This window comes from Cnephaeus nilssonii (assembly GCF_951640355.1).
Source record: "Cnephaeus nilssonii genome assembly, chromosome: 6".
Lineage (NCBI taxonomy): Eukaryota > Metazoa > Chordata > Mammalia > Chiroptera > Vespertilionidae > Cnephaeus > Cnephaeus nilssonii.
The window spans coordinates 80,069,247-80,141,335 of record NC_137077.1 but is presented as its reverse complement, the minus strand read 5'-3'; the positions used below and the strand labels follow the sequence as shown (position 1 = coordinate 80,141,335).

The 72,089-nt window shown below is 38.9% G+C and overlaps 1 pseudogene across 1 annotated transcript; it reads left to right on the top strand.

Annotated features, from left to right (window-relative positions):
* The first annotated feature begins 30,422 nt into the window (after positions 1–30,422).
* On the top strand, positions 30,423–69,038 carry LOC307101096 (glycolipid transfer protein-like; annotated as a pseudogene). Its single transcript has 2 exons — positions 30,423–30,604; positions 68,341–69,038. The product of its transcript is annotated as a glycolipid transfer protein-like (transcript).
* The last annotated feature ends 3,051 nt before the right edge of the window (positions 69,039–72,089 follow it).

Here is a 72,089-nt window from a genome sequence, read left to right as displayed (position 1 = left end):
ATGTCTGATAAGGGGTTAATATCCAAAATTTATAAAGAATTTATAAAACTCAACACCAAAAATCACACAATCCAATAAAAAATTGGCAAAAGACCTGAATTAAACAAATAGGCAAAAGACTTCTCCAAAGAGGACATACAAGTGGACAATAGACATATGAAAAGATGCATAATGTCATTAAGCATCAGACAGATGTGAATTAGAACCCCAATGATTTATCACCTCACAAGTATCAGAATGGCTATCATCAATAAATCAACAAAGAGCAAGTATTGGAGAGAATGTGGGAAAAAAGAACCCTTGTGTACTGCATGGAAATGCAGATTGGTACAGCCACTGTGGAAAGCCATATTGAGTTACCTCAAAAACTTAAAAATGGGACTGCCTATCACCCAGTGATTCCACTTCTGGGAATTTGTCCTAAGAAACCTGCAATACTAATTCAAAAGAATATATGTACTTTTATGTTCATTGCAGTATTATTTACAAAAGCAGCCCAAGTATCCATCAGTAGATGAGTGGATAATAAAGCTGTGGTACAGTTACACAATGGAATACTACTCTGCCATAGAAAGGAAGAAAATTTTACCCTTTGCAACAGCATGGATGGACTTGGACAACAATATGCTACTAGTAAGTGAAATAAGGCAATCAGAGAAAGAAAAGTACTGTATGATTTCACTCATGTGGAATTTAATAAACAAACTGAACTACCAAGCAAAATAGAAACAGCCTCATAGATAGAGAACAGGTAGAAAACTCTAGTGGGGAGAGGATGGTGGTATTGGGAGGGGTGGAGAGATAAAAGAAAAAAAAAAAGAGAGAACTCATGAATAGGGACAACAGTGTGGTGAATTGTGGTGATTGGGGTGGGGGCAGGGGGGAGTAGAAGAGGGCTTAGAAGGGTTAAATGGTGATGGAAGAAATAAAATAAAATAAAAATAACCAACTATAATGTTGCCTTTAAGAAACCCACTTTATATATAAGGCACAGTGAGGTGAAGAGTGTAGGGTTGGACAGAGGCCATGCTGACACTAATTTTAAAAAGCTGGAATCGCCATATTGATATCAGACAAAGCAGAGTACAGAGGAGGAAAAGTGATCAGGGGTTCAGGGGGAGGGGGAATGACTTGGTGGAGCACGAGGGATTTTTAGGGCAGTGAAACTATAGACATCATGCATTTCTCAAAAAACATAGCATGTGCAACACAAAGCATGAACCCTAATGTAAAGGAACTTTAAGTGACAACAATGTAGCACTATTGGTTCATCTATTGACTATATAGTCATACCACAGTCATTCCAGATGTCAACAGCATGGGATTCTTCATGTGGGATATAAGGGGGTACATGTGAACTCTGTACTTTCCACTCACATTTTTTTTCTTTAAACCTAACATTGCTCTAAAGAACAAAGTCTCATTAGAAAGAAAAAAGAATACAACTCACAGTTCATACCACAGCTACATCCTCCCTTCACCACCAAGTCTCTGTTCTCTCCGCTCAGGGGACCACTGCACCGCTCAGGACCCACAGACTAGCCTGGGCTGAATCCTGGCTCCTTTCACGCAAGGCTCTGACCTGGTCTGCCACAGCGATGCTAGGAGGATGAGATATGGTTTTATGACGTAAAAGGTGGCAAATTGAGCCAGAGGAGGACATGCTCCTCCTAAGGGCCACTTGTGAAGATGATTCAGTGAACTGAAGACCATTCCCAGGGCTACCTTGGGTGTGGACTGATGACAGCAGGGTCACACTAGGCAAGGAGCCCAGGTCACCATGTCACCCAGGGGCAGAGTCACCCCCTTCAAGGAAACTTGAACAAGACTTGCTGGCTCCACAGCCTCCATGACTGTAGGCCTCTCCCAGTTCTAACTGATTTCTCCTGAGATGTTAGGATTGAAATCTAGTTCCCTTTGTTAATACCTGTGGGGACCCTTTGAGTCCTGGGTCCCTGCCTGCCCGCAGTAACCACAAGGAGAGAGGGAGCCTTGGAGGAGAGAAAGCCCAGGGGCCTTGTGGGCAGCAGCGGGCATCCCCGCAGCAGAAGGAAACTTCGAATCAGGAGAATGGGCCTCACCCAGGAATGAGCCCACATCTGTCCTGATTGGCTCTTGTGCAAAGAAAGGGACATGACCTGTCCCTGCTTCGATGCCCTAGGTTTGCTGTGGAGCCAGGTGGGCCTAGAGTGACCGATTTCTAGGCTGCGATCAGCGTTCTTCGCCTGCCTCAGGGCTTGTAGAATTGTGTCCTATTTCAGAACCAAGTTAGGAACTGTTTTCTAGACCTACTGGCCTCCCCTTCCCCAGCCCAACTGATCAGCCCTGGTTGCTAGGTACCTGGTTACCTTAGAGACAGAACACTCCGAAGGTTATTTGTGCCCACCTGACACTGGTAGTCAGTGGCAGAACTGTGAGCCCAACCAGCCATGGAGGGGCTGCTGTCTGCCACAGCATCCACTTTCCCGCCGATCTGGGAGCACCCGTGCAGGATTCTGCTGGTGATTTCTGAGAACTTGAGACATGCCCCCAGGTCCCCCTGCGTTCCTTTGGGGAATCCTGGTGGGATATCTGGTCGTGGTGTCTGTGATAGTAAAGATGACACACTTCAAGAAGTATGACGGCTCCAGGTAAAAGGTGTTCTGCTCACGATGAAGTCTGTGCAAGATATCGTGAGGATATTGGGCCATTGACAGAAGCCAACCACACCATCAAGTCACCTGGGGTGGAGGCAGGTCCTCTCTTGTTACAGACTTTGTGCCTGAGGGCACTGAGTAAACACCTGAGCAGGTTGTCACTTCAGGACACGGTTGACTTAAAGAAAATGGCAAGCAAGAGCCAACCTCCTAAAGTTTCTCAAGTGACTGATGAAAAGCTGATCTCAAAAGCGTTGGGGATTGATGGAGAACAACTTCAGAAAAGCATAATGGATGATTTGAACAAAAACACTCATTATCTAAAAAGTCCAGAATTGCTCCAATAAGAAATTATGGGATGGAAGCGGGAAAATCCAAGAGGAAGAGGAGGAGAAACAAAGGCTGGAGCTGGGGAACACACAAATGCTGCAGGTTCTGAAAGACAGAGGCAGCCAATCAATGTCAGTGGCTAGAAACCCGATGCTGACCATCCCCAAGCCTGACAAACTTGGAGATCACGTGGTTGACATGAACTTGGAATTCCCACAAAAGAGGGAGGCAGAAAATAGGGATCAATTTGTCCACGGGTTGGAAGTTGATCTCAAAGGTCTCCCTCATGATGCTGAGGTCAAGGTGTCCCTTCCAAGTGCTGACAGGAAAATCAGGAATTAGCCAGACAAGTGTTGAAGCAAAAGCAAAGGAATGAAGAGCTTGCAGCAGAAATAATGAGTATGCAAACTGAGAAAGCATCTTTGCAGTGTGAAAACTCAAACTTAAAAGATGAGATTCCAAGGCTGTAACTGAAGCTTCATTTCCACCCCCCTGATATATATGAAGATCCTGTAAAACAACTACAGAAAAAACTGTTTAAGGAGGAAATGTGCGGCTTTGAAATGGAGAAGAAATTTTTCAACGTCTGGAAAAACATGAACTCCAACTATCAGTTTCTGAGCATGTATAAGAATATGGTCCAAGACATGAATCAGGAACTACGAAGAAGAAGCACTTTCTACTATGAAAATGAGATTTGATTCCATCAGAAAAGATCTGAAGAAGCCTGGAGGGCAGCCAAGGTCACTGCGAGCAAGTTAGAGAACCTAAGGAGAGGAAATGATCGCCCGTGGGCAAATGGTGGAGGTCAGGTCCATGTCCAAGTTCTAGCCTTTCCCAGGGGGCCCTTTTGCTCCTGCGGCTCTACCCGCAGCCCACAGAGGCCCTGAAGTGCCAGGCTGTTCCCCAGATCATTGGGTCCCCAGAAGAAATGTCACAAAGTAAGAACTCAAGAATCCAGGGTCACCTGCAGGTTTGACTCAGCAACCACAGCAGCCGGGTCCTTGATACCCACAACCAGGGCACAACATCTGCCTGTTCCAGTTATTCTGATTAATCTCTTTTTAGTTTAGCTACTCTTACTAAAATGATGCCACATTTATCCTTAGTACTGCACAGCATTATAACTTTACAATAGTATTATTTAAATATAGATTAGTTAATATAATTCTAGAAAGATTGTATTTTGATTTACATGATCACTATTTCTTAAACTGTCCTCTAAGTTTGACATGGATGTTTAAACAAAGACCATGGTTGTATGATGTAGCTATTATTGCAGATCTATAGAAGTAACAGTATACACCTGAACAAATTTTGGTTGGCTTTAAAACAATGCAAAATAAACTTTAACAGGAAAACACCTCATTCAAACATAATATTTTCATTACTTTAGTCCTAAATTCATAGATTACAAATCTTTAGATTTCTTTCCTGCTTTATAGTTTTTTTCTTATTTTTTTTTTGTCTAAAATACTGTTTATTGTTTAGAATCTCTAAATTTTATCCAGTCAAAATAAAAAAGGTTTCTCTTGATGGCAAACACACATAAACTGGCTCTCATTCTCTTTCACACACACACACACACACACACACACACACACACACACACACACACACACTGAAGATACAAGGTCCTCTTACTTGTTTTTAATCTGAAGAAAATGTAAAAATATTTTGCAAATATTGTTGCAAATTTTAATGTTTCAAATAAATATTCCTTTATCTCTTTTCATGACTCACTAGTTCATTTCTTTTTAGCACTGAAAATAGTACATTGTCGGGATGTGCCACAATTTATTTATTCAGCTACTAAAGGAAATTTTGGTTGCTTCTAAGTTTTGGCAATTATGAATGAAGCTGCTATAAACATTTACGTACAGGTTTTCTTTTTTTTTTAAATATATTTTATTGATTTTTTACAGAGAGGAAGAGAGAGGGATAGAGAGTTAGAAAAATCGATGAGAGAGAAACCGCGATCAGCTGCCTCCTGCACACCCCCCACTGGGGATGTGCCCGCATCCAAGGTACATGCCCTTGACCGGAATCAAACCTGGGACCCTTGAGTCCGCAGGCCGACACTCTATCCACTGAGCCAAACCGGTCTCGGCAACGTACAGGTTTTCATGTGAATATAAGTTTTCAAATAATTTGCATAAATACAAAGGAGTACTGTTTCTGGATTGTTTGGTAAGAATATGTTTAGTTTTGTAAAAATATACCAAACTGTCTGCATGGTTTATATATATACTAGAGGCCCGGTGCACGAAATTCGTGCACGGAGGGGGGTTGTCCCTCAGCCCAGCCTGTACCCTCTCCAATATGGGACCCCTCAAGGGATGTCCGACTGCCCGTTTAGGCCCGATGGGATCGGGCCTAAACGGGCAGTCGAACATCCCTCTCACAATCCAGGACTGCTGGCTCCCAACTGCTTGCCTGCCTGCCTTCCTGATTGCCCCTAACCACTCTGCTGCCAGCCTGTTTGCCCCCAACTTCCCTCCTCTGCCGGCCTGGTCACCCCTAACTGCCCTCTCCTGCAGGGTTGATCACCTCCAACTGCCCTCCCTTGCAGGCCTAGTCCTTCTCAACTGCCCTCCCTTGCAGGCTGGGTGCCTCCCAACTGCCCTTTCCTGCTGGCCATCTTGTGGTGGCCATCTTGTGTCCACATGGGGGCAGGATCTTTGACCACATGGGGGCAGCTATATTGTGTGTTGCAGTGATGATCAATCTGTATATTACTCTTTCATTAGATAGGATACCTCCAAAGCACAATGAGTAAGAATCTGAAGGTTTATGTGGCTTCTATTTGGTTTCTAGGACAAAGTTCTTTCCTTTACCCAACACTCACTTCTCTCCTTTTACTCTTGAATGTTAATTTCAACATAATTTTTGTAACACCTCTTGAAAAGGATCCCACCAAGTTTTTGATAGTCCACATGATAAAACTTACAGAATAATACAGCATGAGACTTTCATTCTCTCACTAACTTCTTCATATAACTGTAATTCCTCAGCCTCTAAAGAATGAAAAAGGAAAATAAAAGTGCCTTCTCTCATTCCAAGGCCTTTCTCAGTCAGGCAACCACAAAAAGAAAGAATGAGCCTACAATTCATGTCATGAAATCTCTATCAGGCATAATTCAAATCAAATCCCATCATGCAAAGTCTGGGATACTTAAAATGTATAAGAGAACAGTGGTGACCTGGGGGAGAACTTATGAAACCTTGTCTCCTGCTTTTGCTGACTATTCTTTTCCTTATGCTAGACTCCAAGTCCCTATCGGGGACTTGGTCAGGCGGCTGTGGGTGCTAACCCACGCCACCTGGATCCGTGATCCGGTACCTGGGCAGGCCTCTGCGGGTGCTAACCCATGACACCTGCCATGGTCTGTGATCCATGATCGTGGACCTGGGCAGCCTGCTGCAGGCTTTAACCCACGCTGCCTGCCCTGCTCTGAGATCGGTGATCACGGACCTGGGCAGCCGGCTGTGGGCTTTAACCCACGCTGCCTGACCTGGTCCATGATCCCTGATAGGGGCTTTAAGTCAGCTGCCACTGGCAATGGCTGACTCGAAGCCCTTATCCAGGACCTGGTCAGGCGGCTGTGGGCGCTAACCCAAGCTGCCTGCCCTCGTCTGAGATCGGTGATGGCGGACCTGGGCAGGCAGCTACGGGCGCTAACCCTCGCCGCCTTCCCTGGTCCGTGATCCCTCATCATGGACCTGGGCAGGCGGCTGCAGGCCTTAACCCACGCTGCCTGCCCAGCTCTGAGATCAGTGATGGACCTGGGCAGGCAGCTGTCCTGGTCCGTGATCTGTGATCGTGGACCTGGGCAGCCGGCTGCCGGCCTTAACTCACGCCGCCTGCCCAGGTCCGCGATCGGTGATGGCGGACCTGGGCAGGCGGCAGCGGGCGTGAACCCACGCCGCCTGCCCAGGTCCGCGATCGGGGATGGCGGACCTGGGCAGGCGGCAGCGGGCGTGAACCCACGCCGCCTGCCCAGGTCCGCGATCGGGGATGGCGGACCTGGGCAGGCGGCTGCCGGCGTGAACCCACGCCGCCTGCCCAGGTCCGCGATCGGGGATGGCGGACCTGGGCAGGCGGCAGCGGGCGTGAACCCACGCCGCCTGCCCAGGTCCGCGATCGGGGATGGCGGACCTGGGCAGGCGGCTGCCGGCCTTAACCCACGCCGCCTGCCCAGGTCCGCGATCGGGGATGGCGGACCTGGGCAGGCGGCAGCGGGCGTGAACCCACGCCGCCTGCCCAGGTCCGCGATCGGGGATGGCGGACCTGGGCAGGCGGCAGCGGGCGTGAACCCACGCCGCCTGCCCAGGTCCGCGATCGGGGATGGCGGACCTGGGCAGGCGGCAGCGGGTGTGAACCCACGCCGCCTGCCCAGGTCCGCGATCGAGGATGGCGGACCTGGGCAGGTGGCTGCCGGCCTTAACCCACGCCGCCTGCCCTGGTCCACCATCATGGCTTGGATCTCACTGACATGGGTGCTGCCCTTTCCCCCCGCCATCTTTGCTGGTTTAACGTGTATATTTGCTCCTGGTTGGCCGGTGGGCGTGGCCGGTGGGCGTGACCGGTGGGCGTGGCTTATGGGTGTAGCGAAGGTGCGGTCAATTTGCATATTACTGTTTTATTAGATAGGATATATATATATATATATATATATATATATATATATATATATATATACACACACACACACACACACACACATCCGACTATATAGATATCAGAATACATATATATATGTGTATATATATATATATATATATATATATATATATATATATACACACACACTGAGTGGCCAGATTATTATGATCTCTGAATGCATATATATATATATATATATATATATATATATATATATATATTAGAGGTCCGGTGCATGAATTCGTGCATGGGTGGGGTCCGGCCAGCCTGGCCAGGGGGAGAGGACATGGATGGTTGGCTGGCCTGCCTGCTGGTCGAACTCCTGGTCGAGGGGACAATTTGCATATTAGCCTTTTATTATATAAGATATACACTGAGTGGCCAGATTATTATGCATTCAGAGACATAATAATCTGGCCACTCAGTGTATATATATCAGAATATATATATGAAATATGTCTAATATAAATGTCATTGGCCCATTTTTAATTGGTTTGTTTGTTTTCTTATTGTTGAGGTCAAGAATTCTTTGTATATTTTAGACGAGTCTTTTTATCTTTTGCAAACACATTCTCCTAGTCTGTGGTTTGTCTTCTCATTTTCTTGACATCTTTTATAGAGCAAAAGTTTTACATTTTAATGAAGCCTAACATATAAATTCTTTTTTTTCATGAATCATACATTTGTTGTTATATTTACAAAGTCATCACCATAATCAGTATCATCTAGGTTTTTGTTAGTGTCATTTTCTACTGGTTTTATAGTTTTGCATTATACTCATACAGAGTATTTTCATTGCTCTAAAAATCTTCTGTGCTTCATCTACTCATCTCTCACAGTATGCTACCGCCCCTTCAGCCTCACCTCTGGCAGCCACTGATCTATGTACTGTCTCCATGATTTTGCCTTCAGAAACCTGTCCTGGCAGTGTGCTCTTCTTTCTCCTCATTTACATTACCTCTTCTTTTCAAATACACAAATCCCACACAGATAGCTTCAGTAGCAAGAGTTCTAATTATTCGACTTTCAAAAATCTAAATAAAATGTCTAGCATTATATTTCAGTACAACTTGAACACAGGAAATTTAATTCAGAGGAATCATCACCATCTTTAAGTCTCTGAACCTAAGAAGGAAATCATAGTCTAAAAAGAGTTGCATATGCTTTCATAACTTTTTGTTTGAAAAGGAAGATGTTTATTTTAAATAACCAATACTTAACATGAATTGTTTAGCTCATTGTATAATAGATAACACAAATATGTAATTTTTTAAAAAAATTACTACTTACCTCTCCCAAATAGCACATGCTCAAATTCTTCTCAGAGTTCAGGGAATGTATATAAACAAATACCTCAACACCAAGTGTCACCTTCTGCCTATCCTCAAATTATTCTCCTTTGTCTGAAGCCATAGATTCTGAAAGAAAAGCCAAGAAGGTGAGTGTAATGAGAATAAATGCCAGTCATTACCACCAGGGCCTCCAGACTGAGCTTTGCAGTTTGTGCCCTGCACAGAGAAGCCTGTCCCTGGGTTGAGAGGCTAAAATCCAGTTTACACTTTGCTTTTTAAAGGGTTGGATCCCCTGAAGCAAGAGACATCTTTCTCAAATTTGTTCACACATTCTATTAGTAACACACACAGGGATGCAATGTAGACTGGTGGTGGCCTTGATATCTTCTTCTTAGAAAAAAGTCCAGACAACACAAGTATGTAACACCTGTGTGCAGAATGGTCTGTTTTTCTTTTTTCCATAACCTGCTTCTCTCTTTTCTTTTTTATTCCTTATTACACAATCCAGTTTCCTAAGAATTGTGCATATATTTTCTTTTTAAAATTTCTAAAAACAACCTTTTAAAAAAGGAACAGTTACTTTCATTTTAAAGAAGAGAATATTGAGTTTTACTTGCCAAACACCTAATAGGCAGCAGAAACAGCTCTTAAGTCCATATCGCTGAAGTAAGAGCTAATTTTCTTCTCAATATGCACTTTAACATTTATGTGATCAGTTTTTTTTTTTAAATCATCACCCGAGGATATTTTCCATTGATTTTTAGAGTGTAAGAGAGAGGGAAAGACAGAGAGAAATATTGATGTGAGAGAAATATATTGATTGATTGCCTCCTGAACGCCCCTGACCAGGTCCCTGGCCAAGGAGAAGCCTGCAACTGAGGTATGTGCCTTTGACTGGAATTGAACCTGGGACCTTTTGGTCCATAGGCCGACGCTAAACTGGCTAGGGCTATGTGATCAGTTTCTTACCATAGAAATATGCCTGTTATTGCTGAACTACTTAAAATATTTCCTTTAAAATATTTAATATTGCAACTGAAGTCTCACAATAACAGTATTGAGCAGAAACTATAGATAATACCTTAACTCCACAGATGAGAACACTGAAGCCCAGAAAGTCTAATTACTTGAACTTGGCATCAGCCTTTAATTTGTAAAAGTAGATTTTTATCTTCAGATTTCTTTTATCTTGCTCTGTCCCTCTTTACTACATATACTCTGTTGAATATATTTTATTTTTATATCAGAATCAAAACATCTTTAATTATTTTCACTTCTACCAAGATGGTATGAACTGGAACCCAATTTAACCTCCTGCTTGAAACAATTGAAAAACTGGACCACATATACAATAATAATGATTTTAAGAGAGTTAATATTTTAAAATATTGTCTTTTCACTATGAACATGGCTAATCTCTTAATTTATGTAAATCTTCTCTAATTTCTCTTAGCCATATTTCACAGTTTTCACATACACATCTTAAAGATCTTTGATCTGATTTATGCCTAAATATTTAATATTTTGATGATACTGTTTATCATATTTTTATTAATTTCAAATGTTAATTGTTCATTGATTTTGCATTATAAAAACTTACTAAATTCAGGAGTTATAGTAACTTTTTTGTTGATTCTCTCAGATTTCTATAAGGCAGATCATTTGATTTGTTAGTAAGGATAATTTCACTTATTTCTGTCTAATCTGGATGTTTTTTATTTCTCTTTATACACGTCTGTACTGGGTATCACATCCAGTAAAATGCTGGATAGAAGTTCGGAGGACAGACATCCTTGTCTTGTAGGTGATCTTGGGTAGAACTTTCAATCTTTCACCATTAAACAGGATATTAGCTGTAGGATTCTTATGAACACCCTTTTCTGCTTTAACATAGATAGGATGATTACTATTACAGTGGAATCCTGACTCATACAGATGTTATTTAAAGAAAACACGTACATTTTTGTGTGAAATTCAAAGTGCTTCCCATCCTACCAATGCACATACAAACCCATCCTCTCTCCCACTCTGTTATGTCGTCTGCTAGGACTGCCATCACCAGATAGCATAAGACTGGGTAGATTACACAGCGGAAATTTCTTTCTTACAGTCCTGGAAGCAGGAAGTCGGAGCTCAAGGTGTAGAGAAGTTTAGTTCCTCTTGATGTCTCCTCTTTGGCTTGAGGATATCCAACTCCTTGCTGTGTCCACACATGACCTTCTCTCTGTATGCACACAGCCCTGCTGTCCCCTCCTCATCGTATAAAGACACCAGTCATATTGGGTTAGCGCTTCACCCTATGACCTCATTCAACTGTAATTACCTTTGTGAAGGCCTTTTCTTTAACTACAGTCACACTGGGAGTCAGGGCTTCAGTGCAACTTAGTCCATAATAGTCATATTATGCAGTTCTATTTATGTGTCTTAGTGGAGTTATTCTTCACTGAAACTTAGCTGACCAACTCTCATATATGCCAGCAATTTTAAACATATTTATATAAAATAAATTTACAGTACTGTAACTATATCTATGGCTATATCATCTATCTTTATCTTAGCAAATCCTTGAAAGACAAAACACCAAGTGTTGTACCATAGAAGTGGTACAGTGGTCAATGGCAAGGGCTTAGAATTTAAACAGATCATAATCTTATTTCTGGTTTCACCTTTTCAAAACACAAGCTCTGATATCAGAAAGGATGGGAGCTTTGAATCTTGGCTCTACTAAGCAGTTCTGCTTTAACTTGTTCACCCTTATTACTCTTAAATGTAGAACAGAGTTTTTAAAATTAAATGAATGCTAATATAACAACATTGTGAAGTGTGCCTAGAACATAGTTAATGCCAGACACACATTTGTTGTTTTTACTATAATTTCTTCTCTTCTTCCTTTCCTGTATTTATGGAAAGTATTTATGAAGATACTATCTATTTTCAGGTCAACATCAGAACTGCCAATTCTAAGGCTAGGAATTGCTTTCCTCAGAGTTCTCTTTGTTGTGTGGTTCCAAGTTAGAGTTTGCCAGTGAGAATTCATTTGAGATAGAGAAATAAATAAAGGTCAAACATAGTGACTTTATTCAACGCAGTGCGATGAATTGGCAAAGCAGCTTTGCAATCTTCAGCTTCCACTCTGACGTCCCAGTTCTGAGACTTGGATCTTCCATCTGTGCCAGCAGTTGAGGCTGAAGAGGTTAGTGATTGTCCTATTTACAGTCATAGTGCTCCTGATCTTCACCCCCCAGCTTCAGTTTTGTTCTACCATTATTAAGCCTTAATTATTATATTAATCCCCTTGTTAACTATAATATGTAAATACCTGATTTTTGAAGGAACTCACATTGATTATAAGGAATATTAAATAAGTTAACATCTATCTTAAACGATACTTAGCACTGTTCCTGGCACATAGGGCATACAAAGTCAACGTTAATTTCTGCTCTCTTTCTATACTATGTTTCATGAGTAGAGATATATATTAAGTACATATTACATAGGTATATATTCTCTAATTATTCTTTAATGTAGTTACTGTTATTATTCCAAATTTATAGACTGGATACCTAAATTTTAGTAACTTGCCTTATAGCAAGCAGAAAAAAAGTAGTATTAGAGCTGGGATTTAAACCCAGATATGACTGATTATAAGCCCCATATATTTTTATGAATCCATTTACCTATACAGATAAAACTTAATGAAAGACTGCTGCTTCACAGAACATGATTTCTATCTCTGATGTCACTATATATCAGTTTCTGATTACTCTTAAGAAATAATAGAGGAAAAACATTCAATCATGTTCTAGATAAGCCCCATATAAAAATAAAATTTTAATGTGTAGAAAAAAAGACAAGAGATATTGATTTTTACATCAATAGCAATTTGTTTCTTTTTTAAAATTCTTTATTGTTGAAAGTATTACATATGTCTCCTTTTTCCCCCATTGACCTCTCCCAGCCTGCTCCCACCCCCCAGCACAGGCCTTCACCTCCCTATTATCTCTGTCCATTGGGTTATGTTTGGTTGATCTCTTAACCTACCAAAACACTCCCCTGCTTTCCCTCTGAGATTTGATGGTCTGTTCCATGCTTCTATGTCGCTGGATCTATTTTTGTGCATCAGTTTATGCTGTTCATTATATTCCACAAATGAGTGAGATCATGTGATACTTATATTTCTTCTACTGGCTTATTTTGGTTAGCATAATGCTCTCCAGGTCCATCCATGGTGTTGCAAATGGTAAGAGTTATTTCTTTTTTACAGCAGCATAGTATTCCATTGTGTAGATGTACCACTGTTTTTTAATCCACTCATCTGCTGATGTCCACTTAGGCTGTTTCCAAACCTTGGCTATTGTAAATTGTGCTGCTATGAACATAGGGGTGCATATATCCTTTCTGATTGGTATTTCTCATTTCTTGACATATATTCCTAGAAGTGGGATTTTTGGAGTTTCATTTTTAATTTTTTGAGGGAACTCCATACTGTTTCCCACAGTGGCTGCACCAGTTTGCATTCCCATCAGCAGTGTATGAGGGTTCCCTTTTTCTGAACATCTTCTCCAGTATTTGTCCTTTGTTGATAGCCATTCTGACAGCTCAAAGATGGTACCTCATTGTCATTTCAATTTGCATCTCTTAGACGATCAGTGACTTAGAACATTTTTTCATATGCCTCTTGGCCTTCTGTAGGTTCACTTTTAAGAAAGTTTGTTCTAGGTCTATTTAGGTCCTTTGTCCATTTATTGATTGGATTGTTTATCTTCCTTTTGTTAAGGTGTATGAGTTCTCTATAACTTTTGGAGATTAAATCCTTATTGGATGTAACATTGGCAAACATGTTTTCCCATGCAGTGGGCTTTCTTGGTATTTTGTTGATGGTTTCTGTTGCTGTGCAGAAGCTTTTTATTTTGATGTAGTCCCATTTGCTTATTTTCTTCTTAGTTTCCATTGTTCTTCAAGATGTATTGGTAAACATATTGCCACGAGATATGCCTAATATTTTGCTGCCTATGGATTCCTCAAAGATTTTTATGGTTTTCCATCTTACATTTAAGTCCTTTAGCCATTTTGAGTTTGTTTTTTTATATGGTATAAGTTAGTGGTCTAGTTTCATTTTTTTTTTATGTATCTGTCCAATTTTCCCAACACCATTTATTGAAGAGCCTGTCTTGACTCCATTGTATGCTCTTGCCCCCTTTATCAAATATTTATTGAGCATAATGGCTTGGTCGATTTCAGGGTTCTCTGTTCTCTTCCATTGGTCGTCAGTTCTTGTGCCAGTACCAAGCAGCTTTGAGAGCAGTAGCTTTGTAATATAACTTGACATCTGGTATTGTGATCCCTCCAACTTTGTTCTTTCTCAGGATTGCTGAGGCTATTCAGGGTCTTTTTTTATTCCATATAAAATTTTGGAGAGTTTGTTCTAGGTCTGTGAAATATGCTGGTTGTTGTTTAATGGGGATTGCATTGAATCTATAGATTGCTTTGAGTAGTATGGACATTTTAATGATGTTGATTCTACCAGTCCATGAACATGGCATATTCTTATACTTGTTTATATCTTTCTTTATCTTTTTTTCAACATCCTGTAGTTGTCCGAGTACAGGTCTCTTACCTCCTTAGTTAAGTTTATTTCTAGGCATCTTAATTTTTTTGCAATGGTTAATAGGATTTTAAGTTTATCTTTCTGTGAGTTCATTATTGGTGTATAAAAATGCCATGAATTTCTGGGTGTTAATTTTGTATCCTGCTATGTTGCTGAATTAATGTATTAAATATAGTAGTTTTTTGGTGGAGTCTTTAGGGTTTTCTGTGTATAATATTATATCATTTGTGAATTATGACAATTTTACTTCTTTTCCTATTTGGATGCCTTTTATTTCTTCTTCTTGTCTGATTGCTATGGCTAGCACTTCCAATAATATGTCAAATAGGAGTGGTGACAGTAAGCATCCCTATCTTGTTCCTGTTCTTAGGGAAATGGTTTTAGCACTGAGTAGGATGTTGGCTGTAGGTTTGTCTTATAAGACTTTTATTATGTTGAAGTATGATCTCTCTATTCTCACTTTGCTGATCATTTCAATCAAAAAAGGGTGTTGGTTTTGTTAATTTTTTTCTGCATAAATTGATATGATCATGTGGTTTTTGTTTTTCAATTTGTTAATGTGATGTATTACATTTATTGATTTGCAGATATTGTACCAGCCTTGCATCCCTGGAATAAATCCCACTTGGTCATGTTGTATAATTTTTTAATGTATTGCTGGATGTGATTTGCTAATATTTTATTGAGGATTTTAGCATCTATGTTTATCATGGATATTGGCCTATAATTCTTTTTCTTTTTAGTGACTTCATCTTGTTTTGGGATTAGAGTAATACTGACTTCATAGAAAGAACATGGAAGTGTTATTTCCTCTTGAATTTTTTGGAATAGTCTCAGTAGGGGAGGTGTTAGTTTTTCTTTGAATGTTTGGTAAAACTCCCCTGTGAAGCCATCTAGAACAGGGATTTATTTGGTGGAAGATTTTTTTTATTATTGCTTCAATTTCATCAGTAGTTATTGGCCTAATCAGGTTTTCTGATTCTTCCTAATTTAGTATTGGAAGATAGAATTTTTCTAGGAATATGTCCATTTCATGTAGGTTGTGCAGTTTGTTGGAATAGTTGTTCATAATAATTTTTTTGCAGTCCTTTGTATTCCTGTGGGGTCAGTTGTTACTTCACCTTTTTCATTTCTGATTTTGTTTATTTGGGTCCTCTTTCTTTGTCTCTTGGTAAGCCTGGCTAGAGATTCATCAATCTTGTTTATCCTTTCAAAGAATCAGCTCTTGGTTCTATTGATCGTTTGTATTTTTTCTGCTTGGTTTCTATGTTATTTATTTCCACTCTGATATTCATGATTTCCTTCCTTCTACTAACTCTGGGCTTTTCTTGTTGCTCTTTATCTAGTTCTTTAAATTGTATGGTTATATGACTTATTACCAGTTTTTTTTTTTTTGAGGTAGGCTTGTAGTGAGTGCTATGAACTTCCCTCTCAGGACTGATTTCACTGTGTCCCATAGATTTTGGATTTTTGTATTTTCATTGACATTTGTTTCTTATTTCTTTTTTGATCTCTTTGGTAACCCATTCATTATTTAATAACATGCTATTTAGCCTCCATATGTTTGATTTCTTTTGATTGTTTTTATTTAGTTGATTTCTGATTTTATGCTATTGTGAAAAGAAGCTTGATATAATTTCAATCTTTTTGAATTTGGAGAGAATTAGCCTGTGTCCTAATATGTGGTCTATCTCTGAAAATGTCCCATGTCCACTTGAGAAGAATGTATATTCCTTACCTTTGGGGTGAAATGTTCTGAAGATGTCAATTAGTTCAATCTGACTTAGTGAGTTGTTCAGGGTGTCTGTTTCTTTGTTGATATTTTGTCTAGCAAATTTATTCAGTGATGTCAATGGGGTATTAAAGTCTCCTACTCTGATCATATTTCTGTCAATCTCTCCCTTGATATCTTCCAGAAGTTTTTGTTTGTTTGTTTTGTTTTTGTTTTTGTATTTGGGTGCTCCTGTATTGGGTGCACATATATATCCTCTTGTTGAAATAATCCCTTGAATATTATGAAGTGACCCTCTTTATCCCTTGTTATGGCCTGCACTTTGAGGTCTATTTTATTGGATATAAGTATTGCTACATCAGCTTTTTTTTTTCATTTCCATTTGCCTGGAAAAAAATTTTTTTTCCATCAGTCTGTGTGAGTCCTTTTTCTGTAGTATGTCTCTTGTGAACAGCTTATATCCAGGTTATGTTTTCCTACACATTCAGCTACCCCATGCCTTTTGATAAGAGCATTTAGTCCATTTATATTTAAGGTTATTATTGATAGGTACTTGTTTGTTGCCATTTTTATTCTTTATGCCTGTGTTCTTTCTTCCCTTTCTATTTCTTCTTTTTTATAGTAGTCATTAGCATTTCTTGCATTTCTGGCTTGGTGGTAATAAACTTCCCTAACTTTTTTTTTGTCTGTGAAGTTCCTGATTTCCCCTTCAATTTTGAATAATAGCCTTACTGGATAGAGTACTCTTGAATTCAGTCCCTTGCTTTGCATTACTTTGTATGCTTCATTCCATTCCATTCTAGCCTGATGTGTTTATGTTGACAAATCATTTGATAGTCTAATGGGAGATCCCTTGTAGGTAATTTTCAGTCTCTCTCTGGCAGCTTTTAAGATTCTTACTTTGTCCTTGACGTTGGCCAATTTAATTACAATGTGTCTTTGTGTGTCTTTTTGGGTTCATCTTGTTTGGGACTCTGTGTGCTTCTTAGACTTGTGTGACTCTTTTCTTCCCCAAATCAGGGAGGTTTTCTGTCATTATTTCTTCAAAAAGGTTTTCTATTCCTTGCTCAGCTTCCTCTCCTGGCAGATGTTATTTTGTTTCATGTTGTCCCAGAGCTCGCTTAGTCTCTCCTTCTGCTTTTTATTTATTTATTTTTTTCAATTGCTGCTCTGATTGGGTCTTTTTTCTGTCATGTCTTCTAAGTTGCTGATTCAGCCCTCACCTTCTTCTAGTCTACTGTTGAACTCTTCCATCGTGTTCTTTATTGTAGCTATGTCATTCTTCATTTCCTCTTCATTCTTAAACATGGTGAATTTCACATCCAGACATTTGAGCATACTTATAACCATTACTCTGAATTCTTTCAAATTGCTTGCCTCCATTTCAATTCCTTTTCTGGTGATTCCTCCTTTTCTTTCATTCTTTGTCTCCCCATTTTTGTTGTTCCTTTGTAATTGTTTCTATGTATTAGATGCAACTGGTATGCTACCCAGATTTTTAAATTTGTCTTATGTAGTAGATGTTTTGTGGGACCAGTGGTGCAATCTTTCAGGTCTCCTGGGCTGGGTGTTCTAGGGAGTCCCCCTACTTGAGATATTTGGGTTCTCCTGATGTAATTGGGTCTTGAATATTATTGTCCCATTCATGGATGGAGTCTCCTCTCAGGGTGTCTGGTTATGTGGCTCGCTCCCTACAACATCATGCCAACCATTGTGGAGCTGCTGACCAAACAGCACAAAATGCAACACAACAAGACATGACACAAAAGGAACAGAACACGAATGTACACAAGACATCTATAACTTCAATAAAAGTGACCAACAGAGAAAAGAAAATTAGGAAGGAGAAAAGAGAACAAGAATGATAGTGAGAAGTGGAAAGAAAAAAAATGATTATGGTGAAAAACATAACAAAACAAATGAGAAGAATCTGTAGAAGCATAACTTAGAGAAAATAAGGTTAAGGAATTGGATGAATAGGGGAATGACCATGGTTTAAAATAGAGGAGAGAGAAAAGATATAAAGAGACAAGAAGAAAAAAAATTTGAAAATTTTATTGAAAAGGAGAATAGAGGAGAGAGCAGGTAGGCCTAAATATAGAAATTAAAACAAATTTTAAAAAACAGCAGAGAAGAGAGAAAAAAAAATGAGTAGTGAAGGAAAAGAAAAGGGGAAATAGAGTAGGAGCAAGGAAGAAGAAATTACATGTATAAATAATGCAACAGAGACTAGGATAATAGCACATCAATAAAGCAGATGAAGAATATTCATTTTTAAAAAGGGGAAAAAAGGACACGAAAGTGAAAAACTAAAATGGAGAAAGGAGGAAAAAAAATGAAGGAAAAAAAAGAGAAGTGAGGAAGAAAAAGGTGTAAAAAAAGTAAAAAGAAAAATAAAATTAAAAAATGTATATTTTAAAATTAAAGAATTAAAAAATAAGAAAGTTGTTCATTTCAGCTGACTTTTAATGCCCCCTGGGAACTGGTTTAGGACCCCACTCTTTTGTTTTGTCTGCTAAATCTGGGCTTCCTTTTTAGGTTCTTAGGAGCTAACTATTGTCAGGCACTGTCTTTTGGGTTTTAGCACTCTGCTTGATTCTCCAAGTGATCCAAGTCCTCTGCTTATGTCAGTCTCTGAAGGCCTTGGCTACATGCAGATGGGGCCAATCTGCCCTCTTTGGCTGTTTGCTAGCTGTCAGTCTTAATCACTCAAGCTTCTGTTTCTGACAAGGATTTAGATGGGGTTGGCCCTGTTTCACTTTCAGGGAATAAGGAGGGTGTGGTGTTGTGTGTTTTTTTCCTGACCCAGAATTACTCCTCTGCCAGTGGCCCAGATATTACTCTAGCCTTGGTTGGTCAGAGATCCTTGTATAGATACCAGTGGGTTTGGCTGGCAACCTGGTGTTTTTATCAGTCTGGTTGCCAGAATAGGGGGTGGGCTGGCCTCTCTTCCGATGATCCAGTTACTAAGGGTTCTTTGGGCTATTCAGAGCTTTTCTTTTCTTTGTATAGCTCACACTGTGGGCAGGGTGTATTACCTGTCTTAAGGCTACTGGGAGGGGCTAGCTCTTCTGGGGAGAAATGGCCATTTAGGTTTGGAAGCTTAAGAATGTCCCAATGCAGAATCCTGGCCAAGTGTCTCTGCCTTGCTTCCCTCCCCAGCCTCTCATAAGGCACCTCAAGTCTGTGCCTTTCTCCTTGTACCAAAGTCTAGGGTGAGTGTTTGCAATTGGAAAGTACTGGGTTCTGAGTTTAGAGATTAAAAGCAAAGATAAAACCAGACCAAAACAACAACAAAACTGTGGGTTTCTCTCCCCCAGCATTGCCCTGCTTGGGCTGCCTTTCGGGCTGTGGTCTTAGGCCCAGATTCCCTGGCTGCCAGAGCCCTGTGGCCTTTCCTTTTCACAGTTGGGTGTTACACCTGTCACCAAAGGATGTGGCTTTGGTGCAATGCTACTTCCTCCTGACCCTCTCCGCCTGCAGGTCGGTTGTCTCTCTCAAGCTCACATCCCCTTTCCTACCATTCTCCAGGCATCCTCTGCTTTTCCTTGTTGTAAATTGTCTCCTCAGCTGTGTCTAATTTAATTCTGGGTGGAGGTTCTCTGATTTAGTTGTTGTTCCAGTCTGGCCCAGGGACCAGGTGCACAATACCTCTGCCTATTCGGCCACCATTTTTTTTTTTTGTAACCTTCAGCAATTGGTTTCTAAATGCCTGATGTAACAAACTTTCAGACTATAGATAATTTGAGCATTTGTTCTAACTTTGAAATGTTGTATATGTTTATGAGATTTTCCCACCTTGAGAGCTGAAAACAAAATTCAAGTTAATTTGAAAATCTAATTGGGTTTATTAAACAATTTATGAGTAGTGCCACATCCCATCTAGCATCTAGAAGGGCACTCCAAGGTGTTGTACAAGTAAAAAATTTTTATAGGAAGAAGGTTGGAACAAGGGAACTATTAGCAAAAGAAAAGAAAGGATTATTTTTAGACTGGGACACCTTATTTTGGAGTAAAGATATTTATAATGCAGATTTCTTCTTTCTGGTTGGGGAGATAAAAAAAGGCTCACTTGATAAATTACTAGTGCTTGATCAGAAACTTTCAGACTGGTTGTTAAAGATTATATTTCTGGCAGAGGTTCAAACAATAATTAGGTCAGGTATTAAATCGGGTTTGGTTTTATGGGACTTAGCACAAATTATGTCATTTTGGGCCTGTGGTTTTCTCTTTAATCAGAGCTGCTATAAGAGCTGCTAGAATAGTTGCACTCTAAAATATCAGAGGATAAACACAATTGAAGTTTATTTTTTAATCGTGTAAGTCCAAACAGGTGGAGGTAATAGACAGACAGTCCTTTTGCAAGATGTGGAGATACCCTTTCTCCTTCCTCGTGTGTTCTTTCTGTATTTAAAATGTGGATTCTATTGCTCCCCTGAATGAAGACAGCATAGAGGAAAAGCCCAGAGGATCATGTATAAAAGAGTTTTAAGGGTCTGGCCTAAATGTGGGGGGAGGGTTGCATTATTTTTGCCCCATAAGCTATAAGTTAGCAACATTATCACAATGGCCTGCTAAGGATACTGAAAAATGTAATGCATTTTTAAGATACAAAAGGAGACTGCTACAAATGGTAATATTTGGCTGGAATGAAAAATGTTCTAAATCTATAAACAGGAGACAATGATAACTTGGAAAAAAAGGTTATGTATGGTAACTTGCATTGGTTCCTGCATTAAAAGTAAGAATGAAGGTAAAAAAGAAAAAGGTAAAGTTCATTGAAAATTCATAGAAATATTATAGGAAACAGCACTTTTTATTACACTAATAAAACTAAGAAAATGATTATACGATATTAAAAATAATGGCAAGTATTAGGCCATTTTCTAATACCTTTATAATTTTTTTCCTCAGTTAATCCTCTCAATAACTCATGAAATATGATCTAATGATAGTAATGTTTAGTCAAATTGTTACCTGAGAGCCACCCACCAGAGTCAAAGGAGGCTCAGCTCTCCCCTCAGCTCTTGTCACCTCAGGAGAAGGATTTCAGACCAGTGACAGACAGAAATGTTGAAGCAAAGCAAGCATATTTATTAAGGAAGCATAGCAAGTGGATTTATTAAGAATACACTTGGCATAAAGCACAAGCTGGAAACTCAGCTAGTCTAAGTGCCCCACCAGGTGGGAGTTCAAGGGTTTTATACAGTTTCCCCCTATAGATTTCAAGATCCCCTTTTTTACATTATTGCAGCTTTCCCCAGAATTCATGAGAACATCTGGTGATTTTATCTTGGCAAATCCCAAGACTGATGACTCCTTTGTTCAGTGAGTGAGATAGACTCCCCCTTTTCCCTCTTCTCTTTCTCCTGCCTTAGCAGCAGTCTTTCCTACATAACAAAAGAAACTTAGATTTACATAAATTATTTGTTCAGAGTTTTACAGCAATGTGGTGGACACAGATTTGAATGCAAATATTAGGACTCCTGTGTCATTCTTTACACGATAGATACTCTCTTTTAGAGTTTAGCATTATAAAATAATTCCAGCATTTTTGTCTCATTTAATCTGTTCAAATTTCAGAGCTAATAAAATCAAAATAGCTTATTTTCTATTGGCAGTAGATATTGAAAATAAGAAGGCTTGTGTGTCTCTTATGTAATAGCTTAAAGACAAAAAGCATAGAACCAGATGCTTTATCTGCTTTGTTTTGTTCCCATGCATATGCAATTTTAAAACATACCTTAAAAATATGAAGTAGCAGTATGAATCCATATTAGTGTCTCTAGCTAGAAACCAGAATTTCCAATGAAATCTTTCAACAAAATGCTGCAAGTGAGGGTGTGAAATAGAGGAAGTTATATTATACCTGACTGAAAATCATTGTTGTTATCTGGGCATTCAAAAAGTGGGTGGCTGTAGTCTCTGCTATCTACTCCTTTGCCACATATCGCAAGCAAACTGCTTCTGTTCATCCGGTGCAGCTCTCCCAAGCCAGACTTCTAGTTGATGGATATTTTCAAATCCTATTTTCACTTTTCAGTAAGCTTCAGAAGAGCATAACTTGATTTGATGTCTCCAATGCCTTTACTGGGTACAATGTTTGGCCCCTTCCTCAGAGTCTGAAAGAAGTGAATGCAATTTGAAAAAAAAAAAATGAGTTCCTTAGAATTGCTTCTCATGTCTGGACATAAAAAATTGGCTAATGTCAATCTCAGTTGGATAAAATTCTACTGTTACTAAATCAACTTAATTGATTATGTTCCTTTTATTTTTTTCCCTTCAAATCAACATTGTTTTTCTGCTTAGCATAATCTATCTAATAATAGACAAATATGCAAATTGACCATACCTCCAACACGCCCACAAGCCACGCCCACCATTCAATCAGAGTGAGTATGCAAATTAACCCAAACCAAGATGGCTACAGCCACAGAGAGCAAGGTTTCCTAGGTAACAGAGGAAGCCAAGCTTTCTGCCAGCCATTGCAGGCCTAAGCCTCCACTCAAGCTACAAAGTTTCAATTATAGAAGGTAAACAAATTAAAACAAATGGCGGCAGAATAGAGCTTGAGAGAGCAGGCCAGGGTTGCCGCCGGCAACAGGGGAAGCAAAGCTTTCCGCACACCTTGGCTGGGCCCACCCGCTTAAGGCAACAAAGTTTCAATTATAACCCCAACACAAATGGCTGCGGACCTCGGAGGGAGCCCCAGGCTTGGCTCCGCTCCAAGCTACAAAGTTTCAATTGTAGAAGAAAAATAAATTCCAGATACCAGGACCTCCACTTGGGTTGCCAGGGGGCATGGCCCGCCTGCAAACCACCACAGGCCCCTCGCTCAGGCCGCCCCACGCCCCAAGGGAACCCCACCCTGATCAGGGACACCCTTCAGGGCAAACCAGCTGGCCCCCACCCCTGTACCAGGCCTCTATCCTATCTAATAAAAGAGTAATATGCAGATTGATCATCACTGCAACACACAATATAGCTGCCCCCATGTGGTCAAAGATTCTGCCCCCATGTGGACACAAGATGGCCACCACAAGATGGCCAGCAGGAGAGGGCAGTTGGGAGGCACCCGGCCTGCAAGGGAGGGCAGTTGGAGGTGATCAACCCTGCAGGAGAGGGCAGTTAGGGGTAACCAGGCTGGCAGAGGAGGGAAGTTGTGGGCAAACAGGCTGGCAGCGGAGTGGTTAGGGGGTGATCAGGCTGGCAGGCAGAAGCGGTTAGGGGCAATCAGGAAGGCAGGCAGGCAAGCAGTTGGGAGCCAGCAGTCCTAGATTGTGAGAGGGATATCCGACTGCCCTTTTAGGCCCGATCCCAGGGATCGGGCCTAAATGGGCAGTCTGACATCCCTTGAGGGGTCCCAGATTGGAGAGGGTACAGGCTGGGCTGAGGGACAACCCCCCTCCGTGCACGAATTTTGTGCACCGGGCCTCTAGTTGCATAAATAAAAACTTAAAAACCCAAATCAACCCAGTTTTTTAAAAGGCATTCTTTGAAAATCATATATTTTTATAGCAAGATGGCTAACTTGATATCAGTCACTGGGTTTACATATAAATTTTCTATGAGTGTGCAGGGTGACTGTACATGAAAGTGGACTAATTAAATCATTGAAGTGAAAGTTATTTGTCTTTAAAGTTAGCAAATACCTACTGACAGGATGATTTTCTTTTTCATCCATTACCATAAGATTACTGTGAAGATAAACCTTAGGAGTGAATTTACTTTAGATAATTCCCTACCTTTTATTCTTCAACATAGATGCCCATTTAAAAAAATCAATTTGGAAATTTTGAAGTAATAGTATTAACACTCTTCCTAGGGCTGTGAGCCTTGTATGAGATTGCAGAGTAGAGGATAACATGAAGAATAAGCTTTTCCCAACTAATACATTTGACTGTTAGCACAAATATAAATTAAGCTAATTACATAAAATAAAATGAGATTTTATCTTTCTAATTTCCTCAAACAAAACAGAAATTATATTGGTTAATTACAATATAAGGGGCATACAAATATTTTTTGAAATGGGAATCTAGAATACATTTTAATGAAGTAAACATCAACACTTGGCAAAATTCCACTTTTTGTGAAATGTAATGCGATTACAACACGTTATATTGTTACCATGAAATAATATCATTAATTTAATTGTCAAATTTCTTTAAAGATTTAATATTTTAAAATTATTCCTTTATAACTCCTATACAGAAATAGTTATAACTGTAAAATGTGTGTATTTATTTGGAATATTGATGTAGAACAATTAAATAAGAATTTGTTTAAATTATTCATTTAAATTGTTGTAAAATATAACACAAATCTCTGAATTGAAACTTGAAAGCAGCTTGTGTTTTGGATATTACAGATTTGGTAATAATTTTCTCAGATGAGATAGTAGCGTATAGTGATGCTAATGCATGTCCTTAATCTTAGTAGACACATGGTTAGGTACTTAAGGGTTAGGTGTTATGATATCTCAAACTTACTTTAAAAGTGTTCAGTAAAATTTAAATAGATGGTGGATAGAAAATTAGACAGATGTAGCAAGTATGCAAAATATTGGTAATTGTTTAACATATTTGTCTATTTGAATTTATTAATAAGAATTTTGAAAAATCAAAATATCATAAACTAGAAGAAAAAAACCTACATTTCACAATTGACATATATACAAAGTAAACCTTTAGAGTTTGAGGTTAAATATTTTATTAAATTCTCTTGTAAGAATAGCATAATAAAATAGGACTATTTTATTTGCTCATCATCAGCAGTGTTCTAACTTAACAACACTGTTTTAAATGTTATTTTTTCAAAATTGTATACACTTTCTGGCCTCTCCACTTGTACACAGTTGCAAGTGTTTTATTTACTGTATATGATATTAAATACTAAGTGAGTACATCTATAGGTGTGTGTATAAATAAACTTTAATTATACCTTTGGGATAATTGTTTAAATGACTAATTCACATTAGGTATTTACTCACCTCTTGAAAAAACTTAAATACTTCATAGGAAAACAGACATCTGTTTTTGCCAGCAAAGCATTTTGCCTGGTAATATAAAGCTGTTAACCAGTAAATAACTTTTGTGTTTGCCTCAGAAAACTCCTACAAATCAGTTCATCAGTGACAGCACCCTGCTCACCTAGGCAAACAGCTTGCTTATCAATCAAGAGTTTACTTATCAAAACTTGCTTCAAGAGCCTCTCTTCTCTGTGTGTAAGAATCCTCAAATGTAATGCCACACACTTTGCACAAAACCAATCATATCCACACCTTGAAAACACTTGGACCCAGACCACAAAACCCTATAACCTCCCACTTCTGACTTCCTCCTTTTGAAACTCTTCTGTCAAAATGGCATATTTGCTTGCTGTAGTGATTGTAATCAGTTTAGCTTTGCTTGCTTTATAAGTATCCAGTGGTATTCTGGGTATTCAACAGCCTAAGAATGAACATTTGTCAACTGCCTAAGAGGACAAAGTGCAAGAACTTACGGCCTTTACCAAAAATATTGTATGACCATTTCTTGTGCCTGCTAAGCTAGTCAATAATGGATGTGGCAGAATGTGGCTTGAGACTGGATTCCATCAGGAACACAACACACTGTTCATGAGTTTGTGTGGGAAACATCTGCAGCTATTTACTTACTCTAATTTTTACAGGCCAACTACATCCACTAAAAGTTTGGGGAAATAAGGAATAGTCAAATTTCCTTATTTTGCAAAAGTAAGGAGAATGACATTGGTGGGACATCGCAGATGGCATGTGCTAGAATTGAAATGCATATTACCAATATGAAGCCATGGCAAAGAATAACATTGCATACACCCTTCAGTATATTTCCCTCTGTAAAAAAAAATAAGTAGTTTAGTAAGCAAAAGAAATATATATTAATAAAATGAACTAACTAAAATCAGAATCCCTGGAACAAGACTAAACTAATAGTTGTGATACTGTATTACCAGAAAGTAACTAGGCCATCAAAGTAACTTAAATATACTGCATATATTTTCCTGATATGTGGCCTCTGAAATATGACAATATAAGCTAAAGTGAGTTGAATGTTGCCAAAAAAATAAAATATTAAATAACTTTTTATCTTTGGGAATATCACAAAAATCCCTTCATAAGAGTCTTAAATCGGGTAAGATTTTAATAACAGTACACAATATAGCTATCAGTCAGTGTAATACTTACAAAGTTCTGACCTATTGCTGTAGCCTTTGAGAAAAATTATACAGTAGTTTAAACTTATTTATAGAATTACTCTCCTCTCTTCTTGGCTTGTTAAGTATCTTAGTTTGTGTAGTCAAAGGGTTTTGAGTATTCATACTAAATTATGAGTGATGAACAAAATAAACTGATGAACAAAATAGAAACAGAGATATAGATACATGAGACAGACTGACAGCTGTCAGAGGGGGGATCTGGCAGACTGGATGAAAGTAGGTGAAGGGATTAAGAAAGAAAATATGACACATAGACACAGACAAAAATGTGTTGTCAGCCAGAGGGCAAGTGGGGGTGGGGGTAGGTGGAGGTGGGCAAAAGGGGAGAAAGTAAGAACACAAAGATACTTTGCTTGGGGCAATGGGTGCATGATGCAGTGTGCAGCTGATGTTTTGTTGTGTTGTACACTTGAAACCTGTATGGTTTTATGAACCAATGTGAATTCATTAAATAAATAAAATAAAATAAAAAGAATTGGCAAAGGACTTGAATAGACATTTTTCCAAAGAATCTATCTAATAATAGGGTGATATGCAAATTGGTCGGAACACTATCACGTAATGACTGATCAGCAGCATGCGTCCCCGCCCCCTGCTCAGGCAGCTGTGAGGCCCAGGTTAGGTTGGATAGGATATGATAGGAGGGGATAAGAAAGGAGAGGGAAAGGAAGGCAGGCCTGCTTGCAGATAGGACGAGAGGAGAAACAGAAATACAGAAAGGGAACAAGAAAAAGCTGCAGGAATGGAAAAGGGAAGGAAACGCGGGGCTCACGTGGTAGGGGATGGCAACCATGGGGAGGGGCGGAGCAGGTGCGCCCAGCGAGGCAAGGGTCGGGGTGCAGGCGGTGCAGAGCGGGGAGTCCCACCCAAACTCAGGAGGAGAGCTGTGTCCCCTGGGGTGGGCCATTGGCGGAGGCACCTGCGGGTCCCGGGATGGAGGGGTGGATGGTCCGAGGCCTTCCGGGCAGAGGCGGTCCTGCTTCGTGGCAGCAGCGCCTGCGTCCTCGGCCACCCTTGCTGGGCTGGGCGCCCTGCACTGGGGGGAGGCACAGCTTAGCTGGGGCAGAGTTGTACATTAAGGAGGGTACTCTTTTCATCCCTGAGGGCTGGACCCCAAAGACAGGGTTCGGTTGGTGGTATATTAAGTATACTTTGTTGACTAGAAGTTGGGGCATCCCAGGCAGGGAATGGGAGGAGGACGGCAGTGGGGAGGCCGGGAAAGGGGGTGCCTGGCCGGTGCTGGGCCCTGGGCTGGGGGTTAATGCTCCCCGAACGGAAGCTTTAATACAAAGTGCGCTCAGACGGGGCTGGAAGCAGGTCCCAGAGAGGAAAGGGGAAGGTTTAAAAGAGAAACCAGTGAACATGGTAAGGGGTTGGGGCGGGAGGGGGGGGTAATAATAGGGAAGGAGGGAGGGAGGCAGGGTTCAGGCTCACAAGGGAAAGGTGAATGGGGAGGAGGGTGGGAGGAGTAAGAAGGAGACAGACACGGGGAATGAAGGGAGAGAAGGGAGGAGGGAGGGAGGCAGAGGAGCTGTGGGAGATTCAAAGGGAGGGAGGGAAAGAAAGTAGGAAAGAGGATGCTAAAATGGGGTGAGGCCAGGAAAATAGTTAAATAAAAAGAAGAAACAGAATGTGAGAGTGAGGGGAGTTTAAAAGGAGGAGTTAGTAAGAAAATTAAGTACAGGGTGATTTTTTTAAAAATGTAGTCAGACATCTCCTGAGGGCTCCTGGACTGTGAAAGGACACAGGCTTGCCTGAACTTCCCCTCCACCCCATGCACGAATGCCATGCACCGGGCCTCTAGTATATATATACATACAAATGACCATTAAGCCCATGAAAATATGCCCAAGATCACTAATCACTAGGGAAATACAAATCAAAACTACAATGAGATAACACCTCACACTCATTAGAGTGGCTACTATAAAACAACAACAAAGAACAACAGAAAATGATGAATGTTGGCAAGGATGTATAGGAACTGGAACCTTTGTGCAATATTGGTGAGAAAGTAAACTGGTACAGCTGCTATGGGAAAAAATATTGTGGTTCCTCAAAATATTAAAAATGAAATTACCATTGTAACAGTGGGGAATTGTAACCCACCCCAACATTCTTTTGACATTGTTTCTGTAAATGCTGACTTTGACTAATATGTAGCTTATAGGTAAACATCATGTTTTTGTAAGAATCCTAAGAACTAACTTCAGAAGATACAGACTCCAACCTCAGTCATCCCAGCTCTAGGAAAATTGCTGAACTTTAACATAGAACTAGGATTACATAGAACCAGGATGATAAAGACCAGGATAATGCATGCCAGACCACTTGACTAATTTAGACATCCTGATGGACTATGCTGGTCTGCACATAGAGAACTTTTTAACTCTGTCCCCTTGATCTCTTCGCTCTGCTTTCCCTCTCCCTCCTTATAAAAACATCTACCTGCACTGAGAAGGGGAGATGGGGTTTGGACAAGAGTCCTCCATCTTCTCAAGGTACCAGCACTGGGATAAACCTCTTTCCTTTTTTCACCAGGACCTATCTCTGAGTTTGGCTTTTGTGGAGGCAGGCAGTCGAACCTTGGTTTCAGTTACACCAAGGTGATAAAAAGATAAAGTATGAGTTATGAAAATCAATCATTACTGGGTGGTTTATTTAAACTATTCAACTCAAAAAAGCACTATGGCAAAGCTTGAGTGGCTTAGTTGGTTAGGCATTGTCCTGTGCACAGTAAGGCTGCTGGTTTGATTCCCGGTCAGGGCACATATCTGGATTGCAGGTTCAATCTCCAGTCAGGGAATGTGTGGAAAAAATCCAATTGATGTTTTTCTCTCACATCAATGTCTGTCTCTCCCTCTCTATAAGCATGTCCTTTGGTGAGGATTAAAAAATAATAAAACATACATAAACACTATGTGCAAGGCATTATGATGGGCGTGAATGAATTTGTGTGAGTGAGGTATATAGAAAATGAACAAAAATTAAAGCACTTGAGGCCTTTGATGCCAGATCTGGGTATCAAGTCTGGCTCAGCCTTTTAAATCTGAGGTAATCATGGGAAAATCTCTTAAACACTCTAAGCCTTAGTTTTCTTATGTCTTAAAAAATTGAGTTACTGATGCTTAGCTCCTATTATTGTGTGAGGATTAAATAAAATAAGGTATAGGAACCACTTTGTATTATATTCCCTACTCTCTCTCAGAAGAGTAGGGAATAGAATAGCTGGAGAGAGAGGGATATGGATAGCTATGGAGCAGCCAGAGTTTATGTAGAGGTATAACATGTTATTATGGCATATAATGGGAGAAAATGATTCTTCTGGTACTTTATAGGTACATGTCTTATTGACACATAATGATCTCAGGGCTTCTAGAAACTTAAAAACACACCGGCAGGCAGGTACTTTCAGCAGGCTCTGCATCACACAATTTTACACACCTTATGCTTACAAATATCATCTTGTCTCTCGGTTGGAGGTAAATTTTTTTAGATAGTAGAATTAGATTGCCCATTGAAATATAAAGAAGGTAATATACCATGGGTGAGAAGATGTAATTATAATGACTGCTTTTTTATTCACCTTGTCCCTTGAAGTGTAAATTTTAATGAGAAAGAAGCTCAATGTGTTTTGGTTTTAATTTTTTTTTTCTTACGTGATGGAAGGCTGAGCTAGGTTGAGGAGTGAATGTTTTGTTTTAAAGATGCTCTGGCTCTAAAGCATCCACATAATTGCAAAAATTCATTTTGCAGCTGCTGCTACTGCTATTAGCTACTTTTTACCCTTTATCTACACTAATAAAAGAGAAAAATGCTAATTGACCGTATGCCCACAGCCAATCAGGAGTGATATGCAAATTAACCCAGCAAAGATGGCAGATAAATTTGCATACGCAACGGCGGAGGCAGAGGCCCTATGCTGCTGATGGGACCCAAGCTGCAGTCAGGGACCTGGGCAGACAGCGGGGGCAATGCTGGAAGCCGCTGGCGGATCCAAGATGAGATGGGGACCCGAGCAGGTAGCATCAGGCGGCTTGGACCCGGGCAGGCAGCGCCCGATGCCGCCTTCCCGGGTCCAAGCCGCCCTGTGATCACAGGGTGAACAGGCCAGGCCGAGCTGCCCTGCGATTCTGGGATGAAGAGCCCGGGTCCAAGCCGCCCTGCGATCACGGGGCGAAGAGTCCAGGTCCAAGCCGCCCTGCGATCACAGGACGAACAGGCCAGGCCGAGCTGACCCGTGATCATGGGGTGAACAGGCCAGCAGAGCCTGGCCAAGCTGTCCTGCAATCCCAGGCTAAGAAGCCGCTAAGCTGACCAACCTGCTCCAGGGACCTGTTGGGGCGGGTGGTGTGGAGTCGGGGGCCTCTAGCCTGCAGCCATGGGAAGTCTCCCTCTCCCCAGAGTTAGGAGCACCAGCTCAGGTCTACCCAGCGGCCTGGTCCTGACTGCGGGGTGAGTTCCTGCAGGCTGGGGTTTGATCCCCACGCATTAGCAGTAGGAGACCAGTGCCTTTGTTATTGCTGTGTGTCCGGGTTTTAATTGGACAAATGCCTGGTGGTCCTGGGCACCAGCTTAGCAAAATCTTTTAGGAGGAGAATTCTGTCTGGGTTTCCTCAAATTCCCTCAGCCCCTACTCACCCCTCTGTAAAGGCACAGAACAAGTGAGGCCCTTAAATAAAAACCAGAGGTCTCCAGCAACAGTGGGCCTCTCTCATCACAGTCATTTGGACTGGATGGCCTTTGAGTATTTATCTAGGCACCATGACAGAGAAACACAAGCTCAAGTCATGATCTCTGCCCTTAAAATATTCACAATCTTAATAGAGCGAGTGGATGATAAAAGTGCAGTAATCACATCAGAATGTAAGGCAACAATACAGAGAGGAACAGAGGCAATTGCTAGGACGATTTTCCAATAATTAGTACAAAGAGTATGTGCTATGAATTAAATAAAAAAAAATGTGTGGAAGTAGCTGCTTCATGAGTATGGCATCCCTTCCTATTTTAAAGGAAGCTGAGTTCCATGTGAACTGTGAACTATACTATGATATCTGAGGCACAGGACAAAGGAGGCCCTAAGTGTACTATGCTTTCATATTTGAGTCATTCTTTATTGTTCAATGTAATTTATTTCTGTACGCCTCAGTTTTGTAATAGTTAAATTACTAGAATAATACATCTTGTTATAAAATATTACTAGAAGATCAAATGATCAGGTGACATTTATTGTTATTTTCTATAAATGAACGCAATCTCTGGTATGCTAAAGTGATAGGTATTATAGAAATATTCAGGTAGAGAGACCTACAGGCTTGATTACAAGTGAGGCTTACTATCACAACCCAAATTTATTGCTAAAAAAAAAAAAAAAAAAGCAGGAAGCCAACTAGAAACTGAACCAAATATAAGCCCTTGAAGGGAAAATTTAAATTGGATAAGCTTTGCTATTACAAGAGCAAGAAGAAAATATTCAGATGCAAGAATGAAAACCACATTGCATCCACTCTAAGTAGCTGTTAAAGAAAAAGAATGGTATACTATTAAAATACTTAATACAGATTGTAAAGACATTTGTTCAAATAGGATTTCCTACAGTAGGTGAGATTTCAGTTAATTTTTTTAAATGTGAAGAGGTTAGCTAGATAAGAAAAAGGTGTAGGGGTCCCGAATTGCAGAGGGTGCAGGCAGAGCTGAGGGAACCCACCCCCTCCGTGCACGAATTTCGTGCACTGGGCCTCTAGTTTTAAATATAATAGAGGAAAATCGAAAGTATAATTTTTTTGTTGTTTTGTGGTCTGAATAATTTCTGGAGAAAAAAATATATAGAATACTTCTTGTTCTGAAGAACAATTTGAAACCAAAATTTAGCAAATGAAACTTTGTTAATTCAAGAAAACAATATTTTGTTCTTAAATTTTATATACTAATTAACCTCTTTAATTTCTCAGTTAAAGTAGAAGCCAATGATGATATTAGTCAATATAGAGGCAAATCATACCCCTTACAATAAGCCTATGTCTTTGGATTACTTTCCCCTACCCAAATGACTTTCTCTCTTCTTCTCACCCATATAAATCATTCCTATTCCTCTTCAGAAAACTCTCACTTCCATATTCAATACCTATCTCTCCTCTTTAATTCCCTTAGCATATTTTCAGATTCTGAATTGCCTAAGATGTATTAAATACCTATTGTGGGCCAAGTTCAAAGTTATTTTCCTGAAAATATTTAAAAATAAGAATATGTTATTTGGATTCAATTTCTAGCTCAGTCCATGTGACCCCAAAATGTTACTGCTTTGTCATTTTTAAAATAAAAATGATAATTGTATTCACATGGGGGTTTGTTGTGAGATTAATTAAAGTAACACATTAGGATTTAACCAAGCACATAGTGAACATTTAAAAAATTTTAGCTTTTATGAAGATGATTAATATCTAGTATTATTATAATGGAGTCTGTGTCGCTAACAAGTATTTGATAAATAATGTACTGCTTTGTATTGCTATGTAATGACACTCTTGAATTTATATTATTTCTGTAATAAAATTATGAACCCCTCAAAATTATGATAATATAATCAATTTCTTTCAAGTCAGTTCACTCTATCCAATGATGTACTTTATTCATAATCAGGAATATAATAAGAACTCACTAAAAAATTGCATCAAATTATTTGGGATAGTTATTAATTTAACAAACATTTATTCAAGTCCTATGTGCAAAGAACTGTGGTAGACACGAGCCTTCTTTCCAGGACATTTACAGTTTAATGGAGAAGGTAAATCAATGGCAAAAAGGAACCAGGCTAGAAAAGGTCATTGCTTATGAAATGAATATAGCCCAATAATTTATGACATTTAAAATATACACATTATGTAATATACATTTTAAGATTTGTAGGTCATACAGTTTCTGATGGAACTGTTGGCATCAGCAAAAATAGCACCAGGTGTTAGACCAGTGGGGGTGGGGTCAGATTGGACCTTGGTTTAGCAAACTTGGTAATTGAATTCTGACTAGGAAAAAATTCAGAACCAAGACTTCAACTATAAGAGAAATTTTATTTAGAAAGTCACAGAAGTAGAAGTGAGCAATAGAAGAAATGGAAGCAGGAAACAAGTGACAGAAGCAAAAGAAGAGGCCATTGGAATTTAGGAGAAAGAGAGAAAGGTAAAAGTAACCTGCCCCAGGGAGGCGGGGGGAGGAAGGGGAGAGGGAAAAGGCACATACTCTCAGGAGGGAGTGAGAAGCACACTAGGTTGTCCATTCTTTTTTTTTTTAATATATTTTTTATTGCTGATATTATTACAGATATCTCCCATCCCTCCCTTTTCCCTTTCCTTCCAGCCCCTACCCACCCCCAGGTCTTCACTACCCTGTTGCATGTGTCCATGGGCTATGCATATAAGTATATAAGTTCTTTGGTTTATTTCTTTTCATCCCCCCTACCCCACATTGAGGTATGTCAGTCTGTTCCATGTCTCCCTGTTTTAAGTCTTATTTTGTTGGTCAGTTCATTTTGTTCATTAGATTACACAAATAAGTGAAGTCATGTGATATTTGTCTTTCTCAGTTTGGCTTAATTCACTTAGCATAATATTTTCCAGGTCCATTCATTAACATCATTAAAATCTCTATACTACCCAAAGCAATCTACAGATTCAATGCAATCCCTATTAATATACAAATGGCATACTTCACAGAGCTAGAACAAATACTCCAAAAATTGTTTTAGAACCATAAAAGACCTATAGTAGCTACAGCAATCTTGAGAAAGAAGAATGAAGGAGGAGGGATCACAATACTGGATATTAAACTATACTACAAAGCCAATATAACCCAAACAGCCTGGTACTGTCACAAGAACAGGCATACAGACAAGTGGATTAGAACAGAGACCCCAGAAATTTACCCACACCATTATGGTCAATTAATATTTGACAAAGGAGTCAAGAACATACAATGGAATAAAGACAGTCTCTTCAACAAATGGTGCTGAGAAAACTGGACAGACACATGCAAAAAAAAAAAAATGAAACTAGACCACCAACTTACACCATACACAAGAATAAACTCAAGATGGGTAAAATATTTAAATATAAGGCATGAAACTATAAAAATCTGAGAGAAGAACTGCTGGAAGCTAATTTCAGCATGTCATAATAAATGCAACAAGTCCTCAAAAGGTTGAAGGGCTTCTATATTCAGCAGGGCTTGAGGATACATATTATTGCCTGCTGGAATGGCCGAAAGCATTTCCCCAAACCTGAAAATCTGCATATATTATTGCCTGTTGCCAGACAGCTGAGGGCGTTTCAATCTACATGTTATTACCTGCTGCTGGCCACACAGCTGAGCAGCTGAGGGCGGTTCCCCCGACCTGACAATGCCTACTGTATACCAAGCCTTACCTTTGATATGTATATCTGCTTTGCCTTAGGGCACTTTGTATTAATAAAAAGCTAGGGGTCCAGAGATTCGGAGAACTTGGTTACTGAAGCTAGGTCTCCTCTGTCTCCCCAAAATGCCTTCCAAATTTATATTTCATGTCTAGTCTCTTTATTAATTTACATGCAGCCCCTTCTCCAGATTTCTGAACCCTTCTAGATGCTGGAGATCCCAGCAGAGAACATAGACAAGTAAACTCTCAGACATCTCATGTAGCAATATATTAAGGGATACATCTCCTAGGGCAAAGGAAACTGAGGATAAAGTAAACAAATGGGACAACATCAAAATAAAAAGCTTCTGCACAGTGAAAGAAACCACCATCAAATTGAAAATGGAACCCACTGAATGGGAGAACATATTTGCCAATGATACATCTGATAAGGGGTTAATATACAAAATATATAAAGTACTCATAGAAATCAACAAAAAGAAGACAAACAACCCAATTAAAAAATGGGCAGAAGACCTGAATAGACATTTCTCCAATGTGGACATACAAATGGCCAAGAGAGATATGAAAAAATGCTCAAAGTCACTAATCATCAGAGAAATGCAAATTAAAACCATGAGATATCACCTCACACCTGTCAGAATAGCTACCATCAATAAATCAACAAACAACAAGCTCTGGTGAGGATGTGGAGAAAAGGGAACCCCACTGCACTGCTGGTGGGAATGCAGACTGGTGCAGCCACTATGGAAAACAGTATGGAGTTTCCTCAAAAGATTAAAAATGGAACTTTCGTTTGACCCAGTGATCCCACTTCTGGGAATATATCCTGAAAACCCCAAAACACCAATAAGAAAGAATACATGCACCCCTATGTTTATAGCAGTGTTATTTACAATAGCTAAGATTTGGAAACAGCCTAAGTGCCCGTCAGTAGATGAGTGGATAAAAATGCTGTGGGACATTTGCACTGTGAAATACTATGTAGCTGTAAAAAAGTGGGACATCCATTCTAAGGGCTTTTAAGGGTGTGGGTTTTGGGGGAGCTATTAAGGGAGGCTCTCAATAGAATATTCATCAACTTTCCAGGTGTGTTTTTTCAGGGTTATGGTCTCCACTGATTGTTTGCTGCCAGGTCGGGGGTCATTAGTCAATGCAGCTGATCATGAGGTCAGCTGTAGTGTTGCTTGCCTAAGTTTGCTGCTTTTCTGGGTGAGGAGCTGAAACACAACAGGGGCCTAGATGCATTTGATGTGGGTCAGAACCTCATTGTCCTGGGGGCTTAATGTTAGGAGCTATTCTCAGGTCCCTTGTTCATTCCCCCCCTCTAAGGTGATCTAATCCACAGGACAAGCAACATGCCAGGGGAGGAAAGGTCAGGGGAGGGTCTGAACCACATGAACTGGGGGTAGAGGTAATTGTTTTTCCAGTTTTGCCCATTACTAGGCATCCAGGGCTTTCCCCCATGGTGACCTTCTGTATCTGGCCCATCATCCTTGCTCTGCTCATGTCTGTCTAACTGCCTACCACACAGCTACACAACACTATCACTCTAGCATAAAAGCAGCCATAGGTAATCTATAATAATAAAAGCATAATATGCTAATTAGACTGGACGTCCTTCTGGACGAAGCCGGTGCTGCGAGGAAAGCCTGGGTCCAGGGTGCCCTCCGGCAGTGGAGGGAAGCAAGCCCGGATCCTGGGTGCCAGAGGGAAGCCGGCAGCCAGGGGAAGGAAGGCCTACACTTGCACGAATTTCGTGCATCAGGCCTCTAGTACATAAGTAAGTATGTGTGGATATGTTCTAATAAAACTTCATTTATGGTTATGAAGTTTCAATTTTATATATTTTTCCCATGAAAAAATATGATTCTTCCTTTGATATCTTCTTCACAACCATTTAACAATGTAAAAAGTCTTTTTAGCTTGCTGGATGTATAAAAAAAGATAGTGGGCCAGATAAAACCCAAAAGCCAGTTTGCTGATCTCTGGTATGTGTAACTGCATCTTATTAGATGGTAACTGCCTTTGTCTGTATACTATGCTAGAGTGTTTGCCAAAAAAAAAAAAAAAAAAAAAAGAAAGATTGAGATAGTGAGTTGTGTTGTTTTCCTGAGCAGGATGCAGGGTAGTTTCTTTTTCAAGTTCTTGTCCAGGTGGATTCGAAGAATGAAGCCATGGACAAAAGGTGGTAGATGAAAAGGGTGGGAATTTATTGCAAGCAAGGACAGATTCCCACGTAGGGAGGAGGATCCAAGAGGGTAATCCACTAAGCTCCTTTTTTCTAAGGTTTATAAAGGCTACAGTTTTTTGTTTCTTCATACTCCCTACCAATTCATAGAATATCAACTTCAAAGCTCAAAACTCACGTGGTGTCCTCTTCTTTTTTCTTCCCCTTCAGTGGTGGAATTCTCTATCTCTTGTGAAAATGTGGTTTTCTTTTTCTCCCATTTGTCGGCATTTCTCTATCCTCTGTGAAAGTTTGTTTCCTTTTCTCCCCATACCCTGTGGCTTTCCCCTCTCTTCTGTGAATGGATGTCCTCCTCTCCCCTTATCCGGTGGCACCTTTTTTATCCCCTCTATGAATGTATGCCTTTTGGCAGCTCCAAGCCCTTACCTATACCTTTATCCCCCATGGACCCTCTTTATTCCTAAAACTCCCTAAACCTGCCTATTTTATCCCTAAAACTCCTTTCCATAGATGTTCAGGAAATTCAAGGCCTCATTAAGATTTTGACCTGGCTCCAAGTTTACTACCACTGAGCTTTATTCTCTTCCCTGACTGGACGTTGTAGCCATAAATCAGGCCAGCCAACTTTACATGCTAATTGGTATACCAAAAAAAATAAATGAAAATGTCCAAACTGTTATGCATGCATTCACTGATTTTGCTCAGCCAACATCATTATCATATTCCCAAAGGATTTTTTTCTAGTCAGTCTTGATAATAAATGCTGAATTTCTTAGAGTAGTTGACTGAACTTCACAAGTTAAGTGATCCGCCTCCCACTATTTTCATCTTGCAAATTACTAAGCTTTTCAATGGATCTAGTTTACATTTCTTTGTTGCTCAAGGCATGTCACTGGCTTTTAGTCACTGTGACTTCAATTTGAAAATGCTCCTATGCTTAAATCTAACCTCTTCTGCCTTGCCCTCAAGCCTTGGCCACACACAAAAGCTGATATGACCCTCTTACCACACCTAGGCTGTAGTTTCCTTTCAACAAATGTTCTGACAGTGCTTTGGAAGATATTTCCTGAGGAGTGTTTATACAAAGCTCTGTAGTGTAATACTTTTGTTCAGTAATTGGAATAAGCCTATAGTCATAGTTAATATCTAACATTTTGAAATGTGTGACTCTTAGTTTTTAACCTGTGATCTTATTCTCTCGAGTGCTCTGTAGCTACGGCACATTCATTTCATAAGCAATATTGGTTTTCCATTAGGATTGTGCTCTCTCACTGGGTTTATAGAAAGATTTACTTTCACTCCCACTGTTAGTCTGGCTCCCCTGACTTCTCCATTCTTTTGCTGTCTCTTTGAACCTGTCTCTGGGTGCTATGGATATTTTATATAGGTCATGCACTGTATAGGTATTATCTCTGGCTGAATCCCTTGTCTCTTTCAAATGTCAAACAGCCAGCATGATAATTTTCTAAAATACTATGTGCTTTTCAGATGATTCATCCCTGTATAGAATCAAAACATGATTTTTTCTAAAAATTATTTGCTTTTTTCTCTCCAACTAGAATATTTATGCTAGACAAATTTCAAATTTATCAGCTATACCTTCTTATCACCCCCAAATAAGGAGAAAAGCAATAATACATCTTGGCTTGTTGGTCAGGAAAAAAACAAACAAACAAAAAACCACAAAACCATCAAATGTGGAGACATCAAGATGTGAAATTAAACCTGAATTTAAATTTTTAATTTTTGCTTTTATTAGTCAATCAAGTCATTTCATTTTGCTGAGTTTCTATTTTCTTATCTGTAAATTTGGGAATCACAAGAGCAATAATACCTACATCTAGGGTAATTGTTTTAAATGTTTTATAAATGTCACTTACTAAAATAACAAATAATCTTGAAAGATTGCTCCTTCTCATAGAATTACAGGGTTTTTCTCTCCCAACTTCATTTTACCTGCAATGCATTTGCAAGCAATGGATGTTTAAAGATTTAGTGGGGTGAAGAGGAAAAGGATTTGCATCACATATCACATACCAAACTAGACCAGTCTTCTTTATATGTCTGATATTTTTTCCAAAAGGCACTTCTCTTGATAACTGCTAACATATATCTCTTTTCTTGCATAGCCTCCTAGGTCCCCTTCATTGTTCCTCTGATTTCAGTCCCAGTGCTTAGTTTTTCTTTCTACTTAGGCCAGTGAAAGTTCAACAGTGAGATGGCTCTATCTCCCTAGGAACAGATTTCAGCAGACATCTATACTTTTAAACACCCGCCTATTGGTCTTGCTTAGCTGCTTGCTCTTTACCCACTCACCCAACACCCAAGAGGGTTATCAAAACCTTCAGTGTAAGAAAACTTATCTCTTTTACAAGCAAATAAGCTGCTTGGATAATCAATCACATGGTGGAAGGGATGTGAGCTATAAATTGACAAAATCTTATAGGAGAAAATTGAGTGTAACATCTAAGTGCATTTTATTGCACTTTTTTATTGCACCTATGCCAAGTCTCGACTTGGCATAGATTTGGATATTATACATTCATTCATTCCATAAATTCCAACTTGACAAATTTAAACTCTATTAATTATGAATAATGTATACATTTTTTCAAAATATAATTGTATTTAAAAATATCCCCATACATCCATATTAACCCACATTCATGCACAATGACATAACCATCCTACTGGGAAAAAGATACATATTTTTGACATTTTTCTTTCTCCTAATATCTATTTTCATTGCCTGCTCCAACCTATCCATTCCTGGCATTAAATTACAAGGTGGAACACTTCTAGGCTTGACATCATCCCACCTCCAACATTCACTTGCCTGGTATACACCATCTCCAACATTCACCTGTTTAGTAGTTCTTGGACCTAATTTACTTTTTTGAAATAGTAGCTAGTAGCTTTATGTTCACTATAAATATGTTTATAATGCTGATATATTAGTTGTTTAATTCCTCCTGTTAAATTCACTTACATTTCATTGGGTATTTTGGAATTGTTAGTTCTTAACTGAAAATTTTAGGCATTTTGTGGGAAACCTTTTAATAAAACTTCTAACTTATGAGATCATGACACATAGGCAGCCTGTTTTAAGAGATGATGTGAAATGTTCCATTTAAGTGGGTTAGTTGGGGTTTAGTTGGATGCAGCACCTTTTGACTGCAAGTGAGAAAAGCAATTTGGAGGCTGGTGAAATGTAGGATCACAGACTACTCAGTGATCTGAGCACTTTGCATACATTTAATGGTTGTAAATAATTTAAATACATGTTCTTATTATATGGAAATTGTTCAGAAATATCCCAGTATAACGTAGTTATTGATTAGTCTGCATGTGGATTGCTCTATATATCTATTATTTTTCTATCTCTATTAATAAACTTGTTCAACAAATGTTCTGTTCTTATTTATGTAATTTTGCTAATTTGGAAGGTTTAGTTGATGGTGAAAATATTGGTGCTACACTCAAAGAGGTCTTTAACCTATGCACAAAGTGTAAATTTAATATTTGTTTGTTTTTGCTATTCCAATACAAATTTTAAAACTCCGCATTTATGACATTCATATGAGAGTGAAACTTCAAAGTCAACAAGTTCCCAAAATATGCCAATGAATTGTCAAATAAATAATAAATAATAAAATATAGTAGCAAATGTAACAAGGGATTACTAATATAAAAGTTTACTCTAACCCATTAGTTATATTAACTCACTTAATCTTCAAAAATCCTGTAGATTTGGTACTGTTTCCATTTTGCTGAGGTGGAAACTGAAGCAAAGGGATTAATTTATGCAAACTCATACAGAAAGAACAAATAGTAAAATTATAAAATGTGACTTTCTGAAAACTACGACCTCTTAAATCAATGTTTAAAGATATCAGGAATTCTAGAAAAATAGTCAGCAAGCCTGTTTTACCTGGAAGAAAGAGGTATCTCATTCTTGTTTTTACATTTTAAAGACATGGAATGATTAGAAAGAGCTACTTGTATACACATGTTTTCTACCCAATTGGATACCCACATTTCTATTATTTTCTCTATTTTGATTTCATTTGTAGTTTCTAAAGCTATGCTTACAGGCAGCCTTTATTTTAGTGTGCCCACAGATCACTAGTTCTGTAGAGTGATAATAGTTCCCATTGTCATTTGTTTGTTCTTCTTAATAATGGAATTCTTGGATTCTCCAATATGTTAACAGGCATTGTAATTTCCCAAGAGGGAGATTACACTTTAAAGAGTTTCTTATATTTACTTGCCCCCGATTCTTTGTGTTTACATGTGTGCATATCCTAAAGGACTGGTGTTCTCTAAAAATCACTCTGAGAAAAAATAGATTAAATGATTATAATCAACTAGAGGCCTAGTGCACGAAATTTGTACATGGGGGTGTGTCTTGCCTGCACCCTCTCCAATCTGGTACCCCTCAGGGGATGTCATCCTAAACTGGCATTCGGACATCCCTCTCGCAATCCGGGACTGCTGGCTCCTAACCATTTGCCTGCCTGCTGACCTGATCCCCCTAACTGCTCTCCCTTGCCAGCCTGATCACCTCTAACTGCCTCTGCCTTGGCCCCGCCACCATGGCTTTGTCTGGAAGGGCATCTGGTCTAATTAGCGTATTACCCTTTTATTAGTATAGATAGAGGCCTGGTGCATGTGTGGGGGCTGGCTGGTCTGCCCTGAAGGGGGTACCAGATCAGGGTGGGGGTCCCCTTAGAGAGCAGGCTGGCCAGGGCGAGGGGCCTGGGGCAGTTAGCAGGCTGGCCACACCCTGATCAAGGTGGGGGGTCCCCATTGGGGGATGGGGCCGGCCTGGGCAAGGAGTCAGCAGGGGTTTGCAGGCCAGCCACACCCCCATCAGGGTGGGGGTCCCCACTGGGGGGGTAGCCGGCCTGGGTGAGAGGCTGAGGGCCATTTGCAGGCTGGACATGCCCCCATCGGGGTGAGGGTCCCCGCTGGGGAGCAGGTGGCCTGGGCAAGGGGCCTGAGGTAGTTTGAAGGCTGGCCAGTCCCCTGATGGGGTGGGGGTCCATGCTGGGGGCGGGGCGGCCTGGATGAGGGCCTGGGGATGGTTTGCAGGGCAGCCAAGCCCCCGGCTTTGTCCGGAAGGATGTCTGGAAGGTCTCCGAAAGGTCTCCCGGTCTAATTAGCATATTACTCTTTTATTAGTATTGATTGTGATGACGGATAAAATGTATGTTGACTATATAAGTATTAACACATCTAGCTTTTGTAATTTATCAAATGGGAGATGAACCAACCTTCTAAATATATAGAAGGATATAAGAAAAAAATTGCAAAATCTTCTGAGAATCCATGTTTCTTTCTGGGATGATCCTGGTAAAATAATTTTCCTGACTCCACTGCTGCTTCCCTTCTGCTGACATGTGAAGAATGTGTTAGCAAACCATGAGTGAATCTCCATTTCTGTAATTTTATCTTCATTTACTTTCCCCTACTAGCATTCTTTTCAAATAACCATAATTTGAAAATACGAATTGAAGTTTAGAGGACCAATTGCCTTAAACCAAAATCATATCCAAGCATTGTGAAAGTCTTTGTTTCAATACTCTGTTGCTTTTTAATGGAATGATGGAATGAGTGGCAAAGAACTTGTGGCCATCTTTAATCTGTCAAAGTATTTTTTTTCTTGCATATTTTACGTTCTTTTCAACTGTAATTCTAATGTGTAAACTTTTGTATAAATACTATGTTGACAAAATGCCTCAACCTTTTTGATAATTTAATGTATCTTGAATCATTATTTTAGATTAATTATCTACTCCTGAAGGAATAAAAAAGCATGTGGGGTTGAGTTGGAAAATGCAAATAAAATGACATAAAACATCTAGGAAGTCATTTAGATGATTTTAATTAGTACTCATTGTAAACTAATGCTGATTGTTGTCAATTGCAATATGTTTAAGAAAAATGCCTTTTTTTTTTTTCTTGGCACAATGCATGGGAAAGAGTAATCTGTTTCTGGTTTTCCTTTCGTGGTCAAGCTTGATATTGCCTCTGCGTAAAAAAAAAAAAAAAAATTATGAAACAGCAACAACAAAAACTGTCCTTGAAGGAAAAATTATGGTGCTTTTTTAACTGAATGAAGTTCGTTAATGATGATGAAATATGTACTTTTCTTATCTAGTTTGTTCTTATTTCCATTCTGTCAAATATTTCTAATAGTAAAACTTAAGGTGGTATGAAGATAGGATTACTTCATTTCTTATCAGTCTTAAATTTCTGTAGATTTTTAATATACAGATTCAAATAGATATTGATACAAATTTTGCTTTAGGGAATGAGTCTCTATACCTGGTTGATTGGACCCACATGCTATTATTCCTGAAATAGGTATGTTTCGTTGGTTGGGCAGCATCATGAGAAGAATACACAGCTCTGCCAAGAATGAGACTCCATCCATCACTAGACCGAAAATTTGTGCATATTTTAATTCCATTGGCTTTGTTCCTTTGAGACTCTGTAGGCTGCTGTTTCTGAAGAATGTAAAAAATGTAAAAGAAGGGAAAAGAAAGAGTTTGTGGTTAATGATCTCTGCTAACTACTTCTAAATGCAGCCAAGTTCTTGCTTCACTAAATTAAATGGATTGAAGGAGAAAGGGGAATGCTCATATAGGTGAGTGGTTTCAGTTTGTCTGGGGTGTTATTCATGCCACAGAGCAGTGTAGGCTATATATAGTCAGAAGTTTTATGTTTGTTTTTAATATGTTTTTATTAAGTTTTAGAGAGAGAGGAAGGGAGAGGGAGAGAGATATAGAAACATCAATGATGAGAGAGAATCATTGATCCGATTCCTCCTTCACACCCCCTATTGGGGATCGAGCCCCCAACCCGGGCATGTGCCCTGACCAGGAATCGAACCGTGACCTCCCGGGTCATAGTGCAATGCTCAACCACTGAGCCACACTGGCCAGACTATATTCAGAAGTTCTTAACAAAATGTTATGTTCTTTGGAGGTTGGTCCAGTTGTATCTTGTAGAAATATGGTGATGGCCTTATCATGTCAAAGATAAAAATTCTGAAACTCACAATGAAATTACTTATTCATATCTTCGCATGGTTTGTATGTCTCAAGCCAATGCTCTGGATTGTCTTTCTTCCTAATGACACTCTCTGTGTCTTTACAAAAAAGCCTACTCCCTTTCTTTTAAGAAAGCAGTTTTCATCTCACTTCTTTTTCAGTGGGACTTTAAATGTTACTTTGCTAAATAATTACTAGTACTTTATGTCAACTTTTTGATACCTCTAAATGTATCCTCTTTAGTTCATTTCTAGAAATTTGTGTAAGTTAACAAACTACTCAAAATATTTAGTTGTTTAAAACAATAACCAATGATCATTTTCATGAATCTATGGTTTTCCTGATTTGATCAGATGATCTTTACTGGGCTCACTTATGTGTGTGCAGTGACCTGGTTTTAGGCTGGGGCTACCTGGCCTTGGATGACCTTTGCTATGTACAGTCAGGTTTCCTTCAGTGATAATCACATAACTCCACAGCCTAGCCTGGGACGATTTCATGGAAGTGGCAAGAGTTCATAAAACAGATTGCTCAAGGGGTAATTCAATACTGATTGAATCAGGTTGCTACTGTGCAATTAGCTAAAGTAATCAAAAGGCCAGGCCCAAAAATCATGGAGAATGGGGGTTACTACCAAAGGGCAGAGATGTAGGTAGGCATGAAACAATATATCCATCAATACCTTCTACACACACTTTAAATAGAGATGTTAACAAAGACTAATATATAGAAGTACCTATGTCAAGGATCATTAAAATATGAAAATAATGGAAATAAACCTAAGGAATTATTAAAATAAATGATGATGCATTCATATGATCAATATTATATAGTCACTGGAAAGAGTGTTTTAGAATAATATAAATAACATGGAAAATATTTCTAATATTTTAAGTGAAAAAGTAAGATGCAAAATTGTATATGCAGTAAGGTCTAATAGTTAAAATCATTTACACATATGTATACCAATAGAAAAAATAGAGAAAAGTCATGGCTTAGCAATGGTTTCTTGACATAGGTTTCAAGTGTACATTTCCATAACACATAATCTGTATCCAAAATATTTTATAATCAGAAAATAATATAAAATAAACTTTATATAAACAGTAGCTTGTGGTAGGCATCCAAATTTTAAGATGGCAAGGATCAATTCCTTCCCTCTGATAATATATATATACTAGAGGCCCAGTGCATGAAGATTCATGCACTTGGGGGCGTCCCTCAGCCCAACAACCCTCTCACAATCCGGGACCCCTAGGGTAGGGTCCCTTGGCCAGGCCTGAGATCAGGGCCTATGGGGTCTTTCCTTCCCTGGTCTGCAGGAAGCTGGTCCCACCCCCGCCGCCGACCGCCAGTTGCATCCTGGTGATGGATCTCCTGTTGCCCAAGGCCGGAAAAGCCTCCAGCAGGATGGTTTCCTGGTGGGCGTGGCTGGTGGGCTTGGCTTGTGAGTGTAGCAAGGTACGGTCAATTTGCATATTACTCTATTATTAGGTAGGATATATATATATATTCTCTATAATCTATTTCCCTTCAATGTTAAGAAGGTCTGTGAGCATTATAAATGTCACTCTCATGATTAGATTATTTTACATGACAAAATTGAAGGATTTTGAAGATGTAATTAATGTCCCAAATGCTTTATGTTTGAGTTCATCAAAGTGAGATTATTCTGGGTGGGTCTGACTAATTCAGATAAGTCTTAAAAGGCACTTGGCCTTGTTTTTTCTTTTTTGTTTTTAATGAAGGCAGAGATTTAAAGCATGACATAGATTCTCTTGCTGGTTTCATAAAAGTAATATGCCATATTGTGAGAGGTTCATTTCACTAATCACTGAGAGTGCCTTCAGAAGCTGATAAAGATCCTGTAACTCTAAAATGAAAATAAGGAACTGAATTCTACTAACAACTAATGAGCTTGGAAGATGACCGGAAGCCTCAGAGGAGCTTGCTGGCCTGGATAATGCTTGGCTTTGAGTCTACTAATCTCTACCCAGACTCCTGACCTGTAGAAACTATGCAACAATAAATTTGTTTTGTTTAAGATGCTAAATTTGTGGCAATTAATGTAGCAGTAGATAACTAAAACATAGCCCTTTAGAGCTAGTATCCTTTTACATTTTTAATTCATAAGTTTTCTAGATAGTTCTTGCAAGTAATAGTGTATTACTCAAAATTATGCCACACAGTTGATTAGAATTATTTTGCACTTCATTCTTACAACCTTTCAAAATAATTATTTAACAGCTGATATTTTTCAAATGAGCATCATGAGTCTTAAGTTGTGTTACATGAACAGTCACATAGAAAACTAAGTAGCATAGTAGAATCTTGGAATTAACAGGTTGTCCATCTATCCCAGATGCAGAATTTAATTTGGTGGATCAAACAATATGCGAATAATATGTGATAAAGAATGTTTCCATGGTCATAATTATTAGCATAAACTTTAAGCAAATTTAGAACAATGCAAACATTTTGCATATAAAAATGTGAAAAACCATCACAATAACATCACAAAGTTTGATAATGTATAATACTTGTTGTTCCTTCTCTCTTCATTATCCTTGGCAGATAGTTATCTTTTTCTCTATGTCCCATCTTAGCATCCAAATAATTTTCAAAATAGTATTCTTGCCAATCAAATTCACTCCATCTGATTTAGCCTGGGAAATAAAATCAATTTTCTCTTGAGAGCATAGCATTTACTACATGATTTAAATAGCCCAACTTTTTCTAATGCATTTCAGACAAAAATATGTTTCATCTATTTTTATTACACTTTAAAATGTACTAATAGCATTTGTTCTATCTAATAAGGTTCAGAAAAAAATGTTAGTATGTTCAAGAAGATGGCATCAAACATATTATGTTGATTCCTTTTCCTGACAGTTAACTTAGTCCGAAAGTGTTTGGATATCAAAATACACTGAACTTGGGCAAGGCCACAACCATTCTATAACAAGATTGACTTTGTATAATTTCTTTGGACAAATCTCAGTGGTCCTTCCTTCTTTTTGTACTTCCAAGACCCTTTACTGTGCAACTTTGAACACACTCTCATCTGGGCCCTCATTTATTTCCATATAAAATGCGTGCTTTAGACTACAGCAGTGATTCTCAAAGTATGGCTTGAGATCAGCAGCATCAGCATTACCTCAGAAGTTGTTAGAGATGCAAATTTTATCATTAACCTGAGACTTAATGAATCAGAAACTTGTGTTTAGGGTTGGAAAGCAACGTGTATTTTAATTAACAAGTCTGCCAAGTGAATTAGATTATCTCTGAGAGACATTTTGGATCTGATATTTATTCTTTCTAAGTAGCTTCAGTGTGTTGTAGACACACTTTTAGCCTCTTTAGTTTTTCAGAATTCCAGTGTGGACTTGTCTTGGCTGAACATAAAGAATTTTAGTATAAAGAAGAGCCATAGTTTGGTAATGGTGTCAGGTCTAGAGCATTAATATTGAAATCTAGAAATCTCTTTCTGTTGCCTCTAGTATTCTTTTTTATTCATCCCCTAAATATCCTAGCCACTCCGTCCTCATCTTATTAAACTTGACTCCAGGAAGCCACATTCCCAAAAGTAGGGTTTTGGTTTTGATGTAAAATGAAGGAAGTCTCCACATTGTAGGCAGATTGAATTTGTATATCAGAAACTCTTGCAAATTCACTGCTTATTAACATCAAAAGAAAGCATAAAAGAGAAGAGGCTATTTTTTTAGATTTAAACAAAACCAAGATTGAATTCTGATATTATGATTTAAAATTGTTTAATCCTATATAATAAAGAGGTAATATGTAAATTGACCATCACTCTCTCACGCCATCACAAGATGGCTGTGCCCACAGCGGAGGCGGGGTTGCCGTAATGAGCCGTAACAAGCGATCAGCAGGGACCTGAGGCTGCGAGGTGCTGGGCTGGGGCGGGTGACCTGAGGCTGAGCCTCCCGCTCGATAGGGCTTGACGGGGGACCTCAGGCCGCGCCCCCTGCCCTGTGGGGCTTCAAGGGGAACCTCAGGCCGTGCCCCCCGCCCTAGTGTCAGGCTGGGGGACCTCAGGCCAAACCCCTCACCCTGGCGCCAGGCTGGGGGACCTGAGGCTGCCCGCCGGCCCAGTGGGGTTTGACAGGGGGACCTGAGGCCATGACCCCAGCCTAGTGGGGCTTGATGGGGGACCTCAGACTGCACCCTCCACCCAGGGCCCGGGGACCTTAGGCTGTGCCCCCCACCCAGTGGGGCTTGATGAAGGTGGGGCTGGCTGGATCTGGATCTCACACAATGGGGATGGGGCCGGCCGGGTCTGGGTCTCGCGTGATTTCGAGATACATGCAGGTGGGCAGAGATTTGACTCTGGGTCCTGCGGCATGCCCCAGACTCTGACAGGAGGAAGATTTTCATATACATTTTACTAATTTTCTTTCATCTCTGACATTTATATTATAGAGAAAGGGCAAATAGCAATATTAAAATATTCCCTCTAATTCATTCCCTTTTAATGTGCACGAATTTCGTGCACCAGGGCACTAGTATTCTATAAGATACCCAATGTCTGTGTCTTTTCCTTTATAATCTGAAAAAATAAAAATACTGGCAACTCTAAAATAAAACAACATGAATACCATTACCTGGTAGGTAGCAAGTGCTCAGTAAATTGTACTTTGTTCCATTTCCCAGTCTCCAGAATCAGGGATTGGATGCCAGACAACTCCATTTTCCAAAATCATTTGCTGCTTGAGCCAGCTGTTCCACAACCTCAATCCCTACATACAGCCTCATAAACTGTACCGACTGGATAAAGATTTTAACTTTGTGAGACCATCATTTTCATTTATCTTTTGACTGCTCTTTATCCTCCTACTCCTTTTGCCAGCAATAGCTTTTTTTTTGGCATTTTAATTTCTTTATTGATTGAGGTATTACATATTTGTCCTCATCTCCCCCATTAGTTAGTAGTAAACAATCTAATCTAGAGAAGCATGGTATTTACTACTAATAATAAAAATAACAAAATAATAATGAAAGTAACATTTATTGAGAATTTACCAATAGTCAGGTATCTTACATGTAATGATTAATCAACTTCTCCAAGCAACCTTTGACATAGGTAGTATTATTATCCCCATTTTATGGTTGAAGAAACTGAAGCACAGAGAAAACAGGTATCTGTCCTAAAGTCACAAAGCTAGAAAATGACAGAGCTATGAGTAAGAGTGTAAATAGAAATTCTTGCAATCTGAAGTTCCATGGAAAATTTGAAAATAGGTGGCCAACTTAAGCAAAATATTTTTAAAAGCCAGAATCACAAATGTAATCATAAAATGTAATGATAATTGAAACAAGTAATTATTTGGGGAAAATTAAATTCAGCTTATAATATTGTCTTTTTTGTCATATTGCACATACAGATGCATCAACCTGTTTGTAAATGTCTGATATAGTTGAATCAAGTTGTGGAGTGTGGTGTGCGTGTGCACATATAAGTGTATGTGTCCATTTGTGTATGAATATATCTATGTATTTGTACATAGGCAAATGCTTTAAACAATATATAAATTAGACTGAGAGATTCTCTGAGTTTAAAAACCAAATCAAGTTTTCAAGAATTATTTGTCATGTCAACTTCTAAAATATAGAGTGCAGTGCAAACATACCTCCCAATATAGTCACCAGTTACTTATTAATACCATTGTATCTGAATGGTTAGGTTATCAAAGAAGAAATAAGTTTAATTATATCCAATTTGTTTGGTATCACCCTTCCTTTTAGCTCTAGAAAATATTGATTTAATATCCATTCAATCATCTGTGAAAAATCCAAATCTCAAAGGCATTGAAATTCCTAAATATAGGGGAAGAAAAATATCACTCTTATAGCCTTTACTTCTGAGTTCTTATTCCAAGGAATTAAATATTTTAGAGATTGTTTTCTCATCTCAACTGCATAATTTCTCTCTTAATATGTTTACTTAGACATAGAATTCTGTTCTTTAATTTCTACAAAACAGCAATATCCCCCTAACCCAACACACATATGCAATTTTATTTATTCTTACAACAAATATTAATGAAATCTATAATATGGGCCATGCACTAGTTAGGAGCAGGGATATAAGCAGGGATATAGACAAGATTATCACAAATCCAATGGTTTATAAATAACATATAAAATAAGATAATGCTATATGCCTTTAAAATATAAAGCAATGTATATTTGGAGAGTGGGATATAGGAGAAAAGGAATTCATTTCACTTTACATAAAGTAGACAGAGGAGGCCTCTTGTGGAAATTTTATTTATCCAATCAGATTTATATTTTTTGAACGATCATTTTGGCTACTAAGAAGAGGAGTAGTAGGCAGATCAGTTAGGAAGCTATTTTTCAGGTGAGTGATGGTGGCCTGAGTGAAAATGAGACCTACCTAATTATACTATTACTAGTGGCCTGGTGCACAAATTTGTGCACATTGAAAGGAAATTAATTAGAAGAGATATTTTAATATCACTATTCGCCCTTTCTCTCTAATAGAAGTGTCAACCAAATTCACGATTGACAGTGACAGATTGAAACACATGCGTGCAATTGGCGCCAGTGAGAGTTTTATATGTATCGTGCATGCATGAGTCAACTTAGTCTTTTATATATATAGAATAAACTTGCTTAGTTAGGCCTGATTTCTGATTTAGCTAAACTTTTTCCAGCCCAGTGAAGCACCCCAACTTCTCTTTCAGGTAATTGTTAGCAACACAGCAGTAAATATCAACATGAAGGAGATTATTATTGTAGATCACGCAGGGAGAACAAAGGGTAAAATATTTAACTGCAGCAGTGTTTGACTATATTCTGTGCAGAGAAAATCTGAAGTCATTTTCAAGGTCCACCATTTTTCACTTCTTTTCAGTTGGGTCAAGTTTCTAAGCTTTCTAAATCTCCATTTTCCAGCTAATGAAAAGAAAATAGGATTACACCGAGTCTCCTATCTACCTACTCTAGGACTCCTGTGAGGATCAAATGACATGAGGCACTGGAAAACACTTCACAGACAATTGGTTGAACTGTAAAATGTTTGCAACTGGCTATAAAGCAAATCGTGTTCCAGGGTTGAAGAAACTCCAAGGAGGCTAGTCACTAGGAAGAGGAAGCCAGGCGTTGCTATGTGCTGTCATTACCCAGCGCCCACAGCAACTGTTTCCGGCCTGGGCTGGGCTGGGCTAGGCTGAAGGCCGCATTTTGTGCAATGGGATCTCAGCAGTATCAGCTGAGATTTGATGGGGTGTCATTCAGGGGTGGTGGCAGGGCTTGTGTCCCACTTGGGGGAAGCCGAGTGTGGCTTTGTGGGTGCCAGGTCCATGGTTCTCTGTAAATGGCCAGTGCGTGTCACGGCAGCTCCTGTGTTGAGTGTCTGCCCTCTGGTGGTCAGTATGCGTCATAGCTATTGGTCAGATGGACAATTAGCATATTAGCTATGGGCTACTATACATACATACTAGGGGCCCAGTGCACGAATTCATGCACCTTGAAAGGAACTGTGGGCCATGAGGCTGCTGTGGGCACAGGGGTGAGACTTGTTCCATCCTCCACACCCCCGCCCGGCCCCTCCCACTGCGATCCCCGGTCCCCTGTCTGCCAGCAGCTTTGCTCCCGCCACCACTGGTCCCACATGCTGACAGCACTGGCCCCACTCGCACCCACTGACAACACGGAGCAATTGGGGCCAGTGCCAACAGCAGATGCAAGTGGGGCCAGCGCTGTCAGCGGATGCAAGTGGCAGCTGCTGCCCCAATTGCCTCTCAGGAGCAAGAGGAGGTGGAGAAGCCCTCAGGGGTGATAGGGGCCGGCAGCTGCCGCTCGCACCCGCTGATGGCATCGAGCAATCGGGACTGGTGCCGGGCACCAGCAGCAAGTGCAAGAGGAGCCAGTGCCAGGAGCATATGTGAATGCCAGGTGGGACCACGGCGCATGGGAGCAAAGAATTTTCAGTAACCACCAGAGGCTTGCCCAAATGACAGCAACTGGCACCCCGCCTTGGTTTGGTGCTCCTGCTCACCTGCTCCACTATCCCTCCATGGCTGATGCCCGCCATGTTCTGTGTTCTGCCACTTGCTGCCAACGCCCACCATGTTCCATGCACGCTCCCTGGTGATCAGCGCACATCATAGTGACTAGTTGTTCATTTGTCCTGTTGTTCTGCCGTTCAGTTTATTTGCATATTAGCTTTTTATTATATAGGATTCTCATAATGTGGTCCCCTAACCAGCAGTGTTGGGCCACACTATAAATGTACTAAATAAAAAACTCTGATTATGATTTTTTAAAAAGTTGCCCAGGCAATTCTGATGAATACAGAATTTTGAAAGCCACTGCTTAGAAGAATTGAAAGACATGAGGATAGCAAATAAGCCAAAGAAAAGCATCAAGGTGACTAATCTCTAGAATGTTTGTTGTTGTTTCTAGAGGAGAGTTTTCCTCACTTTAGGAGATTAAAGAAGATGAGAAAAGTTTCTCTTTGCAATTAAATGACTTGAGAATCCATATTGGCTACCTGGCTAAAAGTTCCTCAGCCATTTCTGCAACCCAAGCTTTGGTTAACCTTGATAGTACTTGAGCACTCTCTCTTATAGTCTTCTCTTTTTTCTGCTCTCCCTACTTCCAGTTTCTGCTCATTTGTAATGTGTAACAATTTCCCTCCTCCTTTGCCCACATGACCTATTAGATGTACCTAAAAGCTTAATCTTTCTTTCTTCAGTACAATTTCTAAACAAACATAGTTCTTGTTCGGTGAAAAATTCTGGAGCAGCTTTTGAGAAAATATACTTTTACCCCCACTGAATGGAGAAGTCAATTTTGAGTGGAAAATATTTAAAAATAATTTCAGTAGTAACTGAATTATTAAAAACATAGAAATTAAATTTTTAAAATGCTGTGTTTCAATGTTGACAAAGACATTTATTAAGAATATTAAAATTACTGGAAGCTTTGATGATTTTTCATGTCTATTTGTTTAGGACTTCAAATACAGAGTCTACTTTCAATTTAGAATCTTTCTATTCAAATACATTTTTATGAGTAATCTGTCTCTTAAAGTCTTACACCAAAATAATAGTGATTTCACATAACTTTATTAGAAATTATTTTTCAAATTTTGATGACAGTTATTACTATGATACTTTAAAATCTGATAAGTAATTGAATTAACAGCATGATAATTTACTATTTAACAATAAAATTTTTATGTTTAGGTGGTTTTTTTACTGCAACAGTATTGTACCTCTTTTAATATGGATGTGATAGTACTGTGTAACAAAATTATTTTCTTTTAGAACTGTTGTTCTTTTATAACAATACTGCTCTATTAATCATAGCTATGGCAGTTCAATGCTTGCATTGCAGCATAAAATGTAACTTATTAAAATTTGTTGCAGGCAGATCTGAGACAGGGAGGTCAGTATTTATTAATGCTTTCTCCATTTTAAGCTTAGGAAACACTGAATTAAATACAGTAAAACTTGTGGCACTGTCTTCACATTCAATTTTTCTGAGGCACAAAAAGAAGTGTGTAGCATCTAAAACAGATTAAAATAAAAATCAACAGCTGAAGACCTTTGACAATTTTGTGCTTCTTTACCTTCTAGAGATTTGCCCACATAATTAAGTGCTCAGCCAAGGCACTTCTTTAGGACAGTGAAATGGTCTTCCACAACTGTGGTTCTGAATGGTCCAAACCAAATGACCACGCTGAATGAGATTAACTAATAAGGTAGCCTTTGTTGGGCTCTTCATGCTACTTTAAGGATAAATATTTAAAGGTGATTTATTATATTGTTTGCTAAGTTAGTTATTTGAGTATGTGTTTAATATATTGAAGAAAAACATACTATTTTTCTGGTAGGCAAAATAGAAAAAAATGATAAATTTTAGAGGGTAATACAGCACATACTTTGTAAACTGCCAATGACAGTAAATGTTTTCAATACAATTAGCTGCTCCTCAGAATTTAACATTATTTTTCAAATGAGTTTATGCATTTTAATATAATATATTAATTGCTAGTTTCTGTAGTATTTATTTAAAAAAATAAAAATATTTAAAGGCCTTTCAATATCTATATGTTAAGATCCATGATTACTTTGTAATGTGTCAACTGGGCTAGACTAAACTGCTTCCCTTTCTCCTGTGCCTCCTGTTAAGGTGTGCTATGAGAGATTCTTACACGATTCTGGAGGGTGGGAGGGAGGTAGCAATCATTTTATACATACATTGTTGATCATCCGCTAACTCACCTTGTTGGCACGGAAGGTACCTTTATCACCAAGGTCAGAGGCAAAAAGAATGAACACACGATTCAATCAAACCTTAGGGGATTCAAGCTCACTCTCATGAGATTCCAGTCTGCTCATGAACTTCCCTTTCTTCCTGCTGCCTCCTGGACTTGAGGCTCCACCACGAGAAGAGGAAACAGCCTTGCAGGGACTTTTGAAATAGGTCCCTCCCCTGCCAAATATGTAGGCCAATTTCCTGCAATAAATCTGTGTGCGCCTGTGTGTGTGTGTGTGTGTGTGTGTGTGTGTGTTTCCTAGTGGTTGACAGATACAAGATCCAACTTTTTTTTTTTTGTCTATTGTCTATTTCTTGATCTGTCCTAAATTGCCTTTTAAGTATCACACTCAGGCAGTGTTCCACATAATATCAAATTAAGCCATGATTGTCATTACAGAAACAGGTCAAGAACTACTTTAGCTTCATTCGTCTGGGTACTTCTTTACCCCATATAACCCATTTGGCACCTATCAAAATATAACTTGTTGGTGATGGTGGTGGTTTTTTGTTATTGTGTCGGCATAAATAATTTCTTCCTCTGAGTTACACTATTCTGGGTGCCGCTTACTTTCCCACTCCACCTTTAATGATAAATACCTTTAGGATATGGCCCACATAGTCTCTGTATTTCTCTGCAACATTGAACACAATCATTTATACATTAAGTTCTCAATAAATAACTGTTCCATCACAGCGAATCTGTAAAAACTGAAGCCTGAGACTTTACCCTACTTCTAAGCTAACAAGTTGCCTGCCACAGTTTCATGGGTGCTGGAAGAAGGCCAGAAACCCCGGAGACAGATAAAGAGGACTGTGTGACTTACAACACAGCACATCACACGGGTTTCATGTTTGCGTCAGTTACTTTTGCCCTCACATCCTGGAGGGCTGAGTCACAGTTTTGGAAACCTGAGTTTAGGCTTGCCCCAATCTACTAAGGAGAGAAAAAAACATTATCTCTATTATCCTGGTCAGGAGACAAATGTGTGCACTGACTCACAGGGAGACACTCTTCCTAGTCTCTTAGGCAGTTTACTTTACAAATGTCCTTGGAAAGATAGCCCAGGACAAAACTGTCATAAAATATGTGGAAGCACCATAGAGGATTACTAACCCCAGCCCCCAAACCCAATAGAATCAGATGCAATCAAATAGTAACTATTTCTTAAATTCCACAAAATAGCATTTTATATATTATTTATATTGAAAATGTAGGTAATACAGTTTTTGTTTTCTATAGATCTCATCCCCAAATATTTACAGCTTGGCACAAAATTGGCTCATATTCTATAGTTAAGTATCATTAAATTTGGCAATTTATGTTACTTTAAAAGCATGTTGCAAGTTCATACTACTAATCTCCATGGAGATAGCTGGGCTGCCAATCACCTCTAAAATTTACACACACACACACACACACACACACACACACACAAACACACCAAAAACAAACAAACAAAAAAAAACAGTGGACTGCATGGAAGAAACTGGAGCACTTGGGAGTATACAAAAATATTCATTCAGTTCAATTGACTTATAGATTCCCAGCAATACTGAGTGGAAATAGAAACTCATATGCCAGTGATATATATTTTGGTCCAGTATGCAAAAGTTAACGTGTTTTTTTTTATGTGTGGTAATATAAATCAGACAGAAAACTAATTCTTTTCTTTTTTTCTTTTTTCTTTATTTCCTCCAAGCTAGCCCTCTAAATCATATTTGGATATTGAAATCATATTAAAGTTTGAGTGCTTAAATATTTCATTTCCTTTCCAGTCTCTAAAGTTAATCAATTTTAAAGATGGATTATAAATCTATATCAAGTTGTTCCTGGGAGATATGGTGACCAAAATAGCTTCTTGAGCTGTACATCCAATTTCATTCTTTTTCTATGCGCAATTTTATAACCAGAGTATTCCATGGGGATATAAGAAATATGGCACTTGCAGCAAATGGTTGGGGAAGTAAACTATTCTGAATATAGGGTTGATAGTTAACTATTAGGAAGGAGGTAAAATAGCATTGAAAAAGCACATTTCTAAAACACTGAAACCATGAAAAATATTTATATACATGCAAATTCTACATATGGTTGAAAGCAGTTTGAATTTGAGTTTTCATTTATTTTAAATATGGACTTATGTAGAAAGCATCAACTAATTTCATGATTTTAAAGAAATTTGTGTGTGAAGAGAGATAATAAAATAAATAGACCCTTAAATAAAAGAGCATCTGACTATGTGGAAGAACCATATATATTATCATATTTTATTTTTATTTCACTTTTATTTGATATATAAGAAATTTATAAAAGCCTTTATTTTGTGAATATTAAAATGAATTCAGAGAGTTTATGTGTTTTTCCCAAGGTTATAGAGTGATTAAGTAATAGTTGGGTTTTTTTTTTATTAGAGCTCAGCATTTCTTGGCCAGGATTATTTTCACTATGTTATAAGTCCACTTTTATAACTAATATCTATCATTTATTAACATTCATTATGTGTCTGGTACACTGTAAGGAGTTCTACTCTGGCTACCTCATTTAATTTTCATAACATTACTATCAGATACGGTCAGTTATTATCTTCATGATATTAAAGATGCAGTAATTTTACGAGGTCACAGAGAAAGTAAAGGCTTGATTCCACTCTCAAAACCTAGGAACTCCTGAATCAGGAATCTAAACTGAAATTCAACCCTAGAAATTAAGTACATTCAGCAACCTCTCAATCACACATATCCTTATCATACACTGAGGACTGGATTTTGAAACATTCCTCTGTCAACAATAAAAAATATCTTTAAGATTCCATGAACCACTTAAACATAAAAAAAATGTAAATTCAAGCATGCTCTTTTAATCAAAGATTAAATCTTAGAGTAAAATATCAACAAAAAATCATGTTGATAAATAACAGTTTCTGTAATGTATACTGAATAGAGTACTATCAATCAAAGCAAGGCATCTCTTTCAAAAGTAATTTTGAAATATGTTAGCAGGTGAAATATTTTCATTTCAAGTACAGAAAGTTAACATTACATTCACTTTGTACAACATCCAGTGCTCATTTGATCTGACTGATGATTCAGAGGCAGGAGCTAAGCCTAGGTTCTGTTTATTATTCTCTTCAAATCTCATATTACTCTGTGATGCTCTGGAAACAAAACAATTATTATTCATCTCCCTCAGGGAAAGCCATGCTGTATATAAAGCTGTAGCCAGTCAGATCCATTTCTTCAGAAGTGCTTTAGAAGGAGCAGACGTTCCTTGCAATTTTGTCAAGGAAAGAAAAAAATAATCACAATGCATTCAAGTTCAAAATCCTTGAAATCTGTTCCACCTACAAACCCAGTAGATCTTGAAATCACATTTTAAAGCAGTGGGAATTCAGAGAAAGTCTGACCTGATGCTAAAAATAACTACAGAAATATTCTTTTGTTGGCTTTGCCTTTTCAGAAATAGATAAGACATAATACAGTATTTACAAAGAGCTGCATCACAAAGACAGATATTAGGTCAAATTTAAGGTTACAGAAAAATGGATTTTTCTACTTTTCCATCTAAATCTTAAAATCTGACTTACTGAAATAATTTCCATTTATTTATTTGAGGAAATTTTACACAGAAATATACATAGACAGAACACTGTCTTGATATTATTATAAACTCTTACTAATACTAATGATAACCTTACATTTTCATGATAAATAATTCACCCTTTATGGGTAAAAGAGACAACTTCAATGATCCCTTTCCAGTTCATCCTTTGGACTAAACTTTCACTGAATCAGCTACACCACAGCCATTAATTACACACTCTTATTCACTGTTTATATCTACATGTTAAGTGAGTTTTCTACATCTACTAAAGAATATTGTAAAAATTGCTTTTAAATGCACTCAAGTTATTTTTATTTAATTTATTTTTCTTCTTTGTATTCCTAAGTGACAAAAGAAATCTCTTAATTTAGCACTTTCTATGTATAGCAAAATGTTAAATGAATTATTTTTCAGTGCCATTAAAACATTTTACTTTTTCAATGATGACAATTTTAACATTTTCATCCGCTTTAGTGATACCTAGTCATAGGTAGACTTCTTTGAATGTGTAGCTTAATGGAAGTAATAAGTCCATTTGGAATAAATTATGTGTTTTGTTAAAAAATGCAGCAACATGTCCACCTGGCATAGCTCAGTGATTGAGCATTGACCTATGAGCCAGGAGGTCATGGTTTGATTCCTGGTCAGGGAACATGACCAGATTGTGGGCTCAATCCCCAGTGTGGGGCATGCAGGAGGCAGCTGATCAATGATTCTCTCTCATCGTTGTTTCTATCTCTCTCTCTCTCCTTTTCTCTCTTAAATCAATAAAAATATGTTTTTAAAAATGCAGCAACATGTAAACAAATATGACTCTCAGTGGATCAATCATTATAAACTTTCATTTATTAGACTTCAAAAAACCCCAATACATTTTTAAAATAGGAATTTTCTTATTACAATACAGTGAAACTATACATCTAAAAAAGGTCCACAAAGAAATATTGTCTTATTTATCTATAAATTACATCAAAACAAAACTATCTTTTAAGCAATTTAGGAGTTATAGGGGAAGTTCAGTCACAAATTGCAAAACCTTTAAATGTATGTCAATTGAAACCTGGTGTATAAATATGGATGGAACCATTAAATAAGCCTAAAAGAAAAGAAAAATATATATACATAAATTTGGTACCCATATTCATAGGCAGAAAAAAAAAGAGATAAGGAAGTCAGGCATTCAAGACACGATGATAGGAAAAAATGCAATTAATGGCAAGAAAGCCTAATGAAGAAAATTGACAATGTTGAAATTAAACTTAATGAACACAAAGGAGAACCAAGAAAGAAAGCTTCCTTGTCCATGTTGGGAAGGAAGCTTTTTGAAAAGATGATGTCAGCTGTATTGCCTTGCAAACATGAGAGAAAAGTCTGAAGACCTGAGAGGTTGGAAGAGAAAAAGATAAAAAGTTCTGGCTTCTTCATTCATTGTATATACATATATTCAGTAGTTACTCTGCTCTCGGCATGATTAAAAGCATTGGGAATGCATCAGAAGAAAAAAAAAGTTATTAAAAATTCTTGTTCTTATGGCATTTACCTAACAGTGATATTAGGAAAGATCATCCACCAAAAAATACTTAGTAAAGCAAATTTTATAGTATACAGAGGTATATGGAAAAAATGAATCAGAATATCAAGAAAGCTGTGGATGGCAGTGATTGTAAGCAGGTTAGGTAGAGTACACCTCATTAGAAAGGTGATATTTGAGGAGACTTGAAGGAAGGGAGTGCATTACTAATCCAGAGGTCTCACAGGTGTATTTATTATGAAAATAGTAATACAATCATATGGTCAAGTTTTGTAAATATTTGATAAATTAAACTTTTTTATCTTCAATTGGGTAAGGTCACTCCTAGCTTCAAATTCTCTTCCGTTATACTCTATTTTTGTAGATGGTATCTAGGTACCACAGATATTTTTGGAAAGCTAGATAAAAAGAAGTTCAACTGGGGATCATTTAATATGATTACATATGATATGAGCTTGGTGGGATATATGTAAATGATTCTCAGTTACTTACATGTATGATTACATCATGGCTAGCCATCCCCAGCACAGGAATGACTTCCACAAATAACTACTGCCCACAGAATATATATATATATATATATATATATATATATATATATATATATATATAATCTCAAGAGTTCTGATCTATAGATGAAGGACTAGAGACCATATAATGTTATGAATTACTAGAGGCCCGGTGCACAAAATTCATGCATGGGGTGGAGGTGTCCCTCAGCCCAGCCTGCACCCTCTCCATTCTGGGACCCCTCGAGGGATGTCTGACTGCCCTAAATGGTATATTCATATGTTTCAGGGGTTCTCAAGACCACCCCTATATTCAGTAATTCATCAAGATTGACTTGGCATACATTAATTCTTACTGGTTTGGAATACTGCTGGTTCCCAACTGCTCACCTGCCTGCCTTCCTGATTTCCCCTAACCACTTCTGACTGCCAGCCTGATCACCCCCTAACCACTCCCCTGCCAGCCTGATTGATGCCTAACTGGTCCCCTGCTAGCCTGGTCACCCCTAACTGCCCTCTCCTGCAGGCCTGGTCCCCCACAACTGCCCTCCCTTGCAGGCCTGGTCCCTCCCAACTGCCCTCCCCTGCTGGCCATCTTGTGGCGGCCATATTTGAAAACATGGGGGCAGCCATCTTTGACCACATGGGGGCAGCCATCTTGTGTGTTGGAGTGATGGTCAATTTGCATATTACTCTTTTATCAGATAGGATAGTGCCCACAATGTCATGCTATTGTTTCAGATGATGTTTGTAGTATTTTTAGCTTTCTAAGAATTATAATTTGTTGTGATTTCTTTTATATTCTAACAGATATTTGTTTTTTACCTTATTTTATAGCGATAACTTTATAGATCTTAAAAAGATTCCAAATGGTATTTGTTTACACAAGACTTAAAATTATCCCTAACAATTACTAAGTAGGTGCATGCCTGGTGTTTCTGTGACAGTAGGAAGGTCACAAATGAGTATTACAAAGAGCATAGTAAGAGATTACCTCAGAGTGCTACTAGGGGCCAAATCCTATAAGGTGGTTCACTAGAAATATACTTCAAGACACATATATAATCATAGCATTAGCTAGTAGCCATATAAAAAGAAAATAAAACCAAATTAACTTGGTAAGATATCTTATTTAGCTCAGAAAATGTAATCAACATACAAACTATTAATGAGGTATTTTGCTTTTTTTTTTCTTGTCATAATAACTTTTCAAATCCAGAGTGTACTTTATACTTGAAAATATACCATCATTTGGACTAGCCACATACAGGTGCTCAATAGCCATGTGTTGCTATTGCTACTGAAATGAACAACACAGCCCCAGAACATTGTAACTTGTAATGGATTGGTCAGAGTGGAGAACTGTCAGCAGAGAAGTAACATGATCCCATTCACAGTATAAAAAGATCACTCTACAGTTAAAAATATACTATCTATAATAATAAAAGTGTAATATGCAAATCCAATGAACTAACAAACAACAGAACAACTGTCCGGATGACCTTCTGGATGACCATGCTATGACATGCACTGGCGCCAGGCCAGCCAAGGTGGATGTGATGCGATTGGTCAGGGGACCCGCCATTGCCCCATGATCCCCTGCAGAGGAAGGCCCAGGCCACTGGCCAAGGGGTGATCGCTCCAAAGAGGGAGGCCCAGGCCACCCTCTGTGGGACAATGGATTGGGAGGGCTCCAGGGAACCGGCGGTGTGTGGCGGCAGATGTGGGCAGTGCCTGGCCAAGGCAGGTGTAGGCAGGGGGCAGGGCTGCAAGGACTGCAAGGCAGATGGGGCTGCAAGGGTCCCGGCAGTCGGTGCTGCGAAGGCTAGCCTTGCACGAATTTCACGCATCAGGCCTCTTAGTAGAGATACTAGTATAAGGTTTGAAGTGGATATATTAGACTATCGCAATAATTCAGCAGGGGAGGATGTTGCTTTAGACCAAGATGGTAGTGATGGATTTAGTAAAATTTACTCAGATTTTGTGTGTATTTCAAAGGTTAAGACACCAGGATTGTTGATGACTAAAATGGGAGAAAAAAATGGAAAGTTATGAGAACTGGATAAATGATAATGCCATTTATTGGGATAAGAAAGATAATAATAAAAGCTGGTTTGAGGGCTTTGGATTTTTATTCTGTGTTTTGATGTGGGGTTTTTTTGGTGATATTATTGAGCCAGCATGCCAATCAACCTTAACTCTTTTTTTAAAAAAAAACTTTATTTTTGCTTGTTTTATTTAAAAAAAATTTTTTAAACTTTAGTCAACCTTAATTCTTTATGTGAGATTATAGATACCTTCATTTTGTAAATAATTTTGAGTTGCTTTTATTATTTACAACTGAAAGTCTAATGGTCATGCCCAGCGGTGTGGTTAGGTGATTAGACATCGACCTATGAACCAGGAGGACAGGGTTCAATTCCTGGTTAGGCACATGCTCGGGTTGTGGACTCAGTCCCCAGTAGAGGGTGTGCAGGAGGCAGCCGATCAATGATTCTCTTTCATCATTGATGTTTCTATCTCTCTCTCCCTCTCCTTTCCTCTCTGAAATCTATAAAAGTATATTTTAAAAAAGAAAAGAAAGTTGAATGCCTATATTTAAGATAACATTTTTTTCATTTTATTTTTCTAGATTTCTCATATTTCTATACCCCAATAAATAAAATGTAAACATCATAAGTAAAACAACAACAACCCACTTTTGATAAGGAGTGATACTGAATGCTATATAATGACTATATGTCCGGTTTTAGTTGGACAATACCAATTTATGTCTGCTTTTCCAATATAATTACTGATATAATTATTTATTCTCAAAACTTCTTATTTAGATGATACATACATAATTGTTTTAATTATCTATGACCACGATGTGTCATGTTACAAACCACTCCCTAACTTAGTGGCTTAAAATAATAACTACATACTACCTACTTCTCATGAATCTGAGATCAGTTGAGTGGATCTGCTGATTGATACACTGGCTAGCTTCAATGCTCTTGCCTGGGCTTGCTTTTGCTTCTGCGGTCCACTACCAGGTGGCTGGATGGTACCTGGCTAGTCTAGAATGACACAGCTGAGATGATTTGTATGTTTCACTTGGTCTTTCTTCCTCCAGTCTTTCCAGGTGCTTGTTCTCATACTCGCTTTGGAGTTTCAAGAGTGTAAATGGAAGTGTGTAAGCTAAGGTGACCAGATTTTAACATTGGTAGAGCGGGACACCATTGACGGGGGGGGGGGGGGGGGGGGGGGGCTCTTTTTTTTAAAAAATATATTTTATTTATTTTTTACAGAGAGGAAGAGAGAGGGATAGAGAGTTAGAAACATCGATGAGAGAGAAACATCGATCAGCTGCCTCTTGCACACCCCCTACTGGGGATGTGCCTGCAACCAAGGTACATGCCCTTGACCAGAATCGAACCTGGGACCCTTGAGTCTGCAGGCCGACGCTCTATCCACTGAGCCAAACCGGTTTCGGCCCGGGGGGCGGGAGGGGGGGTTCTTGATTAAAAATTTGGTCTATATTATAATCACTTTTGGTTTTTTTAATAAAAGGAAATTCACTTCTTAGATCATCGTTGAATTTGCATCCTCTTTTCTTACTCATTATGTTAAAAATCTAAAAAAAATAATTTAAAATGATATTATAAATTATTATATACATATTGCTTAAAAACTCAATAAGTAGGTACATAATTACATGAACATATTTTATTGTTAGTTTATAAATTAAATTAATTTGATTGTTATAAAGTAACTATATTTTAAAAATTATTTTAATCCTATATTTCTTTCTAAATAATAACAATACTAACTTGTATTATTTTTCCTCTGAATTTGCTGTAACGTAAGTCATCAGTGTCACTTTCAAGGCCAGCACTAGACTTTTTCTGTCACTATAAAATATAAATAATATGAGTACTGTCTGCTAAATTCAAGAAAATTTATGTATTTATGAAATAAATAAATAAATTACTACCTAAATTATCTGAATAGCTGATTTGTAATGACATCACTTGTTTAACTAGCTTTCTAGCACGCAGTACGATGTGTATCGTCTGAGAGACAGTTACAAAATGTTTTCATCGTTGCCAATCCCAAAAAAATGCCATTGTTCATTAAGTCCAAACAGTGGTGGTCGAATTCTAACAACTGATCAACAATGCGAACTTTGATAAGCAGTTCTCGATAATCAGTTCTCAACAATTATTTATTATTATTAAAGTTTAACATTATAAAATTAACAAAAATAATATAAAACTCATATCCTGGCTAAATAGCCACATGGCCGCCGAAAACCGAAAACCATATATTCCCTTCCCATTCTCCCGCCGTTCCCTAGCTTGTCGTGCATTCTTTCCAAAAGTTTGGACTTTTTTAAAACGCTGCGGGATGTGGGACAAATTGTTGATGTCTGGTCACCTTAGTGTAAGCTCAAAACGAATACAGCATCACTTTCACACTATTATACTAGTATATTCTGTTGGCTAAACCAAACCACAAGGCCAGCACAGAGTCAGTGTGGGTCAGTACAATGTACTGATTGTTTGATATGGCCACGCCGACAATTTAATACATCAGTGCTATCAACCAGCCACTTCATATAAAACACATCTGCCTCTTTCCTAAGTTTCCTTATTTTTGTCGAGTCAACTACACATGCCTTTTCAAAAACATATTTTTAAATGAACATTTAAAAAAGAGTATAATTCTACAATGCTTTAGTTTTTTTGGTTTCTATAATGAACTTACAATAACCACTTGACAAATTCCCTTTCCTTCACATTTTTCCCCATAATTTATTTCCATGAAACCTTCAAAATTTCCTTATTTTTAATATTTGATGAAAATAGAATTATAGTTATATTTTTGTCTGCTTCTTCTTAAAATGTGTTCTTTTATAAGTAAGCCTTCTGGGGAAATATCATCTAACAACACCTACCAGAGAGATAATTTGCATTTTAAAATTTAAATAATTACTATAACCCAGTAAGCATTTCTTTGAAAACTACCATATGCTGTTGATTGAAAGAACAGTGAGAGTATTCAGGAGAGCCATATATTGATTTGCAAACCATCAAAGAAGGTAACAAAAAAGTAAAATAGTACTTAAGGACCTCGAAATATATTCATTATTAAAGCTGTCTACTAAATAAAATGATCCAATGTGATACCTATTTATAATACAGTCTTCTAAAGTTGCAGCATCATACTGTTGGAAACTTTTCTGCTCAGATAAACTTTCCCAAAGTATCCTGTTCCTTTTACAATTGATTCATCATTTGTTGCTTATTATGCAGTAGCAGCCTCATAAACACACATTTTTACATATAAGGACAGATAATCTCAAAATAAATATTTTATTATTCAGACAATGTGAATTGAACAAAGAAATATGTAAATTATCAGCTGAAGATGGAGTGTTTTCATCTCCTTGCTCAATGGAAGAATTTCTGCTTAGTATTTTTTTTACAATGCAATTTAAGAGTAAGGGAACCTCATATTGAAAAACATCTTAAATAATAGGACATAGTAATTTTTAATTTTCTTGATTATATACAATTTTGTACTTTCCCACAGTATATACAGACAAAACATATGAGGCTTTAAAAGTAGGCTGCCTTTTCATTTTGTTGGTGAAATTTGCTGTGCAGTTTCCTTTAATGTGCAGAAACTCTTTAGTTTGATGTAGTGCCATTTATTTATTTTGTGTTTCCTTAGCTATTGAAGTCAAATCCACAAAAATATTACTAAGACTGATGTAAATGGAAAGAGTCTGCAAATTTTACATTTGATAAGGGGTTAATATCCCAAATATATAAAGAACTCATATAACTCAACAACAATAAAACAAACAACATAGTTTAAAAAATGGACAAAGAATGTTCAACATCACTAATTATTAGTGAAATGCAAATCAAAACCACAATGAGATATCACCTCACATCTGTTAGAATGACTATTATCAAAAATAAAAGAAATAACAAATGTTGGAGAGGATGTGAAGAAAAGGAAGCCCTCATACACTGCTAGTGGGAATGTCAACTGGTACAGCCACTATGGAAAGCAGTATGGAGATTTTTCAAAAAATTAAGAATAGTAGTACCATATGATACAGCGATTCCACTTCTAATTACTTATTTAAAGAATACAAAAACACATGTTTGAAAAGATATATACACTCTAGTGTTTATAGCAGTATTATTTACAATAGCCAAGATATAAAACAACCTGTTTTATATGAATGGATAAAAAAGATAAATATACAATAAAATACTAGTCAGCCATTAAAAAAAAAGAAACTTGCCATTTGCAACAGCATGGATAGACTTTGAAGGTGTTATGCTAAGTGAAATAAGTTGGATGGAGAAGGACAAATACAACATGATTTCAGAAATATGGAATCTAAAACAAAACAAATAAACAAAACAAAAACAAAGTCATAGACGCAGACAACAGTTTGGTGGTTACCAGAAGGAAAGAGGGTGGGGGGAGGTTGGAATGGGTAAAGGGGGTTAATTGCATAGTGATTAATGGAAAGTAGACCTTTGAATGGTAGGTGTACTGTAGTGATACCGATATTGAATTTAAATGCTGTACTCCTGAAACTTATAGTATGGTATTACAAACCAATGTTACCTCAATTTAAAACAATGAAGCTTTCTTTTATTTCCTTTTAACTTCAACAGATACTGTCACACTAAAACAGAGTATAATTACTTTTCTAGAATTTAAATATTATTAATTATTTTAGATATATTTTAAGTAAATGATCCAGTAACTATTATATAGTGGTATGAAGCCCACAAAAACATTTACATACACATAACCTAGACAGAAATAGCCATGTTGTATGTACCAGTAATCCTTCAGTATAGTAAATGGAAGAATGGAATAAACACTTTTTTTTTCATGTGTAAGAGGTAAGCACAAGAGAATATCTATGATGTGTATGGATGTTTCTATAATGAAACTGTTATAATTAACAAGAAGCTGGATCAAAATGACTAACTTATTGTTAATATTCTAGTTATCCAATTGTTTTACAAAGATATAGTAGTCAAGTAGCATTATGATATTTGAAAGGAATTTTAAAGTTCCTAGAAATCTATACAAATAAAAGGGTAATATGCTAATTAGACTGGGAGACCTTCTGGACGTCCTTCCAGACAAAGCCATGGTATCAGGGCTGAGACAGAGGCTGTTAGGGGTGATCAGGCTGGTTGCGGGGCGGGGGGGGGTGGGGGGAGGCAGGTGTGGGCAATCAGGCCAGCAGGGAGGGAAGTTGGGGGCGAGCAAGCCAGTGGTGAGGCAGTTGGGGGTGAGCAGGCCAGTCAGGGGGGCAGTTGGGGGCGATCAGGAAGGCAGGCAAAGTGGTTAGGGGCAATCAGGCAGGCAGGCAGGTGAGCAGTTAGGACCCAGCAGTTCCAGAATGTGAAAGGGATGTATGACTGCTGGTTTAGGCCCAATTCCACAGGGATTGGGCCTAAACCAGCAGTCAGACATCCCCTGTGGGGTCCCAGATTGGAGAGGGTGCAGGTCGGGCTGAGGGACACCCCTCTCGTGCACAAATTTCATGCACTGGGCCACTAGTATGATATAATCATCTATATATATAAAGAGCCAGGGTCATCACATCCACAATGATCAGAGGCTCAACCAAACACTAGGAAGTGCATGGAGCACCTCTCAGTCCTTCCCCCTCCCCACCACTTCCCCACTCCCCTCCCATGAGCGGGGCAGAACTGGGGACTGGCAAGTGGGCTGGACAGCTGACTTCTTGGTCCCTGCCCCTGGCCTACAGGCTCCGATGGATCAGTGATGGTGAAAAGGGAAATCAAGGTGAGTGGCGGGAGGACTGGGCTGGCTGTTAGGCCATTGGGATCCCCAGCTCATCCCCGGCTGCTTGGGGGCTCAGGCCTCCAGGCCCAGAGAATTCACCTCCATGAGCATGCGCTGGGCTGGCTGCTGATGGAACTCGCTGCCCGCTCAGGCCTCTCACGCCGGGTCAGGTAGGTCGCAGGCTCCCCCGCAGCTTCTGTCAGCGCCTCAAGCCCCAGCAGTTAGGCCAGAACCACCACTGCCCCTCGCTGCTCCTCCCCAGGGAGCGGTTAGGGACGCCCCTAGGCAACACAATAGGGTGCGAGTTTGATGGGGGAAAGTTAAAGAAATAGGAGGAAGGTCTTAAGGGTCTTCGGGGTTGGGGTGGTCCGTCCGGAGTAGTTTTGGAGTGTGCTGGGGAAGGAAGAGGAAGATCCGATTAGAAAACGGCATCACCGTCGGCCTCGACCCCGAATTGGCACTGCTGGCTGAGCACCTGCTGAAGCTGCTGCCCCCGGACAAGCAGATCGAGACCGGGCCCTTCCTGGAGGCGGTGTCCCACCTGCCACCCTTCCTCGATTGCCTTGGGTCCCCAGTGTTTATTCCCATCAGGGCAGACATAAGTGGTAACATCACGAAAATCAAAGCTGTGTACACACCGACCGGCCAAGTTCCGGACCCTGCAGAACTTCCCGGAGGCCCAGAAGGAAATGTATGGAGCAGAGTGGCCCAAAGTGGGGGTCACGCTGGCGTTGATGTGGCTGAAAAGGGGCGTCTGCTTCACCTAGGTCTTCCTGCAGAGCATCTGTTATGGGGAGCAGGATGAGAGCCACCCCAACCTCATCAGTGTCAACGCCACCAAGGCCTAGGAGATGACGCTCAAGAAGTACCGGCTGGATCGAGCAGAAGATCTGGGCAGCGCTGTATGCTGCGCCCTGCAAGCCCGACTTCCTGAAAGCCTCTCCAAGGGCCAGAACGTGGCGGAGGAGGAGGAGTGCCTGGAGGAGGTCCGCCTGTTCCTGCTCAACTACACGGCCGCCATTGACGTCCTCTCCGAGATGTACACCACGATGAACACCGAGCTCCACTACAAGGTGTAGGTGTGCCCAGTGGCCGGCACTTCCCGAAACAGACAGGCCAGAATCACTGAGAAGCACGCTGGCAGGCCGCTGTGGCCTGTGTCCCCCAGAGCGGCCCAGAGTCTGGCTGGGGATGCAGGGGACAGCCCTGGTTTCTGAAAAGTCACTTTGGGGGTCTACCCTAACAGAGCAATAAATAACCACCCTGCTTCTGAACCACCTTTAATGTCACGGCAGCACAGACTGCCTTCATTTCAGTGTGATAAAAATCAGTTAATGTTTCTGATAAGTCAAGTCCTAGGGTTTTCTGTCCCCGTCCCCCCATGTGGTGCGTGACCCTGGGGGAGCCCTACCATACACCTCATTTTAAAAATGAGGATCTGGTGCAGTGATGTTTCGGGTCATGTAAGGACCATGACTACTATCTTTTTCCAGACAGTTTTTTATCGTTGAAAACAACCAGCAAGCCTTTGATGACCTTGCCCAAGGGGACTTTATTTTAAAGCTATCAGGTATGAGTAACTGACCACCGATGAATGAATTTGCATTCTTCTGCATAAGAATTTTCTTCAGAGACAGCCTACCCTACCTAAGAAACTACCTATCATGTGTGTTCTCTCATAGGGGAGACCACAGGTCCTCCCGATGCCGAGACCCAAAGAAACACCTCGCTGCCTTAACTGTCCCTCCTGGCACTAACAAGAGCTGTATTTTGAAAGTGTTGGTGTGAATAGAGGGACCCCCAAAGAAATCATGTGTGTAAAAAACCCAATAAGGAGCAACTGGTGATTTTTTTAAGCAAACACTAAATAATTCTTAATAAATAAATCTCTATGTTGGAATCACACAAAAAACTAAATAAAACTTTGGAGATAGTGAAGCATAGTTTGTCCAGACTGTTGAGAGCTCAGAATTAGAATTTAATTGGGATAGAAATCCTGCTAATAGCACCTGATGCCTTAAATCCGAGCACTCTACTTTTAGGTTTTCCAGTTCAAGTTTTTGGAGACTGCCTATTAAAAAATTCCTGCCAAAACCGGTTTGGCTCAGTGGATAGAGCGTCAGCCTGCGGACTGAAAGGTCCCGGGTTCGATTCCGGTCAAGGGCATGTACCTTGGTTGCGGGCACATCCCCAGTAGGGGTGTGCAAGAGGCAGCTGATCGATGTTTCTAACTCTCTATCCCTCTCTCTTCCTCTCTGTAATAAAATCAATAAAGTATATTTAAAAAAAAAATTCCTGGTTGGAAAGTATTTGTATAGAAACCCATAAGTATTAAGTATTTGCTGTGTTTACCATGCTTAGCTCTCTGTAAGGAATATGGAATAATGTTAAATGCCTCATATTCTCAAGAGGCTTAAATTTTAAAATAAAAAATAAAGAAGAAATATAAATATTAAAAAGAATAAGAAACTTGAGTTTTAGGGGCAAAATCAGGCAGGCAGGCAAGCAGTTAGGACCCAGCAGTCCCAGATTGCGAAAGGGATGTCCATGGGATTGGGCCTAAACTGGCAGTTGAACATCCCCTGAAAGGTCCCGGATTGTGAGAGGGAAAAGGCTGGGCTGAAGGACCACCCCCTACTGTGCACGAATTTCGTGCACTGGGCCTCTAGTACTTCATAACAAATATAATTTGTTTCTCATAATAGAGATTACCTACTCAATATTGTTGAAATTCTACACTAATGAAATTACAGTTATGAAATTGCCTTTCATCTCTTATGAACTTAATTAATAAATTAAAAAATATTTTAATGTAATTAATTCCAGAACTGAGATATTTGGTTGTGATATTCATGTCAGAAAAAGCATGGAGATTTAAAATAGGGAAATATCTACAATAAAAACACAATGATTTACAAATACATGCTACTATGTAAATTTTTCTAGAAAGATTAGCATGGTCCTAGCTGGTTTGGATCAGTGGATAGAATGTCAGCCTGTGGACTCTAGGGTCTCAGGTTTGATTCCAGTCAAGGGCATATGCCTGGGTTGCAGGCTCAATCCCCAGTGGGAGGCATGCAGGAGGCAGCAGATAAATGATTATGTCTCATTATTGATGTTTCTATCTCTCTCTCCCTCTTCCTTCCACTCAGAAATCAATAAAAACATCTTAAAAAACAAACACAAATGATTAGCATGGCCCAACACTTTGGAGATAATCTATATATATAAAAGCCTAATATGCAAAGTGTCTCCTCAGTAGTTTGAACAACTGGGAGTTCGATCGCTCGCTATGACTTGTGCTGACCACCAGGGGGTGACTTTGAATGAAGGGAGGCCCTGGCTGGCACCTGGCAGCCACTGGGGACCCTACAAGTGCATGGATTTCGTGCACTGGGCCTCTAGTATTTCATAAAGATAATCATAATCATTCTCTGTGGTTTTAGAAAAGCTATCCATGATAATATTTAATAATTTGTTTTTCTATATTATTTTAATTATTTTTTGTGTGTGTCTCTTCTTTTGTATGGGAATGAACAACCTCTTAGATAGTTTGAAATAATTACAAGTCCAAGTTTCTATATTGCAGTATTGTCCTACAATAAATTCAAATTGTTTGTCACACTCTAAATTTTAACTCTGGTAGCTAATTTGCCAGTTAATGTAAAGATCTTTATTCTCTCTTTTCAACTCTCAGTTTATACATTCTTACATTTTTCCTACTGGTCTTGGATTCTATATCTTCCTCAGCATCTATTAGCTTTCTATCAGAATAACCACCTAGCTGAATCCAGACCAAATTGCAGAATAGTCATGAGCAAATAATTCTTATTGTTTTAAGTCCCCACGTTTTAAAATGGTTTGTTCTGCAGAACTAAATAATTGATATACCCCTTACCAAAATATTTGAATTCAGTTAGTCTGGCACAAGCTTTTTAAAGTTCTTCAGATAATTTTAATGTGAAGTTGGTGTTGAGAGCAACAGCCTTAGAAAATTGAGATACCAGAATATTTACCCATAGAAACTCTAAGTTGAAATATTTGAACAAGCTTTTTCTTAATACTAGGAAATGAAGAGAATAGTATACAGTAAATGGCTTTGGGATTTATTTCTGAACAAAAGGCCTTTT